The 55,927-nt window shown below is 39.2% G+C and overlaps 1 protein-coding gene across 1 annotated transcript; it reads left to right on the top strand.

The window, feature by feature from the left end:
* The first annotated feature begins 16,246 nt into the window (after positions 1–16,246).
* On the top strand, positions 16,247–47,280 carry ZDBF2 (zinc finger DBF-type containing 2). The gene is made up of 5 exons (XM_089916474.1): positions 16,247–21,521; positions 22,226–22,304; positions 23,841–23,945; positions 28,029–28,156; positions 34,604–47,280. The coding sequence occupies exons 3-5, from the start codon at positions 23,886–23,888 to the stop codon at positions 41,721–41,723; spliced, it is 7,308 nt and encodes a 2,435-aa protein (XP_089772600.1). The 5' UTR covers positions 16,247–21,521; positions 22,226–22,304; positions 23,841–23,885; the 3' UTR covers positions 41,724–47,280.
* Positions 47,281–55,927: the final 8,647 nt, after the last annotated feature.

Below are 55,927 nucleotides of genomic sequence, written 5' to 3'. Positions count from 1 at the left end.
GCAAAGGTTTGCACCTTGGGAGCCCCTTGGAACGTTGACAGCTCAGGATCTAAAAGAAAGTTCTGTGTTAATGAGTTACACAGTTCACGTGGAAGGAAATGTCAGTTTATAATCAATAATAATATTAGCGGTCCAGTGGTTAGGACTCCCCGCTTCCACTGCAGGGGGCATGGGTTCGATCCCTGGTCAGGACCTAATATTCCGAAAGCCGCGCAGTGCGGCCAAAAATAATAGTAATAAGAATAATAAGAATACTAAGAATAGGAATAATACTGAGTGAGTTTATAACTAAAACCTCAACGTATAAAGGAGATGTAAAAGGAGCACATAACTTAGTGGGTGAGCCATGAAACTAGAGATGGGATTTGGGGGTAAATTTGCTACTATCTGAATTTTAATCCAGACATCTCTGTTAACAAGCCATTGGGAAGTCATTTCCCACACATTTCCTCCTTTTCACAAAGAGGGAGCTGGCTCAGTTATTTGATAAAGCCCCTTTCGGGCCTGAATTCGTTGACTAAGATTTACTGTAGTGTCTTAACGCTTTTTCATGCCACTGTAGTGTGGAACATTATAGGAAAATCTAGACTTTTAGTTGATAGAGAGCCAGTCGGAATATCAATGATAGGATTTTAGTTTTAGGAAAAATTGGTTTGATTTCTAGCTTGATTACTTTAGCTTTAATACTATTAGGTGAGCTTGAGCAAATCATTTAATCTTTGAGCCTAGTTTTCTCACTTACAAAATGAGGCTAATAGGCTAAATGATTTCCGAGTTTCCAGCTAGTCCCAGAGTTCTGTTTCTACGTAGCTGAATTATTTTATCATGCTGTTGCTTAACCATCATGCTGTGACTAACACTTTAGAAGCTACTAATTTATTTATTTATTTATTTTTGGCCATGTTGGGTCTTCACTGCTGTGCGGAGGCTTTCTCCAGTTGCGGCGAGCGGGGGTTACTCTTCGCTGCGGTGCGCGGGCTTCTCATTGTCGTGGCTTCTCTTGTTGCAGAGCGTGGGCTCTAGGCGCCCAGGTTTCAGTAGTTGTGGCTCGCGGGCTCTAGAGCGCAGGCTCAGCAGTTTTGGCGCACGGGCTTAGCTGCTCCGCGGCATGTGGGATCTTCCCGGGCCAGGGCTTGAATCCGTGGCCCGCTGCACTGGCAGGCAGGTTCTTAACCACTGTGCCACCAGGGAAGCCCCTAAAGTCTATAGTTTTTATCTTCGGAAAATATTATTTGATCTTCAGTATGTCCAAGCCAATTTAATAAAATCACCTTAAAACAGGGGAAAAAAAACTTTCAGCTTAGGATGGGGAGGTAATCATACACCTAGGTAAGGGTGAGGCAGGGCCAGGTCCAGCAGGGGATGTACAGAGAGCAACAGAGCAGCCATCTTATGAGGCCTGATCATACACAATGTAAGCAAGGGTAACATGCTGCAAAAAACAAACAAACAAAAAAAAACCCAGTAAAAGCTTGGACCTAAACTCCCCCTGCGCTCCTATCTTCTGTCTTCTGACGAGGTCAGCGATTTTCCACACGGCCCCGTGCGTCGTGCCTGCTTGCTGTGCCTTCGGTCTTTAGGACCTGGAAAGATTCACTGAATAAAGTGTATATATATATTTTATATATTCTACTGTAATCCTTGGTGTCAGAGGATGGCAACATCAAACTGCGCATTGAAAACACCAATTTCAAAAGTAAAGAAAAGATACACTGGAAAATGTAAAAACGAATGGAGACAATATTAGTCAAACTAAAGTGAACGATTGGAGGATGACAGCTCTCTCATAAAAACGACAACAACAAACAACCTATCACTGGAGAGTTTGAATAGCTCTTTAGCTTTAGGGTTGTTTCCCAGCTGTGTAAAACCTGATCGTGGAGAGTCTGAGGATCTTAGTACCTCATGAACCTTGGGATGCGGGCCATGCTGGCTTCTCCCAGGCAGTGAGCCGTAGCTCGGAGACCATGTTAGAGACCCCTTGACATTAGTCGCTCTTTTATTTTCTTTTACTTAAAAAAAATTTTTATTGGGGACCTCCCCGGTGGTCCAGTGGTAAAGAATCCGCCTTCCAATGCAGGGAATCGGTTCGATCCCTGGTCGGGGAACTAAGATCCCACATGCCGCGGGGCAACTAAGCCCGTGCACCACAACTAGAGAGAAGCCCGCGTGCTGCAAGGAAGATCCTGCGTGCGGCAAGGAAAGATCCCACGTGACAAAGATCCTGCGTGCCCCAACGAAGATCCCGTGTGACAGAGATCCCTCGTGCTGCAACGGAGACCTGACACAGCCAAATAAATAAATAAATAAAATTTTAAAAATTTTTATTGGACTATAACTGATTTACAATGTTGTGTTAGCTGCTGCTGTACGGCAAAGTGAATGTTATACATATACATACATCCACTATCTTTTAGATTCTTTTCCCATATAGGTCATTACAGAGTATTGAGTAGAGTTCCCTGTGGTCCTTATTAGTTATCTATTTTATATATAGTAGTGTGTATATGTCAGTCTCAATCTCCCAATTTATCCCTCCCTTCCTTTCCCCCCTGGTAACCATAAGATTGTTTTCTGCGTCTATTTCTGTTTTGTAAATAAGTTCATTTGTACCATTTTTTTAGATTCCACATATAAGCAATACCCTTATCCTTATTCTTATCCTCCTCTGTGTGACTTACTTCACTCAATATGACAATCTCTAGGTCCATCCGTGTTGCTGCAAATGGCATTTGTCACCCCCTTATTTTCTGTCTTTGATATAAATCCTTAAGGATAGTTTGAATTCTCTCTAATCTAGGAAAGTTCCTCAGTCTCTATCTCCTCCTCTCCCCCACCATTTCCCTCCATCGGGTGTTCACCACACACACAGTCAGTGAGTCCCTCTGCCTGCTCTGAGCAGCAGCCTTGCAGGGACTGGGCCATGGTAGTGAGAGCCCCGAATCCCAACCACTAAGTCACCAGGGAACTCCCCTAGTAGCATCAGTTTTATCTTTCCAATGCTTTTGCATGCTAATAAATGGCAGCACTGGGAATTCCCTGGCGGTGCAGTGGCTAGGTCTCAGCGCTTTCACTGCTGTGGGCCGGGTTCGATCTCTGGTCGGGGAACGAAGATCCTGCAAGCCTTGCAGCACAGACAGATAAAGAAAAAAAAAATGTGTCAGCACTTGATAGCACACATACATTGATTAGGTGCTGTGTAATCTCTCTCTGTTCTTTTTTTTTTGGTTCATAATTGATTAGTTTTGACAAGAGGTCAATTGATGACTGCAAAGAACGTGAACTGATAGAATGTAATATTCAATTTTATGCACATAGTTTTCTTTTTGCCAAGAAGTGGTGTCCTATTTCTCTTGAATACCGTATATCACCTCAGTATTTAACATTTGGTTCAACTGAATACAGATGGTTACCGTTTAACAGTATTTTTAAAAATTGAAGTATAGTGGATTTACAATATTATTGTATGTTAGTTTCAGGTGTATCGAATAGCGATTTAGTATTTTTACAGATTATAGTCCTTTCTTTCATATAATCTTTTATGAATTGGTCCACCTCTTGGGGACTTTTGGGGATAACTGGAACCAGTTGCTCCTTCCCCCCTTTTCATTAACCATTGAGCTGTTGGTCTCCAATGATGTGACCCCCGAAATCCCATTGGTTTGGGGGACAAATCACGATAGTAGCAAGGCAGACAACAGTGGCGATCTATTCTATTCTATTCTATTCTATTCTTCTTTTGGCCGAGGCTTGCGGCACGTGGGATCTTAGTTCGCCGACCAGGGATCGAACTGGTGCCCCCTGCAGTGGAAGCGTGAAAACCTAACCACTGGACCGCCAGGGAATTCCCACAGTGGTGATGTTTTAGACCTGAACAGCCATGTTCAGTGGGCCACGATTTCCTGAGAAGGAGACCCACACCTGGACCCCAGGAATGGTCTGAGACCCTTGAGATGGCATCCGGTGGTGCACTCTCCCCGTACTCCGTGAAACAGGCTGGATGTGGATACAGCAAAGCGCAGAGAAAAATGGGACGTGGTTTACTGGGTGCCCCAGAAGCACAGAACGTTCTGGACAAAGGCACTTTCATCTAAATGACTCAGATGGCCCCATTGCCTATCAGACTCAACTCTCACTAGGACGGGAGTCACTCCTCATCCCCTCAGACGACCTTTTCCCGAAACTGATGAGTTCAATTCCCTATATACCCCCAGGTGCTCTATCCTGGACGCTGGGTGCTCACCAACCGGGACACATATGTAGAGTTCCCCCGGGCAATGAGTCCCAGACACTTACCCTTGACCCCGGCTTTGTACAGGTATCACTGACAAATAGAAATTGAATATACTTAAAGTGTACAGCTCTATAATTTGATATACACATACATTGTGAAATGATTACCCAACCAAGCTAATTAACACGATCATTCCCTCGCATAGTTACTTGTGTTTGTGTATGTGTGCTGACAACACTTACAATCTACTCTTTTAGTAAATTTCAAGAACAAAATACAGGGACTTCCCTGGCAGCACAGTGGTTAAGAATCCACCTGCCAATGCAGGGGACACGGTTCAATCCCTGGTCTGGGAAGATCCCACATGCCACGGAGCAAAAAAGCCCGTGCGCCACAACTACTGAGCCTGCGCTCTAGAGCCCATGTGCCACAACTACTGAGCCCGTGTGCCACAAGTACTGAAGCCTGCGCGCCTAGAGTCTGTGCTCTGCAACAAGAGAAGCCACCGCAATGAAAAGCCTGTGCACCGCAATGAAGAGCAGCCCCCATTCGCCGCAACTAGAGAAAGCCTGCACGCAGCAAAATACAGTATTAACTATAGTCACCATGTTGTACTTTAGACCCTCAGAACATACTCATCTTTTTTTTTTTTTGAGCAGACAATGGTTTATTCCAGGGTGAAGCAAAGAGACAGGCAGCTCGTGATCAAAAGACCCAAACTCTCGGGCTTCCCTGGTGGCGCAGTGGTTGGGAGTCCGCCTGCCGATGCAGGGGACGCGGGTTCATGCCCCGGTCTGGGGGGATCCCGCATGCCGCGGAGCGGCTGGCCCCGTGAGCCACGGCCACTGGGCCTGCGCATCCAGAGCCTGTGCTCCGCAACGGGAGAGGCCACAGCGGTGAGAGGCCCGTGTACCGCAAAAAAAAAAAAAAAAAGACCCAAACTCTCCAATGGTTTTCAGGGAAGTTTTTAAGGGCAAAATTTGGGGTGATGGCTGCAGGGTGCATGACTGACTGGTTGGTGGTAAGGTAACAGTGGTGTTCCAGGAATCTCAATCATCAGCCTTCTGGGTCCTACCAGTCTGGGGTCTCAGCATATAATAAACATCCTCCACCTGGGTGGGGGGCTTAGTTCCTGCAGAACAACTCAAAGATAAGTGTCAGATTGCCATGTCTGCCCCTCGAGGAGGAATTAGGACTCTGTTTTATTGCTACACTTGTTTCTGGACTGCTTTTCCTTTGTTTTTGCATTCCTTCACTTCCCTAATTAGTAACTTCTTGAATCTACACTTTGAAAATCAGGGAAAGTCTAGGAGGCTCCAGCCTTTCTCTACAAACAGGGAACGGGGGACATGGAAAGGCTTTTGTACCCTGGAGGGCCCCACAGGGTCCTGCTCAGTTTCAGAACGCCTTAGTGTCACTCCAAAAGTCTGTGGCTCCCACTGGGTGGGTCCCCATCAGAGAGAGAGTAGAATGAATACCTGCGTGCGTGCGTGCGCGCGCGCGTGCACACACTCATACGCACACACACACACCCGCTGCCCTCCACTGCTCCCAGGCTGAACTCGGTGTTTCAAACTTAAACTGCCCTTTAAGCCTGGCTGGAGATCTTCTGCCCCTTTAAGACCCACGGGGTAGGAAAAGACCAAAGAGCCAAAAGAATTACCATATTCCTTTTTTACCTACTGCCCTCCTGCTGCTTCGTGATGACTCTGTCTACCAGAGGCCAGAGCACTAGGACAGACAAAACCCCCCAAAGAATGAGAATGGACTCACTCCTTGGTCAAAGAGAGCACAGCTCGCCTTTTTTCAACCCTGGAATTAAGCTTTGGGATTCCTGATAAAGTTTGGCCCCTTTAGGGTTCCCCCAAGATCGCCAAGATCCCTGAGCCCAAGTACAGGACTGGGCTGCCAGTAGCTAGGAAGTGAAGAGGAATTGTATGCTGCTGGCTCTAAATATGGATTGCAGAATTTGCTGGACTCTGAGAGGCAACTTCCTTCGGGCGGTGGTTCGCCAGTAGCCCGCGGTCAGGCAGTACCCAGCACCGCAATCCTGCTCAGATGCTGAGGTTCTCTGAGGTTCCTCTGGCCTCCCTGCCCCACGCCTGCCAGACCATGATTTGTGACCACATTTCACCATGATTTCCCAGGTTTCCCAGCATTTGCTCAGATCTCTGATGCTTGAAATGGCGTGTGACTACTCTCTGGGTCTCAGGGACCTAAAGGTCTGGGTATGCTCTTCATTTCCCACCTGGAGCAAAGGGGCAAGAGTAGTAACAACTGCAAAGCCTCTCCAAGATGGCCTTGGTAAATTTCATCCCTAGGGAAGCTCCTTAAAGCCTGTTGGGGACACCCTGTTTCTTTAAGAAGAAAAAACTCAAAAGCCAACTGAATTCCAAAGGAGGCTCAAATGCCCCTTACTGTTTTGCAAATGGCTCTCTTAGCCCGAGGTGGGTCTGCCTGTGAGACTGGCTGTATCCTTCTCTTCTTTGAGTCCTGGGGGTCTAAGAAATTGAGTTTGGGGTCTCTGTTGGGGGAGGGGGGGTCTGGCACCTGCAGACTCACCCAAAACTCATTAGCTACCCTTTTGGGCAAAAAGAGTACAGCCTGCTGTTGAACTACGGTGTGCCAGTTGCCCGAGTCCTGCCAATTCCCAATGGTTCGCCAGGTGCCCGCGGTCCACCGGGTGCCCACGGTCCACGAGGTGCCCTGCCCACGGTGCACGAGATGCCCACGGTCCATGAGATGCCCTGCCCACGGTCCACGAGACGCCCACGGCCCACGAGGTGCCCTGCCCACGGTCCACCAGATGCCCACAGTCCACGAGGTGCCTTGCCCACGGTCCACGAGGTGCACTGCCCACAGTCCACCAGGTGCCCACGGCCCACGAGAAGCCCACGGTCCACGAGGTGCCCTGCCCACGGTCCACGAGATGCTCACGGTACACCAGATGCCCACGGTCCATGAGGTGCCCTGCCCACGGTCCACCAATTGCTTGAGGCCTGCTGAACTGTCATCCTGCAGCATTGTAGTTGCCACGCTGAATCTGCCCTCATCCCTTTAGCTTCCCAGCCCTTCTTTTTTTTTTTTTTTTTTTTTTGCAGTACGCGGGCCTCTCACCGCTGCGGCCTCTCCCACTGCGGAGCACAGGCTCCGGACGCGCAGGCCCAGAGGCCATGGCTCACAGGCCTAGCCGCTCCGCGGCATGTGGGATCCCCCCGGACCGGGGCATGAACCCGCGTCCCCTGCGTCGGCAGGTGGACTCCCAACCACTGCGCCACCAGGGGAGCCTCCCAGCCTTTCTTTGCTTCTCTACACAAACCTCCCCGTGACTCACTATTAGTGCAAGTTCGTGTGACGGATGCACAGTGAGGCCAACAAACCGAAATGTCAGAGTTTGGAGCAGAGAAAGGTTTATTCCAGGGCCATGCAAGGAGACAGAGTTGTACTCTTTGACCAGCATCTCCCCATTTCTCCCACCCTCGGCCTCTGGCAACCACTGTTCTACTCTCTGCTCCTATGAACTAGACTTTTTTAGATTCCACGGAAAAGTAAATCACACAGCGTTTGCCTTTCTGTGTCTGGCTTATTTCCGTAGCATAATGTCCTTCAGGTTCATCCACGTTGCAGCAAATAACAGTACTTACTTTTTTTTTTGCGGTACGCGGGCCTCTCACTGTTGTGGCCTCTCCCGTTGTGCAGCACAGGCTCCGGACGCACAGGCTCAGCGGCCATGGCTCACGGGCCCAGCCGCTCCGCGGCATGTGGGATCTTCCCGGACCGGGGCACAAACCTGTGTCCCCTGCATCGGCACGTAGACTCTCAACCACTGCGCCACCAGGGAAGCCCCAGTACTTACTTTTTTTTAAACCCTGAATAATATTCTATTGTATTATCTATACACCACATTTTGCTTATCCATTCATCCATCGATGGACACTTAGGTTGTTTCCATATCTTGGCTACTGTAAATAATGCTGCCATGACTTTGTGAGATATCATTTCCTCTGGATATACACCCAGAAGTGGGATTGCTGGATCATATGTTAGTTCTGTTTTTTATTTTTTATAGAAACTCCATTGTGTTTTCTAGAATGGTTGTACCTACTCACACTCAATTTTTTTTTTTTTTTGCGGTACGCGGGCCTCTCACCGCTGTGGCCTCTCCCGCTGCGGAGCACAGGCTCTGGACGCGCAGGCCCAGCGGCCATGGCCCACGGGCCCAGCCGCTCCGCGCACGTGGGATCCTCCCGGACCGGGGCACGAACCCGCGTCCCCTGCATCGGCAGGTGGACTCTCAACCACTGCGCCACCAGGGAAGCCCCTCACACTCAATTTTTTTTTGAAGGGTTTAAGGACTTCTCCACTTCCCATTAGAGAAGTCCCCGTACTACTGCTATGTTCCTGAATAAGACATGTCTTGCCACTTAAACAATTTTAGGCTGGGGAATCACACTACTAACACCCGACAAAAAGCAACGCAATGCAGTAGCCATCAAGCAGCAAGCTAGCCAAGCACCAGCGGTGCCCTTTAGGCAGTGGTTGCTGCCGTTGGGTCCCACTGATGCGCCAAGCAGTCCAAGGACCTACCATCTCCGTCTGGTGAAACCACTCTGCCATGCAGTGCCAGTTGTTCTAAAAACCTACCCTGGATTTGGTTTTTTTTGGTTGTTTTTTTTTTGCGGTATGCGGGCCTCTCACTGTTGTGGCCTCTCCCGTTGCGGAGCGTAGGCTCCGGACGCGCAGGCTCAGCGGCCATGGCTCAGGGGCCCAGCCGCTCCGCGGCATGTGGGATCCTCCCGGACCTGGGCACGAACCCCCGTCCCCTGCATCGGCAGGCGGACTCCCAACCACTGCGCCACCAGGGAAGCCCCCTGGATTTGTTTTGAGCATAAGTAGTAAGACACATGCGCGGCGAAAATAATTGTGAGGAGGAAGAAGTCCTGTACTAATTTCACAGTCCCCTAGAAACAGGAGGGCCACCAGGGAAGACAGTCTGCAGGATCAGCGGGAAGAGAGAGGTGAACGGGGGCGGGGGGTAGGGTCCTTTCTGGAGGTTTTCTCCAGAGGGAATGGGCAAGATAAACAAGAGCAGGAACTATGACTGGAGAGTTTGAACAGTTACTAGGAACCCTGGACCATAAGGTTGGTCTCCAGTAGTCTCACACCTGGCCCTGCAGTGATTAGGGCAGGGGATAGAGTCCTGGACTCCAGAGGTCTGATAAAAGGATCCGCCTGGGCAGGGGGTATGGACTCTGAATTGGTTTGCTTGTATATCAAAGTTTTGCTGGCGGGCAAGTTGCTTGTTATCTCTTGGATGTAGTTAATCCCGGACAGTGGGTTCCCAGTGTCCACAGGCTCCAAATGCCAGAGAATTAGGAGTACATTAAATAAGATAGTACAGTTAATACAACTGACCCTGTGTCACTCGAGCATTTCTTAGAGGCGTGGCGGTAAGGATGATACCTTAGTCATAGTAGATACGAAAAATGAACACGTTCTAGAAACCTGCTGTGCAACACTGTGCCTACAGATAAAAATGCAGTATTGTATACCTGACTCTCGGTTAAGAGGGTGGATCTCATTAAATGTTCTTACCACAATAAAATGAAGTATAATAAAATAAATATAACAGTAGGGAACTACATTATTACAGTATTTTACGAGGCAAACAAGCAGGCAATGGATCACTAACATACCTATCAGTAAAATTAGCAAAAGTTTGAAAGGTTTGTTACTTACAGTTTACCAGGCAGGGTAGAATATAGCAGGATCCCGGGGGAAGTAAGCTGCTAGCTCTGGAAGGTAGACACCCCGTGGGTGATATTGCTGTAAATGGTCCCGGAGGCGTTTAGGGGAGGAGTAGGGGAGGCTGCTGTAAGTGTGGAGCGACACAGCTGGGTTGAGTCCAAGGGGTAATTCTGCATAAGAGCTTGAGGAGGACGCTAAGTCCTCTTTAGCAGTGAACTCCTGGGCTGGGGTGATGCTATCTGCGGCAAGGTCCTTTCCAACAGTGAGCCAAAATCCTTTTTGAAAGGTGGTAAATCCTCTGTACCCTGGTTCATCTATTTTTTTTTTTTTTTTTTTTTTGCAGTACGCGGGCCTCTCACTGTTGTGGCCTCTCCCGTTGCAGAGCACAGGCTCCGGACGCGCAGGCTCAGCGGTCATGGCTCACGGGCCCAGCCGCTCCGCGGCACGTGGGATCTTCCTGGACCGGGGCACGAACACGTGTCCCCTGCATCGCCAGGCGGACTCTCAACCACTGCGCCACCAGGGAAGCCCTGGTTCGTCTATTTTGATGCTGGAAAGCCCCACGCAGGGCTGCCAGGCAGCAGATATTCTCTCTGCTCTCAGGTCCCTGGTGGTCTGGACAAGTTGTTCTGGCAGTCTCAGGTTCAGGTGGGGAAGCAGCCCCTCAGTTTCTGAAAAACAACAGCAATGACAACAATGACCACCACCACCACCACCACCACCAAAATGACTCCAGTTCTGACTCCAGTTTGTTATTCACTGTATGGTCATGTACAAGAGATTCTGACATCCATTTAGGAGCAAATACCCATAAATGGTGTTTCCAAGGATGCCAAAGTTTTCATCCCTACACCCTCTTCTCCAAAAGCCTCTTGAGTCGGGCTCCTGTTCCAGAGTCCATCATCAGAACTCTATTTCTCCATTGTCTAATTTACTTTAGTTTAAATTTTAATTTAGCTAATATTTCACACAGAAAAAATTCAGATAACTCATAAACCATAACATAATAAGCACCAGAGAAAAATTTCACTCTCTTCACCATCATCTTTCCCATTTCTCACAACCTCAGCTCTGCCATAAATGATTTTATTAATTTCCTGAGTTTCATTTGAGTTTCTTTGTGAAAATACAATTACTGTATATATTTATATTCCTAGTTCTCCTTCTCTAACACAAAATTATTATACTTTGCTTTTTTCTCTTAATACATTCTGGATCTCTTTCCAAATAATCAAATGTCACCAGTGAATTTTTAAAAAATAGGGTCTATGGAATTCACATCAGCTTCTAAATTCTTCCTTATAGCAACTGTATTCCAATGGAATACTTCTAATATTGTTGCAAGTCAACCAGTGAAAACATCTGGGAGCTTAGGGGAAAAGGCTCAAGAATATAGTTCTCATATTGATGACTTCATCATACAGAAAGCCAATAGGAATTATTGTGTTTTTTAAAGTTAAAACTCCAGAGAACATAAGTTTTACAATGATTTTTGAGCTAAAGAAAGGAACAAGGGGACTTCCCTGGTGGTGCAGTGGTTAAGAATCCGCCTGCCAGTGCAGGGGACACGAGTTTGATCCCTGATCCGGGAAAATCCCACACGCCACAGAGCAGCTAAGCCCATGCACCACAACTACTAAGCCCGCGTTCTACAGCCATCGAGCCACAACTACTGAGCCCAAGTGCTGCAACTACTGAAGCCCGCATGCCTAGAACCCGTGCTCCGCAACAAGAGAAGCCACTGCAAAGAGAAGCCCACGCACCGCAGTGAAGAGTAGTCCCTGCTCGCCACAACTAGAGACAGCCCGCATGCAGCAATGAATACCCAACATGCAGCAATGAATAGCAAAAATAAATACATTTATTTAAAAAAAAAGAAAGGAACAAGTGTTAGGTTAATAACATTTTTGGTCCTGATCATTACCAGAAGTTGAAAGCACTGTTTTTGAAGGCTACAACCTATGTTTCTGCTAGCAAGAAAAAAGGAAGGAAAAGAAAAAATGTGCAGGCGGAAGCAAAAGAGGGGAAGGAGAGAAAGAAAAAAGAGAAAGGAGTAGAGTATGGTAAAAACTGGTCAAGAATTATTGCGAACTATGCCAAACATGTCCCAGCTTTGTCTTTGTATGAAGGTGCATTACAGGTGTTTCCACAGACTGTAAAAGTGGAATAGAGTTGATCTGATTAGACTGAAAGAAGAATAGGGTGGGAAGACTAGAACAGAGATGTTAAATCTCACTGTGCATAATTTTAAATTGATCTGGGGGAAAATGTTATGATATTAAAAGTGTAGCTGCTTGCCCTGGTGCCATGCCTTTGTCTACATCCACTCCTGACAAGCAGAAGCAACTAGCAAAAATGTTTTTGGTCTTTAGTTCTGGTGGATCGTCTGTATGCTTAGTTAGAAATAGGCTTATATTGCTATTTAGTGATTTGCCAACTTTAGACATTATGCAGTTGACTCGAACAAGGCTGGGGTTGGGGCACTGTCTCCCCCTGTGCTCTCCTCCCCGTATTTACACTGCCATTCACCTCGGTCCGCCATATACCTCTGCAACTTTAAGCTATATACTTTAACTTTCATTCCCTTTCACGAACCTCTTGTTCCAACAATCAGAAAGATGAAGACATTAGCACTACTATCTTTTCCTCATCCTTCCTTCTTCTTTTAGATGAAATTTTTGTCAAGGATGGGAAACATCTTACAGGAAAGAATCAAGAACAAGATAAAATGGAGGTATTTTGTGACCATTCTCATTAATTTTTAAATTGTGAGTTGAATGGGGCATATGAGTGAATTCTTTTCCCTTAAAGATGACATTATACCCTTTAAAGAGGTAAAATGCCAAGCTAATGGATAAGACCTTCATAATGATCTGACTTGTGAATAGGTAGATAGGCACAATAACAGAACTTGGGGGAAATATAATCCAAACTCTAAACCTATGGAATCTAAATTTTTTATGACTCAGGAATGAGATCTAGGTTTTCCCTATAGCCTTCTCCCTTAAGACATTAGCCTAATGTTAGCTTACACAGCTCACAAAATACAGGTATTATTGGAATGATTTCTGGACATAAAAGAGAAGCTCTTATTCTTCCTTTGAAGAAAGAATATGAAATAACATATACATAGGATCATTTTTCTCCCTGAGGAGGGAATGGGATACATATAATCCCAACCTTGATTCCTAGGGTCCTTTAAATAAATATTTGCTGAATGTATGGGTTTAGATCTGTAGTGGATTAATAAAGGATTGGGGGGAAATTACAACTTTTAGAGTTTCATCTTAAAGATAATTAAACTCTGTCGAAAATGCACCCATTGCCACTTGACAGAAATCTGGTCTGGAAGGACTGCTAATCTGATGCAGGATGGCACTTCCTCTAATTTTACATGATAGTATCATGTTGGAAAAAAATGCAGCCAACCAAACTAACATCAATGGTTTCCTGTAACTTAGTAATTTTATTTCATACTTAGTGAAAGAACAGTTTCAGACTCAGATACAGATTACTATGTATCAATCTTGTGCATGCATAAAAAAAGGAAATATAAGTAAAATTGGTTATGGTGTTCCCCAAATTTCTTCACTTTCCAACTTTTCTAAATCACTTTTTGAATCAATTGTTAATGGCTGTGGTTTACCATACAGTACTGTCTTTTGTGCCACCAAAAGTGTTGGTGGTGCACCAAGCCTTCAAAAAGTGCTCCATTACCAAATCCAGGATTTTTTCCAAGCTGCAGATCCTATTCCTCAAGTTTTGATGCCAGCACTTTCTTGATCTATCCTGAAGAGTTCCATGGATGGTTTTCAGGTAACATCCAGACTCATTTTCCTTCAATGATTTTTTTGGACTAAAACTTAAGAGCAGTTGTAACTGACTAACCATACCATCAGGAATAATAACTATGTAATTTCACTTTTTTTGGGGGGGATGTTAGGCTTACTATTTAACTGTTCAGATATAGGTTTCCAAAGTGCATTAAGAACTAATGTACTTGGTGAGTAATTCAGGGCTCCCACGGTTTAATAGCTTGTAGCCAGTGCCATATCTCTCTTTTGTAAGTGCTGGAGAAATCTCTTTTTGGTCTTGGAAAAATCTTCCCTCTTTTTCTAAGAAAGACTCCCTTTAAGTTGGAGAGACTCCTGTGTCTCTCCCTCCCCTTAATTCCTCCTCCTGTTAATTTCCTCCTCTGAGGGCTGTGGGCTTTATTATATTAAAAAATGCACTTAATTCAGTTGAAATAAGGACAATGTGAACAGCTTTTTTCTAAGAAAATCTTCCCTCTTTTTCTAAGAAAAACTCCCTTTAAGTCGGAGAGACTCCTGTGTCTCTCCCTCCCCTTAATTCCTCCTCCTGTTAATTTCCTCCTCTGAGGGCTGTGGGCTTTATTATATTAAAAAATGCACTTAATTCAGTTGAAATAAGGACAATGTGAACAGCTACATTCAAGTTTCTATGTGTGGAGGGAAGGACAACTAGGTTAATATAATAGCCACCTGGCCAATATTGAGGCCAGTTTGTAAAATGCACCCCGATTTCAGAAATGTTAAGGAGTGAAAAATGTGTGTCTTAGCATCTGTGAAATACATCATGTCATGGTGGCTGGGTTAATGGGTGATGGGTTTTCTTTGATCCGTTCCAAGGTTGGGATTTGGAAAGGGCTTAACTTAAAAGAAATCAGTACTTTTTGGTGTGTTTAAAAAATCTAAAGGGGTTGATGAACGAACAGTTGCAATAGCCCTCATTTAAAGCGGGGGAGAAAGTTGTAACAGGGGGAAAGATATAGTGGGGGAGGCAGGAGCTGAGAATTACATAAAGAGTGGAAACTACGGATGCCAAAGCAATGGATAGGTTTAAAAAAGGGGAGGGGGACAATGTCACAAGGTCTCCAAAAAAGCATAATGATAGTTACAGCAAGAGCCAAAGAGCAAAGTAGCTCATGTTGAGATTATTTTTACGTAAGACATAAGCTCTCCAACTGGAGGCCTTCTCCATTTTAGGTATGATAATTTTCCTTATCACAGATTATTATGATATATTCAGTACTGTGACTGATTTAGGTTTGTATCCATTATACACAAAACTGTTTTTGCACACCACTATACCTGTAGTGAGTGGTACGGAATATAACTAAATGACTGAGTAGATTCTGGTCAATATTCGGCACCCTTTCATATGCAATGCAGGTCTCTGAATACCTAACTTCTTTAAACCTCACTTTTCTCATTTGTCCAAGGGGGTCATAATAGCATTCGTTCTAAGATCCTATAGAGGGTTGCCCTGAGTATGAATTGCAAGAATACACACGTAAACCTTAAACACGATGCCTAGCACAGAGTAAGCGCTCATTAAACAGCAGCTTTTGTTAGGTGCACCTCACGCGGGAAACACACGAAAACAGCGCGAAAGACTAGCTCTCTTAGTTCCATTTTCTACAGTTCCTATGTGGCTTTGAATTGGCAAGCAATTTCTATTTGGTCCCTCAAATGCTAAAACCTTGATGTCTATCCTGCGTTATAAGCCTAGTCTTTTGGGTTGGAACACGTTTGATTTCACAAGCTCCGGACTGGGGCCCTGACCCTGGAGGAAGTGTTCCCTTTCAAGATGTGGGGACGGGACAGCGCGGCGGGAGGAAGGGTACTCCAACCACCAGGGGCGGGGGTGGGCAGGGGGCGGTCCCGTGGCTCCTGCGTCAGAGGGGCCCCTGTTTTCGCACCTTCGTTGACGTCAAACCTTAATGAGGGCTGCAACGCTACATTCCCCGTGGATGTCTACGTGGGCTGAGTCGTGATTCGGGACCCGGGTCCTGCGAGTGACGCTCTCGCTCTGCTTATCCTCCCGCACTGGCGGGAGAGACGGTGGCTCCAATTTCTGGCTCCGCGGGCGGCGGGCGGCTCTCCAGACAGCCCGGGGGTCTGGGCGTCGTGGTGGATCCGGAATAGGAAGGGAGCGTACTCCCTGGGTCCTTGGCCTCCACCCAGGCCGGGAAGGAATCAGGGCGGCCTCCACCGAGGTGAGAACGGCCGCAGGGCGGAGTGGGGGCGGGGCGAGCGCGGGAGGGGCGGGGCCGAGAGGCGCGCAGCAGAGGAGAAGATCTCGGGCCCCGAGCGCGCGGCCGGGGGTGGGGCCTGCTCGCCTCGTTCGCGGGGAGACTTCTTCCTCCAGACGGACGCGTAGACTGCTCGCCCGGCTCCAGCGCCCGCTTCGCAGGTCCTTGGCTTTCCCTCACCCCGAGTCCCTTTCTGCCCCTCTTACGTGAGCGGGGCTGGCGTCTCCGGGCCGGGATCGAGGTGGCTGGGGCGTGGGTGGAGGTGGCGCGCAGGCTGCCTTGCCCGTCTGTCGGGGGCCCCCGGTCGGAGGGGCTCGCGGACTAGGCCTTGGGCAGGGGCAGGGGAGGAGGCGGCCTGCGGAGGTTGGATTTAGGGCTTTGTACCCGCGGGAAGTGCAGGGGCACCTGTGGGGCCGAGATCCAGAGCCACCTGTCCACAAATCCCTTTCTCCCAGTGCCCTGCGTTGTGTCCAGCTGTCCCCAAATCTAGCCTTTACCGGCCTCTGGCGATCAGAATTTATTTTGGAGACGTTAGATTTTTGTGTTAACAATCATTTTACTATTGTCGTGCAACAGTTGTGCAAATCTGGTCAAATTACGCCGTTGTTATCACGTGCTCCTAAGGCCCTTTCCAGTTCCTAACATTTTCCGGCGCGATGAATCTGGCAGCGCGTGGGAGAGATACTGACTCTCACGGAACTAAAACGTTTTTTACCCCTTCAAATTGAATTTTGTTTACCTTTGTTTTTGTTTTTTACAGCAATTATGTACTATCGGGGGGGAAAAATCGCTGAAAAAGCTATAGCAATCTCATCGTCAAGAGAGTCACTATTAACAATTTGGGATACATAAACAGATATTCGTGTTACATAAATGGGGTGCTAATGTGATCTACTGTTTAATACATGAAGGACTTTTTCTATATCAATGCATAAACATCTTTCCACTGCCTTCTCAACTTGCACTGATTTGGACCCAAAGCCTGTAAAGGAAGAATTTTCTTCTCCCTGAACCTTGACCAGTGGCCAACCTTAGCAAAGAAACTCCTAAAAGATTTAATAAAATATCACTGCAGTGGCCAAGATGTTGGATAGAAATAAGCTGAATTCAGGGTAACAATCATTTTCTATGAAGTATTGTTTGCTCTGCTTAATAATTTGAGGCAATGTGTTTTTTTAAATGGCAGTTTTCAAACCATTAGTGCATTGTGAGATTAATGTAGTGGGTCATAACCACTGGTTTCATAAGCCGAAATAAGATAACAGAAAATATCAGAATGCATTACCTGTAATGAAGATATTGTTTTGTGAAACTTATAAAGTGTGCATGTGTGTGTGGTGTGTGCATGTGTGTCTACATATGCTGGGTTGTGATATAAAATGTACTGCTTCCCGTGTGCCATGCTAATCAAATTTGAAAGTCACAGTCACTAAGGTACTGTCAGCACTCATCTCAGAAAGGGAGTGAAAAAAAAAAAAAAGAATGGGAGCGATGATGCAATTAAGTTTAACAATAGTTCTACTTTTTTCTTTGGAACATGTGACAGTGTTTATTGTAGCGAATTAGATCTTAATTATTTGTTTTCACCTAATATTAAAACAATCAATTAGCATTCCTGAAAATACAGAGAGAAAGCCTTTTAAAGAAGTTCAGAGGTTAAGAGCATAAACTGCTCAGATTGACCTAGGGTCAAATCCCAGCTACGCTGGTTATTTGTGTGTGACCTGGAACAAGATAGTGCTTCTCTCCTGATTTGTAAAGTGGGAGTTACCGGAACACCAGCCTTATAAGGCTGTTTGATATTCAGATGAGATAATGCGTGTGAAACTGTTGATTTAGTGCCTGCACAGATTAAGTACTCACTACAAGTTAGCTATTAAGACTGAATGGAGGTATCCAGGATAATTCTTGTCGCCAGAGGTAAACCCATAGAAGGTGGATAATCCATAAGAGGGGGAAATTGAAAATCGGTTAATAATGTTATAAGGAAAGGGACACTGAATTAAGATGGTCTTTTTATATCATTTAGCCATTGTGTTGTGACTGCTCCCCAATTGTTTTTCTATTGCTAGAAAAGTAATTTAGATTATCTTATTCAGTAGACCAAATGCCCTTCTATTGTCTTTGCTTATTTATTATTGAACTGATGTCTCTATTGTCAAGCAATTGAAAAATATTTCCCACAGGGATTCTGGGTTTTGTTAGCTCTTATTCAGTACCACTGTCAGCTTGAGAAACTCACACACTTATAATTCAAGGCACTTCAAAAATGTGTTTATTTATCTCTGCAGTAGGTAAAGATCTCAGGTATGCAAGAAATAATCCTAAAAAAAAAAGCACTTTATTTCTATTTTGTGACAGTTCTGCTGAAGTTATCTCAGGCATTTCAAAGATCTCTCTTCACTGCCCCAGATTGGTTTTGCAGTTTTAAATGTTACATAAACCAATGAAATAAGAGTGTAAGCATTGTCATTTTTCATAGCACTTTATTTTTATGAAAAATAAATCAAATGCTTTGGCCTCAAAAAAAGGCTGTTGCAAAAGCACTTAATTGGGTATCACAACTGTAAAAGGTTGGGGGAAATCTTAAACATTAATTGTAATACTTCTCTCAGTTTTGAAAATGTCTTTAAGTTCTTATTCTGTTTTAGAGGAACCAAAATGGAAATGTTACCGAACCGAACTTGGGTCTGCTCGCCCGCTGCACAGCAAAGCCAATCTACTGACACCGGGTTGTGGTGAAGGAAAGTACAGCGTTTATTTGCAGGGTGCCAAGCAAGGAAAACAGGCAGCTCGTGTTCAAAAGACCCGAACTCCCCGATGGCTTTCAGGGAAGGGTTTTTTAAGGCCAACATTTGGGGCGAGGGTTGCAGCTCGTGGACTTTCTTCTGATTGGTTGGTGGTGAGGTAACAGGGTGATTTTTCGGGATTCTTAATCACTAACCTTCTGGTTCCAACCAGTCTGGGGTCTGCCTTCTTGTTAGCATGTAGGCACCATCCTCCACTGGGTGGGGGGGGTCTTAGTTTCTGCAGAAAAACTCAAAGATATGCTTCAGATTGTTATGTATATCCCTTGAAGAGGAACTAGTACTCTGTTTTACCGCTGAAATATTGTTTAAGCTATCATTACTTTTCTTGCCTAACTGCTTTTCCTTTGTTTCTGCATTCTCTCACTTCCCTAATTTGTAACTGATTGAGTCTGCTTTTTGGAACCAGGGAAGGCCTAGGAGGCTAAAGCCTTTTTCTACAAACAAGAAATGGGGGACATGGAGGGGCTTTTGTAACTGGGAGGGCCCCACAGGGTCCTGCTTGGTCTCAGTCCCCCCTTTTCTTTGATACTTCCCAATCCTAAAGGGAGCAGGAGTGGGACAAGAAAGGGAATAAAGTTTTGGATAGAGAGGCTAATCATAAACTCGTCAGGGGAACTTGGTCTTAGGGGGACTTGGTTTCAGAAACTCCTTGAGGGTAAATCATGATGTATGAAAATATGAAAAAAATAAGACTTGGGACTCTAGCTGTCCTATCCACAAAAAGCCCTCAATGAAACAAAAAAGTCTATCTTGACCTTAAATCAAACATGTATTCATTTGTATGTTTTAAGTTAGATAAAATATTAAGGTTATGTGTGTATGTATTTTAAAAATCATCTTATTGACCAATTTTTAAAAAGTTAACTCACCAACTACTGGGTCTTATCAGATAAGAGGGCTTTTATCTTACACTGATAAAATGAAATAGTATGCAATAGTATGCAATCTTTAAACATATGTTTTGAATTATATATAATCTCATATAGAGGTGCTCATCATATATGGTTAAATGAGAGAGGAGACTATAGAATAGAATGGGTAGTACCATTCCATTTTTGTAAAAACATGTTTAGAACAAAGAAGAATATATGGCAAATGTAAATGGTGGGTAGTGGAATTACGGCTGATTTTATGCTCTTTATTTCTTAATTTTTATAATTGTACTATCATTTTGTTTTACTTTCATAATAAAAATTAATAAATTAATAAATATCATAAAATTAATAAAAGTCATTTCTTAAAGAAAAAATTAATGTGTGTTTTCCTAATTTATAAGTATAAATGAGACTAAGTCTTTGCTCTAAGGGATACTGACTCTTTGAACTTGGATGTTTTGGGTATTAACTAATTCTCCAATATTCTAGGAAATAGTGCTGAATAGTTTAACAGTTATATTCCTTATCCTATGAAAAGCATCTTTGAGTAGGAAAGAACTGTTGTTCCAGAATTTTCTTAAAGCCCTCCTTGAGTACACTGCTTTCCAAAAAATTTATACACTGCCTGAAGATATGGTCTAAATCTTTAGTCTGCTTTTAAATCTTATCCTGTCAAAACTCAGTCTACTTTTCTTGCTTTATTGCCCCTTAAATTCTTAAACGAAAACTTAGCTCCAGATGAATTTGTCAACTCACTATCTCCAAAAGTATCTTGTGCTTTCTTGCTTTTATACTTTGCTTCTTTGCTACTTGGAATAGCTTTTCCTGACAGTTGTGTAAACAAATTCTACCCAGTTTCCAATGTCCAGTTAAAAAAAACATATCCACCATGACATCCCTGGTTCTTCCAGCTAAAACTGAATTTTCCAGCTAAACCTATTTGCACTTATTATTTGTGCCTAGGCATTTCTCAGATACCACCTGATATTTTTGCATTTATTTCCCAATTCCATCTAAACTTCTTGAGAGCAAGAAAGCTTGTATTATATTTCTCTCTATCCCTTGACGCTCCTAGCATAGAACCCTGCACAGGGTAGGTGCTAAATGTTTATTCCTTGATCATACAGTGGTGTCAAGTGTTGAGTTCAAGTGCTGGAATTTCTTGTTAACCAGTGATCCTGGGTAGGGGGGTTAACACTTTGCCCACGACAATGTGGACAAATAAAAAATGGATAATTTGGCTTAATTGTCAATTGATATAGATAGGTGATAAGGAATTGACAGTATTTTTTAATTAAAACTAACACAAAAGCTAAGAGTTGTGTAGTTAGTTCAGGACTCAAACTTAAGTTTCACATAAATATTTCTTTGAAAAGTTTCTCATGAAGCTCATTTTGGGTTTGATGGCCTCTGTTCTTAACCCTACCAGAGGCACAGGTGTGCCTCGCGTTCTTACAGCTACTGTTCCCAGAACCCAGAGATCTGAAGTATTTGACGGTGGGTTATATGCACCCTCAGAGTTACTCTGTTCCAGAACATCTTAAGAGGTCATGTGGGATTCAGTGCGTCATAGTATGTAAAGTGCTTTGTGTTCAAAAGTTAGTAGTTTTTCTCCTATTACTGGAAACATAATCGTGTCAGTCTTCAAACTTAAATTGTGACGAGGGTATTTATTTAATTTGGTTAATGGTAGACACTCATAGGGCTTATCATTTTTTGTTAAACAGTTTTATTTTAATTTATAGATGTTTGCCAGGACTAAATATAGCTGATGAAATATCTGACCTTTTCTGCTCAAGGTAAATGATTTGTTACTTTATAAAAATACCAGGTACCAATAGAATTCAGAGTTTGTATAAAAAGACCCATTTGGTCATGTAAAGTAATGTAATCCCGGGCCCCAAAGAAATGATCTCTTTAAGAATTTTGTTAGTACATGAAAAATGACGTATTATTGGTTCAACTTATATCAGAATCACCTTGGAACATTTTAAATATGTGTAATATGCATGTGCCTGGCTTCCCACCAGGGGATTTTGATTCCATAAGTTTTTGGGGTTTTAGCATGTGAATTTTTCCAAATGCCAACAGGTGCTTTTGGTTTATTGTAGCTCTGTTTCATTGTGGCATGGCACTAGAGATGATGAAATGGCAGGTAATAATGCCATGGGAGTTAAAGTCCATAAGGGTTAAAGATCAAAAAATATTTAAAGTTTTTAAATTTTGTGTGTGTGTGTGTGTGATGTTAGACTCATGCTTTCATTTTGCCTTTTATTCAATGAATGTTTTAATTATATTTTAAATAAAGCACTAAAAAGTTTATTTAATGATTTTCAGAGTTCAGGTTTAAACTCTAGAGTTCTCTCAGCCTGAAAATTGCCACATCTATGAATACAACTTAAACTTTCTTTCATTTTGTTGCTTCAGGTTAATAAGTGACGTAAGTTAATGGAAAAAAGACGAAATTTTAAGTAAATAATTTCTTATATATTCTTTATTTCAGAAGCTGGTTTAATTGATTTATTTTCCCTATAAGTGAGAAGTCAGAAACTATCAAAGTTTCTCATAATAAAAAGTAATGGGTAAGTGAATGTTATGATAGCATTTTGATTTAATGAAGCTTTTCTATTCTTATTGGTTTTAAGGCTGTGGTTTCAATTTTTGAACATTGATTTTAATGAATAAACTTTTTCTGTTGCAGGATAATCTTATCAGAAACACTCATAACATTATAGGATCATTCTCTTTATTTTTTTCGACAGATAAGAGTGTTTAAAATAATTAGAATTAAAACCTTGATGAAATTATCTCTTAAAATCCTATTTTCACTTTCACAAAACAGCAAAAAAACTCGTATTTAATTTATTACTTAAGTTTGTTATATTTTGTGTATGTGAATAAATTGTGTGTGTATCATAATTACTTGGGAAATTTAAAAAATTCTGAATTCTAGGCTCTATTCTCAGATTTACTAAATCAGAATTTTGGGGTATGATTTTTATATTCAGCCTGGTTTGGAAACCAGTATGTAATGATGAAGGATTATAGTTTTGGGGAGGAGGGTAGAAACTTGGAAACTATTCTTTATTTGTAGAGAAATCTTATTGCACTAGTTGGAAAAAAATTCTTCATATTCGTTTGGTTTATGTAATTGTCAGAAGAGAAATGTCTTTTGTTTCAGAGGCTGTATTAGTTGCTATTTTGTTTTTTAGCAACTTTGTTGGATAAATTACTTTAAAATCTGCCTCTGTGGATTAAGCAGAAAATAAATGTAGTATCTTTACTCTCATGCTAGAGAATAAGATGTTATATATGACACTGAGAGCTCACATAATCTGGGATTTTGTGTAGAAACATAATGGGAAAATTAATAAGCTTTGTTAAAGTATAGTAAATATACTATAGTAACAACTTAGAAATAGTAATTTGTCTTTATAAATTGAGTACTGTATTCAATACTGAATCACTTTCTGATAACTCTTAACAACTTAGAAAATCAATAAAAAATGTAGTCATCTAGGCTTCAAATACTGGCAACACACTACTCTTTTCGAAGATGCATAGGTCTCAGAGAAAGACAAATACTGTATGATATTATATATATCCACGTATATGTGGAATCTAAAAAATAAACTAGTGAATATAACAGAAAAGAAACAGACTCATAGATAAAGAGAACAAACTAGTGGTTACCAGCGGGGAGAGGGAAGAGAAGAGGGGCAAGATAAGGGTAGGGAATTAAGAGGTACAAACTGCTATGTATAAAATAGATAAGCTACATGGATACAACACAGGGAATATGGCCAATATTTTATAATAACTATAAATGGAATATACCCTTTAAAAATTGTGAATTGTACTGTGTTGAACACCTGAAACTTACATTGTGCCTCAACTATTCCTCAATTAAAAAAGAAAAGAAGATTCAGAGGTCTCATTTTATTCCAGGCTCATTGATTGGTTCAGTAGCTCATGGTAGCCTTGTCTGTTTTCACAATTATTAGAAATATGAGTGGGTAGGACCCAAGAATGAATTTCTGGTCTCTGATATTATCATAGCTATTTTCCTTATGGTAATAAGGAATTACTGTGCTTTTGCCATTTTTGTTTTTTTCCAGTTTGAGTGTTCAAGGACAATAGCCATCTGACTTTGGTTATTCAATATGCAGAACAGACAAGGATATTGCAGCTATTGCTGTGTGCCCTATAATAACCTGGAACAGGTGAGAAGATCCTATTACTATGGTTATACCACAAAGGACCTAGTCGTAACTTTCCCTTCTTTTACGTTTAATTAAATTCATTTATTCCTGCATTGAACAGGCTATATTGAGAATCTACTAATGGGCAGATACTGTTTAAGTTTCTAGGGATATGGCCATGAACAAAATCAGTTTCCTTTATTCATGAAGCTTATACTTTAGTGCAGTAAGACAGAAAGTAAGTAGTCATATAAGTTTAGTACATAGTATGTCAGATTGTGATAAATGTTATGAGGAAAATAAAATAGGGAAGAGTGTGCAATTTTAGGTAGAGTGGCCAGGTAAGGTTAAGGAAGTGACATTTGAGTTGAGATTTGAATGAAATGCAGGGGCCAGGCTTGCTTATATCTGGGGGAAGAATTTCTGGGTAGAGGGACAGGAGAGCAAGGATAGAGACCCTGAGGCAGAAGAGTGGTTAGCATGCTAACTAAAAGCCAGGAGGCCGATGTGGCTACAGTGGAGGTCAGGTGGGGGGTGGAAGTTAAGTGACAGGTGAAGAATTCAGAGCATTAGATTTTGTAAGTCATTGTAAGACAAGGTAAGGACTTTGAATTTTATGCTTTGATGCACAAAAGTTTAAATTTTTGCTATAGTTGAATTTGTCTTATCTTCTTTTGTTACTTGTGTTTTTGGTGTCATAAAAATTGCCTAAAAAAAAAATTGCCTAATCCAAGTTCTTGAAGATTGATGCCCTGTCTTTTAAAAATACGGCCACATTAGTGGTTAGAACTTCAACATAAGAATTTGGCGGAGGTGGGAGGGGTGGACGCAGTGCAGTCTATAGCATTTATACGGTTTGAGTTTTGGATGTTAAACCAATTTTTCATTCCTGGGATAAATTCCACTTGGTCATAGTGTATAATTCTTTTTATATGTTGCTGGATTTGGCTTGCTAGTATTTTGTTGCAGATTTTTGCATATATATCCATAAGATATATTGTCTGTAGCTTTTTTTTTTTTTTTTTGGCTGTGTTGGGTCTTCATTGCTGCGTGCGGGCTTTCTCTAGTTGCGGCGAGCGGGGTCTACTCTTCCTTGCGGTGCACGGGCTTCTCATTGTGGTGGCTTCTCTTGTTGCAGAGCACGGGCTCTAGGTGCTTGGGCTTCAGTAGTTGTGACATGTGGGCTCAGTAGTTGTGGCACGCGGGCTCAGTAGCTGTGGTGTGAGGGCTTAGTTCCTCTGCAGCATATGGGATCTTCCTGGACCAGGGATTGAACCTGTGCCACCTGCATTGGCAGGCAGATTCTTAACCACTGTGCCACCAGGGAAGTCCTCATCTGTAGCTTTTTTTCCTTGTGATGTGTTTGTTTTTGGTGTCAGGGTAGTACTGACTTCATAGAATGAGTTGAGTAGTATTCCTTTCTCTTCTTTTTGTTGGAAGAGTTTGCGAAACATCAAGTATGGAGATTTTGAAATAAGTATTCATGGTAATAGTAGCTGCAGCTTTCTGACCAGGATTGTTAACTTAGAAGATTCTCAAGTTTTTCTTCAGCTGTGGAATTGTCTCATAGGTGAAGCAATCATATAATGAAGCTTCTGCTAGTGCTAAACTGTTTGATCTTTGATGATATCTAAGACAAGTTTATAATATATAAAAATTATGCTGTTTAGTAGCATTTGTTTTGTTTAATGATCTAATAGTAAACACTTAAATTCATACTAGGAAGAGTTTTTATTATTGTGATTTCTACATCTCTGCCTTTTTAAAAAAGAAATAATTTTTAATGCTGGTTATAAACATGAGGAGGCAGATAATAAATCTCAAGTTCTCTTCAATATTTCTCTCATGATTGAGAAATTATATCATCACTTGAATGGAAAATTATTTGTTGATCTTTTGCTAGTGATAAAACATGTTTATGCTTTAACTACAAGTTCTAGTCAATAAGCATTCAGTATAATTTTTTTGCTTAAGGTTTAGAATAATAATTTTTAGACATTTGGATACTCCTGTACTAAACTGACATTTAAAAAGATTCTGTTGATGATAGCTGAGGTAACTTGTACTAGCTATAAAAGCTCGAAAAAAATACACACACACACATATATATATATATATATGATTCAAAGCTTTGGTGAACTACTAAGGCAGTGAAGACATATGGGGCCCAGATCTAGCTGAATATTGATCAGAATATTCAACAGAAATAATGGAAGCCAAAGGAAAGAAAACAACTGCCAGCTTAGAATTCTATACTCAGTAAATAAGGTGAAATAAAATATTTTCAGGAAACAAAAATTAAGGGAATTTATCACCAGCAGACACTTACTAAAGGAAGTACTAAAAAGAGTTTTTCAGGTAGAGGGAAAATGATTCCAGCTGGAAGCTCAGAGATACAGGAAGGAACGAAGAGCAATGGAAAGGTATATAGGTGGGCAATGTAAATGAATAATATCTTGTGAAATTAACAACAGTGGCATATAAATTGGAAGGGGAGTAAATTGAGCTAATACCTAAGGACCTTGCATTGTTCAAGAAGAGAGTGGGGACTTCCCTGGTGGTCCAGTGGTTAAGACTTGGCACTTCCAGTGCTTCCAAGGCAGTGGGTGCAGGTTTGATCCCTGGTCAGTAGAACAAAGATCCCACAAGATCCCACATGCCGTGAGGCATGGCCAAATTAAAAAAAGAGAGAGAGAGAGTAAAAGTAACAAGTACTTTTGATCAGTCAGCGTTGCATGTTATAGTCTGTTACCACTAATAGACTAGGAAAAAGTCTATATAAAATATAGATCTTTGTAGTCTATATAAAATTGGAATAATAAAAAGTAGTCCACAAGAAAATAAGAAAGCAGAGAAATAGGGACACTGTGTAGGCAAGAATAGAATAATAAAACATTTAAAAATAAAAACAAGAATTAACTACAAATGTATCAGTAATAAATTAAGTGAAAATAGATGATGCTTGAATTAAACTATATTCAGTATTTTATCAGAGGTCCTAGTCAGGGAAATAAAGAAAGAAAAAGAAAAGAAAATGATAAAGATTAGAGAAGAAGAAATAAAACTGTTAGTATTTGTATACAGTATGATTGTGCACAAAGAAAATCCTAAAGATATTTAGATGAACTATTAGAATTGATAAGTGATTTTTAAAAACCTTTGGGCCAACATAAAAATAAATTGTCTTCTTAGAGTAAATATATATATGTATAGCAATCTGCTGTACACATAAAACTGACATAACATTGTAAGTTAACTATACTTCAATAAAAAATAGTTAGAAAAAAAGAATAAAAAAATTGTCTTTCTATATATAAACACCACATAGAAGATGAGATTTGAAGAAGATATTTACAACAACATCAAAAATCATCAACTTTTAAGGAATATGTGTAAAAAATACGTATAAGATTTTTGTACAGAAAACTATAAACATTGAGAGAAATTTAAGAAAAATTTAAAAATTAAATGCACACACATACACAAAAGAAAGTGAAAAGGCAAGCCACAGAGAGGAAGATGATACAGATCTTCCTCAACTTATGATGGGATTACATCCTGATTGTAATTTGAAAATATCTTAGGTTGAAAATGCATTTAACACACCTAACCTATTGAATATCATAGCTTACCTAGCCTACCCTAAAATTACTCAGAACACTTCATCAGCCTACAATTGGGCAAAATCATTTATGCAAAGCCTATTTTATAATAATTGAGTAGCTCATGTAATTTATTGAATACTGTACAGAAAGTGAGAAACAGAATGTTTTTTGTTTTTTTTTTGCGGTACGCGGGCCTCCCACTGCTGTGGCCTCTCCCGTTGCGGAGCACAGGCTCCGGACGCGCAGGCTCAGCGGCCATGGCTCACGGGCCCAGGCCGTGGCCCGAACCCGTGTCCCCTGCATCGGCAGGCGTACTCTCAACCACTGCGCCACCAGGGAAGCCCCCTTATGGTTTTTAGATGCATATTTAGAATTGCTTTATAGAAAGGGTATATTAATTTATACTTCTACTAGGTGTATAATGAATTTATATTGTGACATTCTCACTACTAGTGAGTATTACCCATTTAAAAATATTCATTTTCTTTTTACTTTATAGCATATATCCAGTGATCAGCACAGGTACTTGACCACACAGAGTAGACAATGGATGGCTACCACTAGTTTGATGGATCGTTTCTTGCAGGATGTTCTGAGGCACCACCCATATCGTTATCAAGAAAGCAGGTAAAGTAACTGAGTGGAATAATATTAGCACAGAGTTAGTTATATGTTACAGTAAGTGTTTGTGTTAATTGTTCTAATACTTCCTAAAGTGAACCTTTGAATCAAGGAATATAACGTGAAATTTTATCTAGTAACTTACCTTTGCAATTATTTAAAAATTTTTCCTAGCTTAGGTAAGAAATTTCACTCTAAAAGTTATGGACTACACTGTGCTTTTTCTAAAGAAAAGTCTTAGGCCAATAAATAATTATATATCATTAAGGTGTTTTGTAAGGATGTCACAGGATTAAACACGGTAAAAAGGTGGGAACAAACATAACTTTTACGAGATTAGTAACCAGAAAGTTGGTGACAGTAGCCAAGTAAGGGTGGTTAAGGTAAAAACTAAGTTAACTCCACATTAATGGAACTATTTGCTATTTTGTCAAATAGAATTAGCTCTTTTTATAATTTGTCAGTATCTTGATAGCTTACTCTTGTATTAATTTATTTTGGTTTTAGTAAAAATAAATATTTTGATAACATTTAAAAAAGTTAATGTCCTATGTTAAAGAAGAACTTTGGTAGAAAATCAGATTATGTACTCTGGTGAGTTTGCAACTACAGCTATACAAGATAAGGCAAAATAGATCATTAGCACATCTGTGCAGAATTAGTTGAGTTCAGCACTAGCAGCAGAAAAAAGGATAAACTTCTTGAACGCTTTGCAAGTCACCAACCTAGAACTTAGTAAATGGCGAAAAAGTTTTAATGGGAAAAAGTCAGGAAAAAAATATTTGGTTTTCGTAGAGAATGAACTTGAGGACATGGGGAGGGAGAAGGGGAAGCTGGGACAAAATGAGAGAGTAGCATGGACATATGTACACTACCAAATGTAAAATAGATAGCTAGTGGGAAGCAGCCACATAGCACAGGGAGATCAGCTCGGTGCTTTGTGACCACCTAGAGGGGTGGGATAGGGAGGGTGAGAGGGAGACACAAGAGGGAGGGGATATGGGGATATATGTATACATATAGCTGATTCACTTTGTTATACAGCAGAAACTAACACAACACTGTAAAGCAATTATACTCCAATAAAGATGTTAAAAAAAATTATGTGGTTTCTTAGCTGGTGGAAAGATGGAATTAGCCTATCTTGGGGTCAGTATAAATTACCAGTTTATAGTGTATATAAACAATGCTTCAACAAACATATTTGTACATGCAACTTTTTCTGTGGAGTAGATTCCTAGAATTTGAACTTTGGGGCTAAAGTTTATGGACATTAAAAATATTTTTTATTTTTTAACTTTTCATTTTGGAATAATTACAGGCTTACAAAAATTTAGCTGCAAAACTGGTACAAGGAATTCTTGTGTAACTTTTACCTAGCTTCCCCAAATGTTAAATCTAAAATAACCACAGTACAGTGATCAAATCCATGAAATTACATTGATACCATACTATTTACAGACCTGATTCAGATTTTGTCAGTAGTGTTACTAATGTCCTTTTTTTGGACCAAGATTCCATCCAGGACCACACAGTGCATTGAGTTGTCACAATTCCTTACTTTCCCTTAATCTCGAGTAGTTCCTCAGTCTGTCTTTGATTTCAAGACCTTGATACTTTTTAAAAGAGTACTGGCCAGTTATTTTGTAGGATATTCCTAAATTTGGGTATGCCTGATGTCTTTTCATTTTGTTGATGGTCTCCTTTACTGTGCAAAAGCTTTTAAGTTTAATTAGGTCCCATTTGTTAATTTTTGCTTTTGCTTCTATTGCTCTAGGAGATGGATCCAAAAAAATATTGCTGCGGTTTATGTCAAAGAGTGTTCTGCCTATGTTTTCCTCTAGGAGTTTTATATTATCTGGTCTTACATTTAGGTTTTTAATCTATTTTGAGTTTATCTTTGTATATGGTGTTAGAGAATGTTCTAAGTTCATTCTTTTACATGTAGCTCTTCAGTTTTCCCAGCACCACTTATTGAAGAGACTATCTTTTCTTCATTGTATATTCTTTCCTCCTTTGTCATAGATTAATTGACCATTAATGCATGGGTTTATTTCTTTTTATTTATTTATTTATTTGGCTGTGACAGGTTGTAGTTGCAGCATGTGGGATCTTTCGTTGCAGTGCGTGGGCTTCTCTCTTGTTGTGGCACATGGGCTCCAGAGCACACGGGCTCAGTAGTTGTGGTGTGCAGGCTTAGTTGCCCTGTGGCATGTGGGATCTTAGTTCCCCAACCAGGGATCAAACCCACGTCCCTTTCATTGGAAGGCCAGTTCTTAACCACTGGACCACCAGGGAAGTCTGCGTGGGTTTATTTCTGAGCCCTCTGTCCTGTTCCATTCATCTATGTTTCTGTTTTTGTGCCAGTACCATCCTGCTTTGATTACTGTAGCTTGGCAGTATAATCTGAAGTCAGGGAGTGTGATTCCTCTAGCTCTGTTCTTCTTTCTCAAGATTGTTTTGGGTATTCAGGGTCTTTTGTGTTTCCATACAACTTTTAAAATTATTTGTTCTGGTTCTGTGAAGAATGCCATTGGTATTTAGATAGGGATTGCAGTTAATCTGTAGATTGTCTTGGGTAGTATGGTCATTTTAACAATATTGATTCTGCCAGGAACATAGTGTATCTTTCCATCTGTTTGTGCCATCTTCAGTTTCTTTCATCAGTGTCTTATAGTTTTCTGAGTACGGATCTTTTGCCTCCTTAGGTAGATGTATTCCTCAGTGTTTCATTCTTTTTGATGTGATAGTAAATGGGATTGTTTCCTTAATTTCTCTTGTAGTTCATTGTTAGTGTATAGAAATGCAACAGATTTCTGTATATTAAGTTTCTATCCTGCAACTTTATCAAATTCTTTGATGAGCTCTCGTAGTTTTTTTTGGTGGCATCTTTAGTGTTTTCTATGTATAGTATGTCATCTGCAAACAGTGACAGTTTTACTTCTTCCTTTCCATTTTGGATTTCTTTTATTTCTTTTTCTTCTCTTGTTGCTGTGGGCAAGACTTCTAAAACTATGTTGAATAAAAATGGTGAGAGTGGGCATTCTCGTCTTGTTCCTGATCTTGGAGGAAATGCTTTCAACTTTTCCCTGTTAAGCATGTTGTTAGCTTTGGTTTGTCACATATAGCCTTTATTAAGTTGGGGTATGTTCCCTTTATGCCCACTTTCTGGAGAGATTTTATCATAAATGGATGTTGAATTTTGTCAAAAGCTTTTTCTGCATCTATTGAGATGATCATATGGTTTTTATTCTTCAATTTGTTAATATGGTGTATCACATTGATTGATTTGAGTATATTGAAGAATCCTTGCAGCTCTGGGATAAATCCCACTTGTTCGTGGTGTATGATCATTTTAATGTGTTGCTGGATTCTGTTTGCTGGTATTTTGTTGAGGATTTTTGCATCTATATTCATCAGTGATATTGGTCTGTAACTTTCTTTTTTTGTAGTATCTTTGTCTGGTTTTGGTATCAGGGTGATGGTGGCCTCATAGATTGATTCAGAAGTTTTCCATCCTAACCTTACACCTAAAGGAACTAGAGAAAGAAGAACAAACAAAACCCAAAGTTAGTAGAAGGAAAGAAATGATACAGATCAGAGCAGAAATAAATGAAATAGGGACTTCCCTATACAATATATATTGTATATACATATATATACAATTTATGCAATAAATTATATATAAATTGGTATAGTCTTCCAGGAAATGTCTATCAAGAATTAAAATTTTCTTCTCTAAATGTCTGGTAGAATTCACCTGTGAAGCTGTCTGGTCCTGGCCTTTTGTCTGTTGAGAGTTTTTAAATTACTGATTCAGGGCTTCCCTGGTGGCGCAGTGGTTAAGAATCCGCCTGCCAGTGCAGGGGACATGGATTTGATCCCTGGTCTGGGAAGATCCCATGTGCCGTAGAGCAACTAAACCCATATGCCACAACTACTGAGCCTGAGCTCTAGAGCCCACGAGCCACAACTACAGAGCCCACACACCACAACTATTGAAGCCCCCCACCATAGAGCCTGTGTGCTGCATCTACTGAGCCCATGCACTGCAATTACTGAAGCCCACATGCTGTAGGGCCCGCGTGCCACAACTACTGAGCCCACGTGCTGCAACTACTGAAGCCTGTGCGCCTAGAGCCTGTGCTCTGCAACAAGAGAAGCCACCGCAATGAGAAGCCTGCACACTACAACGAAGAGTAACCCCCACTTGCAGCAACTAGAGAAAGCCCATGCGCAGCAACAAAGACCCAATGCAGCCAAAAAAAAATTAAGAAAATGATATAATAAAAAAAAATGAAATAGAGACTTAGAAAAATAAGAAAAGATCAATGAAACTAAAAGCTGGTTCTTTGAAAGGTAAACGAAATTGATAAGCCTTTAGCCAGCCTCATCAAGAAAAAAAGGGAAAGGGCCCAAATCAATAAAATCAGAAATGAAAAAGGAGAAGTTACAACAAACACCACAGAAATACAAAGGATCATAAGAGACTACTGTGAATAGCTATATGCCAATAAAATGGACAACCTAGAAGAAATGGTCAAATTCTAGAAATGTATCAATACAATCTCCCAAGACTAAACCAGGAAGAAATAGAAAATATGAACAGACCAAATACCAGTAATGAAATTGAATCAGTAATTTTTTTTTTTTTTTTTTGCGGTACGTGGGCCTCTCACTGTTGTGGCCTCTCCCATTGCGGAGCACAGGGTCCGGACGCGCAGGCTCAGCAGCCATGGCTCATGGGCCCAGCTGCTCCGCGGCATGCGGGATCCTCCCGGACCAGGGCACAAACCCGTGTCCCCTGCATCGGCAGGCGGACTCTCAACCACTGCGCCACCAGGGAAGCCCTGAATCAGTAATTTAAAAACTCTCAACAGACAAAAGGCCAGGACCAGACAGCTTCACAGGTGAATTCTACCAGACATTTAGAGAAGAAAATTTTAATTCTTGATAGACATTTCCTGGAAGACTATACCAATTTATATATAATTTATTGCATAAATTGTATATATATGTATATACACCGGTAGTATATGACAGTGCTCATTTCCTGTCACTCTTGCCAACATTGCGATTATCAACCTCTTTCTTTCTCCCTAAAATAATAGGCCAAAAAGTGTCTCTTAATTAACCTTTATTTATTTATGAGTAAAGTAGAATTTCTCTTGCTATATAGTTATTAGAAATATATTTATCCTATGGATTGTTTTTTCATATACTTTGCTTATTTTTCCATTGAATTGTTTGTATATTTTGGGTTTGTATGCAATATTTAGGAATAATAGTTCTTTGTATTTTAAATGTTATTTGTATTTTAAATATCAGAATCTGTCATGTGTTTATCAACTCTGTTATCATGTGTTTATCAACTATATGTTATTTTTTACCATATAGAAAGAAACATTTTGACACAATCTAAGAATTTTTCTTTATGGCTTCTTTCATGTCTTTTTCTTAATTCCATTTTTCTCTTCTTTTAAATATTTTTAATCTTCTTGGAATTTATTTTTATAAGTGGTATATAGCAGTACTTATTTTTTAAATATACTAATTATCTCCACTGATATAAAACATCACCTGTAACATAAAATTCCTGTATTTGTGTGTGTGTATCTACATCTACTTCTATATCTATATATTGGATTTTGAATACCATTTTCTTTCATTGAATGGTTTTAATCCCATGCCAGTGCCACATTACTTATGTTTATAAGCTTTCTGAATTATATAGTTCATCTTTAAAAAATTTCATCTCTCTTTCCCCCCTTGTCTAGACATTGTTGGTTTTTCTATTATTTTAGACTTCTTGAAAATCAGCTCTTGCTTTACTTTTGTTTCCTATTTATTGGTCTTTTTCTTAATTTATATCTTCAAGTTTCCTGAGGTAGGGGGATTTGGTTATTTTTCTGTCTTTTTGAACTAGATGCTCATTTAGTTAATTTCTGTTTACTAATTCTTATTTTAATGGGAAATTTAAAAGTGTGAAGTTTTCATTTTGATCATCTCATAGATTTAATATATAGTTATTTATTTTGTTTGTAGATAGTTTAAAAAGTTTTCCTTTTTAGCATAAGAGTTATATAAAAGAGTGGTTTTAAACCTTTAATGGTTACATTTTTGGAGGCCTTTTTTTGTTGTAAAATTAGTTTAAAATGAGTAGAAATACGGATTGTGATTTAGTTGTTAATTTTATTTATTTATTTAGTTGTTAATTTTAAACCCACATGAATACAGATGAAAATTTTTTGGGATTTCCAACTTGTTTGATTTTATGATTCTGCCTTCCTTTCTTTTCTTAGCCAAATATTACAAAATTAATTTTAATTTGAGACTCTGTCTTCTAGGAATCTTGCCCAGGGTAGGAAGAAAATAACATTTATTATGCATTTAATAAAAATCTTAAACAGATGTTAGAGTATTTTTATGGATTTTTTCCCCCTTGCTTTTTAGATCAATGCAAAATGAGAGACTTCATATGACTACTGTGTCACCTTCTGGAGTGGTTCCGAATGACGATTTTGTTCCTGAAATAATGACTGAGGATGCTACTGGAGTCAGAGAAGAGATGTCTTCCAAGGCTTCTGAACCTGTTGAAGAGCTGTATTCTAAACCTAGTAAATCTCAGGAATATATACAGAGTGTTTCAATTCGGCCATCAGTTATTCAAAAACTGGAGAAAGGACAGCAGCAGCCCTTGGAGTTCATTCATAAAATTGGGAGCCATATGAAAGAATTTAACCCAGTTGGTATTGGTCATGCTACAAATAATAGACAAAACGTAATATATTCATCAGTGGTTTCTAATGCTCCTGTTAGTTGTTTACCTGAAAGTTCTCATGAAAGACCAGTTACAACTAATGCTACTACTGGGTTACCACTAGGATCCCATTTGGATTCAGTTAACAAATGTGACCCAAACAAAGTTGACAAATACTTTAAACAGCTAGACAGGGGCTCTAGAAACCCTGTGCTATCATCCCATCCAGAAACTTCTTCAATAACTTATCAGAAACCTAAAGAATCAAACAGGAAATCTTTATGTATAAATTCAGATAAATTGGTTATACAGGAAGATGTGAAATCTCAGGGTAAAACTTTGTCAACTGGCTCTAAAGTCCATGAATTTGTGGGTGCTGAAGGCTTCTTAAAATTGGAATCTCTTTCCAGATTTACAGTAAACCCAACAGTCAACCTGAATAAAACTGACATGCCTTCTAATAAAGGAATCTTTGAAGATGGCATTCCAAAGCATCATGAGAAATTCTTTCCTAATATGGATCATACCCAAGAAGGAAAGCATTTGGTCTTTAACAAGTCAGCCTTCTTGGAACAGAAGATCTCAGTGAGTTCTGAAATGAAGTTTGCTGGTGGCTATCTTCAGTCAGCATCTGATCACCATGAAGAGGCTGTGCCAGACCTTTGGAAGGAGGAGCAAATTGACCAAGAAGATAAGAACTGTGAATCAAGAGGTTCTGAAATGAGTTCTGATGGCAGTTCCTCTTTTTATTCACTGACGGACCAATCTAAAGTGACTGCCAAAGAAATAAACCTCTTAAAGGAAGTACATGCTGACTTGCAGTATAAGAACAATAAATCTTGTGTTTCTGAAATAAGCTCTGATTATGATGGCTCCCTTCAGTTGACTTCCAACCAAACTCAAGTAATTGTTAAAGACGTAAGTGTTCAGAAGGCAATGCATATTAGGCTGGTTGATGAAAGCTATGAATCTAGTGATTCTGAGATGAATTTTCATGGTGATGCCTCACTTCAGTCAACTGATAACTACCCCCAACAGCGTGAAAAAGAAGTAAACCTTCCCAAGGGGGCACACGTTGGCTTGGTTGATATGAACTATGGATCTGGTAGCTCTGAAATAAGTGCTGATTCTGTTTTCTCACGTCAGTCAGTGGTTGACCAATTCCCAGTGGCTGTCACAGAAACAAAACTCTGGAAGAAGGTTCACATTAGCTTGGTTGATAAGAACTATGGATCGAGTTGTTCTGAAACAAGTTTCGACTGTGATGTTTCTCTTCAGTCAGTAGTTGACCATCCTCAACTGGCTGTCAGAGAAAGAAACCTGGAGCATAGGCTTGTGTATCTGAAAGATAAGGATCGTAAGCCTAGTAGTGCTAAAGCACATCTTGATTGTGATGTCTCTCTTCAGACCATGACTGATGAACCTCAGAGGGCTGTTGAAGAAATCTATCTTCTGAAAGAGAAGAATAACATTGTGGATATGAACTGTGGGTCTCATGGTCCTGAGATGAATTTTCATCTGATGAAAACAGATGCTAAGTTAGTGCCTGACCAATCCCAAGTGGCAGGTAAAGAAGTAAACGCTCAGGAAGTAGCTCTTGACCTGGAGAATAAGAGTGTTAAATCTAGCATTTCTGATCTAAGTTTTGATTCTCATGCTTCTCTTTATCGATCAGCTAATGATCAACCTCAGGGGGATTGTGGTGAAATAAATCTGAAAGCGTTAAGTGTTGATATGGAAGTTAAGAGCTATGGGTGCTCCAGTTCTGAGTTGAGTTTTGATTCCGATCCTCCTCTTATGTCAGTTACTGAGTATACTGAGCTGGATGTTGAAGAAATAAGAAAGAAGCACGTTAACCTGGAAGATGAGAGCTTTGAGTCAATTAGCTCCAAAATAACTTTTGATTCTGATATTCCTCTTCACTCAGTAGTTGACCAATCTCAAGTAGCCATTTATGAGGAGGAGTCTATTGATCTGGGAAATAAGAGTAATGAATCTTGTGTTTCTGAAATAACTTTTGATTCTGATATACCTCTTCATTCAGGGATTTATCAACCTGAAGTAGCTGCTAAAGAAACATTCATTCAGAAAGAAGAGTATATACACTTAGGAGGGAAGGATGATGAACCCACCGGTTCTGAAATAAGTTTGGATTCTTATATCCCTTTTCAGTCAGTGGTTAACCATCCAGAAGAAGCTGTTAAAAAGCTAAATCCTCCAAAAGAAGAGTGGGCACCCTTAGAAAATAAGGAAAATGAACCTTGTGGTTCTGAATTAAGTTTTGATTATGATGTTTTTCGTTCAGTGACTGGATGTTCTGAAGATCCCATTAAAGAAAGAAACCTTCTGAAAGAGGAGATTATACACTTAGAAAGTAAGGGTAATGTACCTGTTGTTTCTGAAAGCAGCATGAAGTCTGATATTTCTTTTCATTTAGTGACTGATCATCCTGGCATAGCTATTAAAGAAGTAAACCAAAAAGAAGAATATGTAAATTTAGCAGATAAAGGTAATGAGTTAAGTGTTTTTGAAACAAGTTTGGATTCCAATATCCCTCTTCAGTCAGTGATTCACAAACCTGAAGTGGTTGTTAAAGAACTATGGCTTCAAAAAGAAAAGCATGCTAAGTTAAAAGGTAAAAGTGCTAAATTCAGTGGTTCTGAAATAAATTTAGATTCTGATTATTCAATGACTGAAACTCAAATAGCTGTTAAAGAAATAGATGTTCAGAAAGAAAAACGTGTTGTTCTAGAGATCAGGAGTGATAAATATAGTGGTTCTGAAATAGCTTTGGACTCTGATGTCCCTCTTCAGTCAATGAATGAAAAACCTCAAATAACCATTTTAAAGGAGGACCATGTTGACCCAGAAGATGAAAGTACTGTACCTAGAGGTTTTGAAAAAAATTTGGGTACTGATACCCCTCTTCATTCAGTCATTGACCAACCTCGACTAGCCCTTTTGAAGGAAAAACATGTGGATCTGGAAGATACAAACAATGAATCTAGTGATGGTAAAATAGCTTTTCATTCTGATGACCCTCTTCAGCCATTGACTGAACAATTTCAGGAAGTGGTTGAAAAAACAAACCTGTGGAAAGAAGAGGATATGGGCCAGAAGAATAAGGTTGATGAACCTAATGCTTCTAAATTAATACATAATTCTGATGTTCCTCTTTTGTCTGTGTCTGATCAACCTGAAGTAGCTGTTAAACGAATAAACATCAAGAACGAAGGTCATGTGTACTTGGAAGATAAGAACAGCCAATATAGTGGTTCTGAAATGAGTTTGAATTCTGATCTCTTGGTTCAGTCAGTAGTTGATCATGCTCAGATAACTATTTTGGAGCAGGAGCATACTGAGCTAGAGGATAAGCACAATCAATCTTGTGGCTCTGAAATAAGTTTTGATTCTGTTGATCCCCTTCAGTCAGTGGCCAACCAGCTTAGAGAAACTGTTAAAGAAGTAAGCCTTTGGAAGGATGAAGTTGACATGGAAGATAAGAGAGATGAATCTAAGTGTTTTGAAATTGTGTATGATTCTGATGTCCTTTTTCAGTCAGTGGCTGGCCAAACTAAAGTTAAGGAGATCAACCTTTGGGAGGAGGATGTTGACTTGGAAGATAAGGTGGTCAAACCTAGTGATTCAAAAATAAATTTTGTTTCTGATGAACCTCTTCAGTCTGTGGCTAATGAAATTCAAGAGGCTATTCCAGAAATAAATCTTCTGAGGGAGGGACATGTTTGTCTGTGTACTAAGAGCTATGAACCCAATGATTCCGAAGTCATTTATGTTTCAAATGCCCATCTCCAATCAGTGGTTGAGCAACCACACATATTGGAAGAGCAGAAAGCCAGTTTGGAAGATAAGAGCAATGATCCTTGTGGTCCTGAAATAAGTTTTGTTTCTGATGATCCCCTTCAGTTAGTGACTAGACCGCTTCAAAAAGCTGTTGAAGAAATAGGTCTTTGGGAGGAAGGCCATGTTTACCTGGAAAATAAGAGATATAAACTAGGTGATTTTGAAGTAAGTTATGATTCTGATGTTGACTTCATAGCTGGGCATTCTCCTGTGGCTGTCAAAGAAATAAACTTGCAAGAGAAGGATCATGACCTTCATAAGAACTGTGAATTTAGTGTTTCTGAAATAAAATGTGATTCTGGTGTTCATCTTCAGTTAGAAGTTGACCAACCTCAAGTGGTTTGCAAAGAAGTAAACTTTCAGATGGAAAAGCATCTTGGCATGGAAGAAAGAGTCAGTGAACCTAGTGATTCTGAAATAATGTGTGATTCTGATGTTCCTCTTCAAATAGTGATAAACGAACTTCAAGTGTCAGACAAAGAAGCAGATCTTCAGAAGATGCTATTTGTGGACCTGATGACCAGTGATAACGATTGTGAAATGATTTCAGATTCTGATGTCCATTTTCAGCCAGTGATTGACTCACCTCAGATGACTGTCAATGAAATCAGCTGTATAAATGAAGAAAGTTTTGTTCCAGAAGATGAGAACTGTGACTCTTCTGATTCTGAACTAGGATATCCTCAATCAGTGACAAACCATTCCAAAAAGACCTTTAAAGTAGTAAACCAGAAGCAAGACTATATTATTCTGGAAGAGACAAGCTGTGAGCCTTATATTTCTGAACTAAATTTTCAAATTGATGCCTCTCATCAGTCCATGACTTCCCAGTCACAAGAGCCTAGGAAAAAAAAGGCCAAATATATTGACCCCAAAGATAAGAGCTGTCAATCTAATCATCCTAAAAGAAATTTTGAACGGGAGGAGACTTCTCAGCCAGTGACTCAGCAACGCCAGAAGGCTAACAAAGGAGTCAACCTTTGGAAAGATGTCGAAAATATTGGCCTAAAAGATAAGAACTGTGAATCTAGTGTTTCTGCAGTGGATTGTAATGAGTCTCCTGAGTTGGTGATTCATCAAATGCCTGATAAAGAAAACCTTTTGAAGTTAAAACATACCGATCTAAAAAGTATGAGCTGTGAACCTTGTGGTTCTGGGATGAATTTTCAATGTGATCCCTCTCTTCAGTCTGACAATGACCAGCCTCAAGAAGCTGTTAATAAAATAGACCTATTTGAGAAGATGTCTTTTGACCTGAAAGAAACAAACCATAATTCCCATTCAGGCTCTGTTCCCATGGTTGATTCTATACGGAACCTGGAAAAAGCAAAGGAAGTCACAGAAGATGATCCTGATGAACCAGTTCTTGAAGGCTTGCCTCATGTCCCTCCTTCATTTGTGGGGAAAACGTGGTCTCAGATAATGAGAGAAGGTGATGTGAAAATTAATGCTCTCATGAAGGAATTTAAGAAAGGTCGTTTCCACTGTTACTTTGATGATGACTGTGAGACCAGGAAAATTAAAAAAAAAAAATCGAATGAAGGAAAAAAGGTTACCTGGAGTGACCTCAATCAGGACACTACATCAATTCAAGTTCTTTCGGATTGTGATGATAATGCAGGTGGTATTTCAGATGTTGATGACTTTTCAGTGGCCTTAGATAAACCTAGCCATTATCCTTCAGCAAAGAAGCATTTTGAACAAACATGCCGAGTGGCTTCTCCATGCCAGGCTATAAAAGTCAGCCATGGAACTCAAACCAATCTTGCAAGTCACCCAGGGACAAAAAGAAGAATAACTGGACAAGAGAAAGACTCTCCAGTAAGGAAGCGTTTACTTTTACAGAATGACAGAAAAACAAGAAAGAAAGTAAAAATTGGAAAAGTTGAATTTCCTGAGTCCTGTATTACAGTTTTGAAGCCTTTGCAACCAAATGCCTTAATTTATGTTCTTTCTTCAAATATTAAGCTGAAGAAAGGTGAATCCAACAACTTCTCTAAACGGAGGCATGGTAGTAGAAATAATTGGGATCTTAGCATACAGTACAAATTTAACCAGAGTTCCTTTAATTGTTATGACCCATTGAATAAACAGATTGTAATTGATCCTTCTTTGAACATAGAAGTACCAGGGCCTGACAAGAATAACTGTGTGGAAATTCATTTTAGCCACCTAAATTCTAATGCAGGAGATGATGATACTTATGTACAAAGCTCTGCTTCAGCACCTTTTATGACAGTGTCAGTAGGACGTGAATTAATGGCACATCAGGAGGCCAGTGAATCTGTGTTTCTGGAAAAATCCAAGATTTTGAATTCTAGTGAGGTTTCAAAAGAAAGTAATTTCCAGTCAACTCTTTTAAATCATGATGTTGCCAAAATTTCTCTGAAATCAATTAGAAATAAGTTTTTGGAAAGTAAAAGGAAAATTCAGAGAAGGAAGGTGACAACTAATAATAAGCCAGGTTTTCCCAAAGAAGATTGTAGACCAGTTATTCCCCAGCAAAAAACCAGAATTGCTTCAGAAAAACGGTCCATTTGGATTCAGACCAAACTAAGTGATATAATTAAAAAGTATATTCCAAAATACTCTGTGTTTTTGCGTCACAAATATTGGTCCAGGAGCACTTTCGTTAGGATGCATCTTAAGAAGAAAAAATCTGATGTCAGTAGGTTAAAGAAGGCAAAGAGACCAGCTAAAATTCTTTCAAATGCCTCGATTCCATCAGCTGGAGCTGAAGAGCAGTCAGGAGCTATAGCAAGCTCTTCTCCCAAGCAACCTGTGCGGGGCTCTTCTGTCGTTGCAGGAAGTAAGAAGAATGGTAATAAAAAACGCCCTAGAAGACAACAGAGAAAACCTTCTAGACCTGTTAGAACATATGCTTTGAGAAGTTTGTATTCTGGTGTACCATATTCTGATAGAATGAGGACACGGCTCTCTAACAAATTGTGAGGTAATGAGGTAAACTAGAGGTGTTTCTATTAAGGGCTAGTTGAGGATTCAGTACTTCAATTGAAAATATATTTGGTACCTAGTGTACATAGCTTTCCTAACTTTGGTGAAAAAAATGCACCTTCAACTATTTTGCTATAGACTTATTTTTCAGAACTTTTATATTAATTTAAAGTTAGTGTTTAGGGTCCTTTTTTTTTCAAATTAAAAAACTTCCTTTGTCCATTTGCTGTGGAAAAGCTTCATCTTAATTTATATCACATAATTTAGCACAGTATATACAACTTTCTCCCTCAAATCATGTCCCTCTTATTTATTTTTTATGATTGTATCTCTCATGTCAGCAGGTTATATTATTGCAAAAATGGATGTGGCAAACATAAAATGCTTTTACTTTTTAAAAATTGGAACAAATGAATATGTAGTTATTTTCTGTGTGTTTTAGAGTGGCATTGTCAATATCATATCCTAACTGGATAATTAAAAAGAAGAAACTCTAATAGATTATCTCAGCTTTTGAGTGGGATTAACCTAAATAATCACACACAAAATATAATTTATCTTTCTTTTAAAAGCATTCCAGAGAATGAGATTTCATAAACTTTAATCCAGTTTAAAAAACTGCCTGGTGATTTTACATACATAACACAAACTCTTCCTTCTTCATTTAAACTGAATCTGCAGGTATCTAACTTTCCTCATTTGGACACATGCGTACATGCAATCTCTGCAGGTTTTTCTTTAGCATTATTAGACCTTAAGGGGAAAATGATCTTGCCAGTGTGATTATGCTTTTCTACCACCTTTTTTCCCCTCCACCTGAAGGGTTGGTGGTTTAATGTGAGAATCCAGTTATCTTATGGCCTTATCTCTTAAAAATATTTTAGATGTTTCCATATCCTTTTTAATAGCTTGAACTGAAATGACTGGTTTGGTAATTTGGGCAGATCATTAATTGTTGTTATTAATAAGTTATAATCTTAATAATTCAAAAGATCTAATAAAAACTGATAACTTAAGTGGCGGCCCATTTTGCAAGTGAAAAACTGAATTTGTGCATTGGTTTGGCTTTACTTCAATTTGCTAACTGATTTTGGTAGTTCACATAAAAATGTCAAGATATGCAGTTTAGGTCTGAGGTACTCAGAAAATCTTTAGATCCTTTATTCAGGGATACTGGTTGAGCTGGTACAGATAATTATCCTGTTAAGCCAAGGATCCTGGATCCTTTTCTATCACTGATGTTAAAGGGAAACATGAATTTCAGCTACTACATTGTATAAACCATATTTTATTGAAACTAGATCAGTGTACCATGATTTCAGAGATAAAAATTTGTTATCTTAGAATTAAGTATAGTGTAACAGTTGGTTTCTAAATGTAGTTTTATTTCAGGGGCCATTATTGAACCTGTGGGTATGTTATGGTGTAATGTTGTAATTTCTGTACTTGTAAATTTAAAACAGTAATGATATTGAAAAAAATGGACAAATGTTTATATTTTTAGTTCCAAAGCAACTTCAACTTTGCCTCATATACAAATATTTTAATTTTCTTTCTTAAAATATCTGTAAACCACTAGTTTAATCCTCCAATCTGAATTTAGAAAGAAAACTGTCCTACTGATTAGGAAGTAAACAAGCAGCTAATTCATAAAAATATTCTCTTTGTGGGTATTGTTTTTTTTTTCCTTGTGAAGTAGACACGTAATTCCCTTGAGTATTGTTGGTAGGCATTCTGCCATCTTTTAGTGTCAGTTTAAAAGCAAGAGATCATACGGAAAAAACGTACCATGTAATTATGATGTATCATATCTATTGTGATTACATCGTGCACAGAGAATAGTTCTTATAATTCAAGTGATAAAAACTTGAAAAAAAATACCACCTTTTTCACATTGGAAACTTCCAAGTACCATTTTTTTTTTAGAGGAAAAGGTTTATATCTGAATTATATTAAAGTATAAAATAGTCCTGATGATTTTTTTTAAACATTTTGGAAATGTTTACTAAGTTCCTATAATCATTATTATTTTAGACAGGCTTGAAAACTTGAAATTGTAAAAGTTATAATTGAAATTAAATAAATAGTGAATAACTTTCAGAATTTGGTAGGATACAAGAGTGCCCCTTTGTCAAAATTTGTTTTGGCTTAATTTGCATATTAGGTAAAAATTGGATGTTTTTTGTGTATTCAAGTATGCATTAAATTCTTTCAATAGTAAAAAATCAAATTATAACCATAGTGAATATTTTTATTAATCTTGTCCTTGTTCAGTATCTTGCATAGATGTTTACTATAATTGTTCCAAATTGTGCAGTATGTAGACAACGTTGTGTGAAGTGTGTTTTGGATTTGTGCATTTAACTTTTTTGTGTAACTAGGGCTCTGAGTGACAGGTTTTTTTGCTAAAGAGAAACTATATTTAAATATTCAAATAATTATATATTTCCATGTAAAACTAATGTGAAGAGTAATGTATTTTTTATAATGCAATTTAAAGAGTAAGTTTGTTTTCAAAGTTATCAAGATAAAATTGATCAAAGAATTGAAATTTGCCTCTACTTTCTCTTCATGTTAGGAACTTTATCTGGGAATACTTAAGGAATCATAGATTAATGAAAACAGAAGTTCATTTTATAAATGGTCCTAGAGATAATAAATAGGGAAATATAAATGTTGATGCTGGTGAGAAAATAGTTTAACCAAAGATATGCAGGTTATGTTCAATGAAGTAGTTATTTCAAAGGATTAAAATTAAACAACTGTTTCTTTGGTGGAGTGGTGGGTTAGCAACTTTTTACTTTGTATACCTGTATTGGAAGAGTCAGTGAACAGGACTGAGTTCAGGAGGCAGTATCTATATCATTATTTGACACCTACTGGAAGAGAGAACTTTGGTGCCTCCAATACCATAGCGTATGTTTTAAAGAACGAGAAAACATGGAAGAGTGTATCTGTGTCAGTGAGGTCAGTGCCTTTGGCCTCAGCAGTATTGACTTCTAGAGTTTTTTGGTCCAGGATTATATTGTTAAGATGAACAACAGACTTCTCTTTATATAAAAAAGTTAATAGAGTAAAAATGTAAGATGGAAGCTCATTTTCAATAAAGGACTTTTATGTATAGAAAAAAATGTGGAAATATGTGAAAAATCATGTAATTAGGAAATTACACATCAAAATGTCAACGTAAGAAGATTACAGGCTGAGGAGGAGTCTCAACATTTCCTTATACTTCATTGAGACCGTAAATAGTAGGGAAGTAACAGTATATTTAATGTTTCCTTTGTTCTTCTTATACTTGATTGTACAATACATATTTAAAAATTTCTCCCAAAGTATTTTAAATTATTTACCTTGACTAAGGAGTTGTCTAGGATGAACTATAGTTTGCTGCTGAATCTTTGAAGCATGAACTTTCACTTTTCTCTATGTTTATAATTTATTACATGCATGTTGCTTTTTTCATGCATTTTATTTTCTGAATTTTTAAGCTGGACATGTATGTGTACATGTTGAGCCCTCACTAAGTACCAGGCATTGTTCTAGACTTTTAACCTGTATTATCTCATTTGATTTTCAAAGAGCCCGTTTGAGTTAGGCACTATAGTTGTGACTAAATAGTGGATGAGAAAATTAAGGCATAGAGCCTCAATTTTGGGATTACAAATGAATGTTGACTGTAATCAAATGGGGACTACAGATAATCCCCATTCCCATCCCCAGTCCCAGGCCACCCCTAATCTACTGTCTGTCTTTATAGTTTAGCTTTTTCTGGACATTTCATATAAATGGCATCATACAATATGTTGTCTTTTGTGTCTGACTTTTTTCATTTCCCAAAATGTTTTGGAGGGTCATTCATGTAGCATGTATCAGTATTTTCTTCTTTTTTAAATTGCTGAATAGTACTTATAATTAGTTTTTAATGAAGCTGGTAACAGAACACTGGTCTTCTGATGACAAATATGATAAAAACTGTTAGGTTTGAGGCTAGATGTTCCTTTATGCCTCTCATACCTGTTATCCTCGATCACTACCCCAAATCCACGACCACCTGGATATCTGCCTTTGTGAGTGCTCTTATTGCATACTTGAATGCTTTATGCTTCCTCTGTCTTTGACTCTTATTTCCTTTAGTGACCATCTTGGCATTCTTTTCACTGTGCTTTGTGAATTTTCATTTTCAGTGTCAACACATTACTCTGTGTTCCCAATCCTTTCATTTTGAATTGCTTGCAAGTGATCAAACTGAGATTCATATTCAAGTTGCCTATTATTCTAACCTACATGAGCAGTAAAGCCAGGAATTGTTGATGATGTACAGGTCATAGTGAAAGTTCTGGTTTAAAATTACTGTACTACATAACCACAGTGTACATCATCAAAATCAGGAAATCAATATTGATATAATACAACCCTCTACTCCACAGGCCTTGTTTGGATTTTACAGATTGTTCCAAAATATTCTCTATAGGTCCAGGATTAAATTCAGGATCACATACTGTCGTGATTCTAGTTTCCTTCAGTATGGAGCCGTTCCTCAGCCTTTATTTTTTATAACTTGACATTTTGAAGTGTACAAACAAGTTTCTTTGTGGAATGTCCCTCAGTTTGAGTTTGTGTGATGTTTCTTCATAATGCTTTTCTTTGCGGGGGCAGGGCAGAAATTCTGTGGACTTCTCAGTGTATCATAACAGAAGCCATGTGATGTCAATTTGAATAAATGTGGTGATTGAAGATATCCAGTTTTTGTTCATGCTTTAGACTAAAAGCTTTTAATAATCTGAAATGGGGGCTCTTATAGAGGGTAAGATGAGTTATCAACAAATAGTTACATTTTTTCATAACCGAGCTTTGAGGCAATTGTAACTGTGAATATTTTATCTGTTATGTTTATCATCTACCCGATCATAGATAAGACAGTTACTTATTCATACATTTAACAAATATTACTTAGACCCCTACTATGTGCCTTGCCCTATGGTGGGTGCCGAGGATCCAAACATCAATCAAACAGGTCTCTAGTTGCTAACTTTCATTACTGATATGAGTGAAAGACAATTTCAATAGTGGTAAGTCTGGAATTACAACATAATTCTTAGGCTTTCAAAAGATCATTAAAAAACCTGTATCGATAACACAAGATACTGCTGTTTGGCATTGAAAAATTCCTCAACTTTCTACATCGAGGCCCATTGCAAGGCATTTCTCATGATTACCTGGAAAGATTGTTTTCCTGTGTTTGCATTATTATGAACAGTCTGTCCTGTGTTGGTTTGACGCACCAGGATGAAGTGTTATATAGACTCAGTTACCCATCTTAATCACAGCACAAAAATGACTTCCTAAGGGAAAGTTGATATCTTCATCAGATGCTTATTTAAAAAAATTTTTTTTAAAGTTAATTGAAGTATAGGTGGTTTATAATATTATGTTAATATACAGCATAGTGATTTAGTATTTTTGCAGATTACATTCCATTATAGGTCATACAAGATAATGGGTATAATTCCCTGTGTTATATAGTACATCCCTGTGGCCTTTTTTTTTTTTTTTTTTTTTTTTTTTTTTGTGGTACGCGGGCCTCTCACTGTTGTGTGGCCTTTCCCGTTGCGGAGCACAGGCTCTGGACGCGCAGGCTCAGCGGCCATGGCTCGCGGGCCTAGCCGCTCTGCGGCATGTGGGATCTTCCCGGACCGGGGCACGAACCCGCGTCCCCTGCATCGCCAGGTGGACTCTCAACCACTGCGCCACCAGGGGAGCCCCTATCTATTTTATATATAGCAGTTTGTATTTGTTAATCCCATACCTCTAATTTATCCCTCCCCACTTGCCTCTCCCCTTTGGTAACCACAAGCTTGTTTTTATATCTGTGAGTCTGTTTCTGTTTGGATACATATATCTGTATTATTTTTTAGATTCCACATATGTGATATCATACAGTATTTGTCTTTCTCTGTCTGACTTATTTCACTAAACATAATGTTCTCTAGGTTCATCTGTGTTGCTGCAAATGACAGTATTTCATTCTTTTTAATGGTTGAGTAATATTCCATTGTATATATCTACCACTTAAAAAATTATTTTTTGGCTGCATTGGGTCTTTATTGCTGCGCATGGTCTTTTTTTAGTTGTGGTGAGTGGGGGCTACCCTTCGTTGCAGTGCGCAGTTCTCTTCTAATTGTGGTGGCTTCTCTTGTTGTGGAGCATGGGCTCTAGGTGCGCGGGCTCAATAGTTGTGGTGCACGGGCTTAGTTGCTCCATGGCGTGTGGGATCTTCCCGGACCAGGGCTGGAACCCATAGGCCCTTGCATTGGCAGGCGGATTCTTAACCACTGCGCCACCAGGGAAGCCTTATACCACATCTTATTTATCCATTCATCTATTGATGGACGTTTAGGTTGCTTCTCTGTCTTGGCTGTTGTAAATAGTGCTGCTATGAAGATTGAGGTGCACATACCTCTTCGAATTAGTGTTTTCATTTTCTTCAGATATATGCCCAGGATTGGAATTGCTATATCATATGATAGTTCTGTTTTTAGTTTTTTGAGGGAACTCTGTACTGTTTTCCATAGTGGCTGCACCAATTTATATTCCCACCAACAGTGTACAAGGGTTCCCTTTTCTCCACATCTTCTCCAACATTTATTATTTGTAGATGTTTTGGCGATAGCCATTTTGACAGGTGTGAGGTAATTCTCATTGTGGTTTTGATTTGCACATCTCTAATAATTAGTGATGTTGAGCATCTTTTCATGTGCATTATATGTCTTCTTTGGAGAAATATCTATTCATGCCATCTGCCCATTTTCTGATTGGGTTGCTTGCTTTTTTGATATTGAGTTGTATGAGCTATTTATATATTTTGGGCGTCAACCCCTTATCGGTTGCATTTGCAAATATTTTCTCCCATTCAGGAGGTTGTCTTCATTTTGTTAATGGTTTCCTTTGCTGTGCAAAAGCTTTTAAGTTTTTTTTTTAAATGTATTTATTTATTTTTTGCCTGCATTGGGTTTTTGTTGCTGCAAACGGGCTTTCTCTAGTTGTGGAGAGTGGGGGCTACTCTTCGTTGTGGTGCACAGGTTTCTCATTGTGGTGGCTTCTCTTGTTGTGGAGCATGGGCTCTAGGCGTGCGGGTTTCAGCAGTTGTGGCACATGGGCTCAGTAGTTGTGGTGCATGGGCTTAGTTACTCTGCATCGTGTGGGATCTTCCCGGACCAGGGATCGAACCCATGTCCCCTACATTGGCAGGTGGATTCTTAACCACTGAACCACCAGGGAAGTCCCAGCTTTTGAGTTTAATTAGGTCCCATTTGTTTATTTTTGCTTTTTTTTTTTTTTTTTTTTTGCCTTAGGAGACAGAATCAAGAAAATATTGCTACGATTTTGCCACAGAGTGTCCCACCTGTGTTCTTTTCTAGGAATTTTATGTTTTCAAGTTGTATATTTAGGTCTTTAAACCATTTTGAGTTTATTTTTATATATGGTGTGAGAGAGTGTTCTAATCTCACTGTTTTACATGTGGCTGCTCAGTTTTCCCAGCACCACTTGTTGAAGATACCCTCTTTTCTCCATTGTATATTCTTGCTTCCTTTGTTGTAGATTGATTGGCCATAGGTACATGGGGTTATTTCTGGCTCCCTATTTTGTTCCATTCATCTATTGCATCTGTTTTTGTGCCAATACCATGCTGTTTTGATTACTGTAGCTTTGTAGTATAGTGAAGTCTGGGAAGGTTATACCTCCAGCTCTGTTCTCCTTTCTCAAGATTGTTCTGGCTATTTGGGGTCTTTTGTGTTTCTATACTAACGTTATTTGTTCTAGTTCTGTGAGAATGCCATTGGTCTTTGGATATGGATTGCATTGAATCTGTAGATTGCCTTGGGTGTTATGATCGTTTTAATAACACTATCTCTTCCAATCCAAGAACACAGTATATTTTTCCGTCTGTTTTTTTTTTCAGAATAGAGGTCTTTTACCTCCTTTGGTAGGTTTATTCCTAGGTATTTTATTCTTTTTGATGCAGTTGTAAATGGGGTTGTTTCCTTAATTTCTCTTTCTGATAGTTTGTTGTTAGTGTATAGAACTGCAACAGATTTCTATACGTTAATCTTGTATCCTGCAACTTTACTAATTCACAGATGAGCTTCAGTAGTTTTTTGATTGCATCTTTAGAATTTTCTATGTATAGTATCACGTCATCTGCAAACAGTGATGGTTTTACTTCTTCCTTTCCATTTTGGACTCCTTTTATTTCTTTTTATTCTCTGATTGCTGTGGCTAGGACTTCCACTACTATGTTGAATAAAAGTGGTGAGAGTGGGCATCCTTGTCTTGTTCCTCATCTTAGAGGAAATGCTTTCAGCTTTTCACCATTGAGTATGATATTAGCTGTGGGCTTGTCACATATGGCCTTTAATATGTTGAGGTATATTCCTGCTATACCCACGTTGTGGAGAGTGTTTAGCATAAATGAATGTTGAATTTTGTCAAAAGCTTTTTCTGCATCTACTGAGATGATCATATGGTTTTTATTCTTCAGTTTGTTAATGTGATATATATATATCACATTGATTGATTTGAGAATATTGAACCATCCTTGCATCCCTGGGATAAATCCCATTTTATCATGGTGTATGATCCTTTTAATGCATTGTTGGATTCAATTTGCTAATATTTTGTTGAGGACTTTTGTGTCTGTGTTCATCAGTGATATTGGCCTGTCATTTTCTTTTTTTTGTAATATCTTTGTTTGGCTTTGGTATCAGAGTGATACTGATCTCATAGAATGTGTTTAGAAATATTCCTTCCTCTGCAATTTTTTGGAGTAGTGTGAGAAGGATAGGTGTTAACTGTTCTCTAAATGTTTGGTAGAATTTACCTGTGAAGCTGTCTAGTTTGGACTTCTGTTTGTTGGGAGTTTTTAAATTACTGATTCAATTTCGTTACTGGTAATTGGTCTATTCATATTTTCTATTTCTTTCTGGTTCAGTCTTGGGAGATTTACATTTCTAGGAATTTGTCCATTTCTTCTTGGTTTTCAATTTTATGGGCATATAGTTGTTTGTAGTAACCTCTTATGATCTTTTGTATTTATGTGGTGTCATTTGTAACTTCTCTTTTTTTTTATTTCTGATTTTATTGATTTGGGCCTTCTCTCTTTTCTTCTTGATGAGGCTGGCTAAAGTTTTATCAATTTTGTTTATCTTTTCAAAGAACTATCTCTTAGTTTCATTGAACTTTTCTAATAATGTTTTAGGCTCTATTTCACTTATTTTTCCTCTGATATTTATGATTTCTTTCCTTCTACTAACTTTGAGTTTTGTTTGTTCTTCTTTTTCTAGTTCTTTTAGGTGTAAATGTAAGTTGTTTGAGATTCTTCTTGTTTCCTGAGGTAGGCTTTATTGCTATAAACCTCCCTCTTAGAACTGCTTGTTTCTGTTATTTTTTTTTGTCCTGACTTTGAGTTTAATCTGTGGAAAATGCCCATACTCAGGGCATTTGTCAAAAACAACCAGTACAATTGTGTAACATCACAAAGCTATGGTACCAGTTGGGGGCAAACAAGAGCTTGGTCAAAACTTAAAAGGCAGATCTGGGGAATGAGGTGTCCACAGGGGTTTTGAAAAACTCTGATATATTCTTGGGGGTCTAAAAGTCTCTACAAATGTGAAAGGCTGTGTGCATGCCTGGGAAAGACTCAAGAGGGCCCCAGTCTCTCACCTCTGGCTGATTAGAGACCCTGTGCAAGCAGGAAGTGACAGCTAAGACAGAGATGTAAACTGCCTGTGTGTCAAGGGCATGTACCAACATACCTACACACAGAGCTTCTCAGCAAAGGCTGGAACGCTTATTGGTTCAAGGCATTTAAGAACATATATGACCCATCTTTAGCTGACCACTAAGCTAATCAATCAGAGAACTCAGTGGCTACACAACTATAGAGAATACGGAATTTACAAAATTAGTCCAGGAAGGCCACTAAACTAACAAAGAGTTGCAGCAATAACAATAAAAGAGCAATAACAACAGACCCTTGGGGGTGGGGGAAATCTGATTTCCAGAGTCGTCACAGTATATTATCTAAAATGTCCAGTTTTCAAATTGGGAGGTTAGTATAAATGGGCTGAATTTTGTTCCCCCAATATCCATATGTTAAAACCCTACCCCCCAATGTGACTTTGTTTGGAGATAGGGCTGTTAAGGAGGTAATTAAGGCTAAATAAGGTCATAACAGTGTAGCCCTAATCCAATAAGATGGATGTTGTTATCAAAAGCAGAAGAGACACCTGGAATGTGTTCTCACAAAGGAAAAGGTCATGGGAGGACAGAGAAAGCAGGTGTCTGCGAGCCAGGGAGAGTGATCTCACCAGAAGCCAGTCCCGCCAGCACCTTCGTTCTTGCCTCTCCAGCCTCTAGATGTATGAGAAAATAAACTTCTATGGCTTAAGTAAAAAGAAAAAATGTTCAGTTTTCAATAAAATTTTTAAACATATTTTTTAAAAACAGGAAAGTATGACCCATACCCAGGAAAAAAAAAGTGTATAGAAACTGTCCCTGAGGGGCCCCAAATGTTGCACTTACTAGAGACTTTAAGTCAGTCATTATATATAATATAGATATGCAATCTATAATATAAGTATAGAAATTAGTATTTATAAATATATAAAAGAACCAAAGGAAACCATGTCTAAAGAATTAAAGTATGAAAACAGTGTTTTACCAGATAGACAATATTAATAAAGAGAAATTGGAAAAAAGAACCAAAGAGAAATTCTAGCGTTGAAAAGCTTTTCACACATTTTTCTTTAAAAGCTTATTGATCTCGTCCTCCTTAGTAGGTTATGTAGGCTCCTTAAGCATGTAGTAGTTATCCTGTCAATTACATTTTTGTGTCTTTCAATGTGTCTAGCGTAATACCTAGTTTTCCTGGTTAGCACATATCATACATAATTTGTGATGTATATTTATTGTGTGCCTGTCTTCCTCACTAGCTTGGAGACTTCAAGAGAATTGAGTCTTGTCTACTTTATTCAGCAATATCTATCCAGCATCTGACTTAATATCTGGCTGATAGTAACTTTTTAAAAATATATGTTGAATGAATAAATTATGAACAAATTAATGAATGAAAGGAACAATCATTTGATGAGCATCTGCTCTATATCATGCGTTGTACTATATTTATATATATTATCTTAATTAGTCTAGGATGCCTATCATTACCCCTATAATCCAGTCACTAATTTCCTTATCTTGGAGGTAGGAGAGACCATTAGAAAACTTGGTTTGGTTAGCAGACTATGCAGGTTAACAACTGGATGATCTCTAGGCCAGGAAACTCTGGGCCTCCCTGGTTCACCCTACTGAGTATGGTTGGTCAAGTGATCGGTTTCTTCCTGTCTTATACAAATGAGTATTCACAGAGCTCCAAAAGTTTATTTGAGTCTTTACATAAAATTCACCATGATAGAACTTACGTGGAGATTGAGGGGAACAACTCCACATGGCACCCTAGCAACCTTACACGTATCTACATAGGTCATGCAGGCAAAGACCTGAGCCACAGCTAATCTGAGCCTTGGCTGAACACTTTATTATTCTCCCAGAACATGAGTGGAAGGAAGGTCTGTGATGAGCTGGTCCAAGGCCATCACTCTTGACTTTTTCATTGCCTCGGGGTACTAATGACGTATAAAGTTTTCTGCCTTGCCACTTCAGAATAGAGCTGCAGACTCCAAAACCACTCAGCTGCAGTTTATTTTATCATCTATCTATCTATCTATCTATCTATCTATCTATCTATCTATAGCCGCCCCGTGTGGCAGGCGGGATCTTAGTTCCCTGACCAGGGAATGAATCTGAGCCCCCTGCAGTGGAAGCGCAGAGTCTTAACCACTGGACCACCAGGGAATTCCCTCAGCTGCAGGTCAGAATTGGGTCCGCACCAATGGAATGTCTCACAGCTTGTGTCACAATCTTCTGGCCTCTATTTTTGTAGTGGGTCATCCTTTTTGTTGTGTGGAACAAGCATGACAAGGAGCTGGAGTCTTGGCTACTCTTTTGCTTCCAGTGTAAACAATAAACTGCCTAAATAAACTGTCTAAATCTAAAAAGAGCAAATGTGTCTTTACCAGTTGAATCTGGTAGCCAGCGTTGGCCTTTCTTGCTGCTGTGTCCTTTACAGGGCCCTGATCCCAGAGTGGGAGTCCTCTCAACCCAAATGTGTGACGTGCTTCTCCCTCACCTGGCCATGCCTCCACTCCTCTGCAGGACTCAGCCCATATGCTTTCAAGTCCAGATCTTGGTTATTTCTCATAGATACCTTTTAAGTTTTGAAACTTTGGTGTGGTGCATGAATCTTTTTTGTTTTTATTTCCGGTTTTGGAAGTTGAAGTAGAAGATCCTGAGGATGGAGAGGGGAAAATTCACTGAGGGGTGTGCACTTGGAGTGGCAGCATGCTTTCTTATTTCTTTATGATTGGCCTTGGAAAAAATTATACATATATAAAAATATATGTAAATTATATATTAAAATTCAAACATTGGGTTTCTGGAAGAGTTAACCTCTTGTCAATTGCCATGCAGTTTTTGACTTGTTATTATGCAGAAGAGGGTTTTTTTCTCCCTTCCTTGAATTTCATTACAAAGTCCTTTCTAATGACTTGCTATTGCAGGATCCTGTGAGTATGTTTGTGCGTGCATGTGTATGTGTTCGCATGTGTGTTTTTTCTTAACTAGGAGAGGTAAGGGAGAGGAAAAGACCTCTTATGGGAGAAAATTGTGACATAGAGAGGTTAGACCTATTATAATCAATCAATGATCAATCAGTGTTGAAGGAGCATTGTATTCCTCAGCTGAGTGCTTGTTCTGCATCCTTATCAGAGACTTTGGGACACTGGTGTTTGGGTAGTAGTTTTCCTTTAGGCTAGTTACTAGGGGGCACAGGACACTTTCACCCCTTCCCGCCAGAATGCTATGAGGAAAAGAGCTGTGGCCATCAAAATATTTATCTCTAGAATATCAACTAACTATCTGGAAGTCATGTGACGAATTTACTTATTGATGTTCATGTCAGAGATGTTGAGTGACTTTTCTTTACCAAAAACAAAAATGAAAGCACAACTTTAATAAATTTAAGGTAGCAGATAAAATAAATTTCCCTGTTTGTTGTAGAAAACTTTGAAGCTATGGACAAGCAAACTGAGAAAATTAAAATTATCCATAATCTCATCATCCAGAAATAACACAGTTTTGGTATTTTGGTTTATATTCTTCCAGATTCATTTTAATGGGATGACCCTGTAAATAGTGTATGGAGTATTGTTTTGTGACTAGTTTTCCCTCCATTAAATACATTGTGATCATCTTTCCTTGCCATATTTTTGAATAACATACTTTTTAACGGCCGTGCAGTATCCCATTGCATGGATGGCCAAATGTTTATTTAAATAATTCTAGATTGTCGTATACTAGATGGTTTTCAGTTTATTTTTTGCAAGTATAAAAACTCGGCAACTACTATTCCTGTGGATAAAGCTTTTTGAATATTCATGATTATTTTCTTGGGATAAATTCCTAGAAATAAAATTGTTGCAACACAGCCTATGTGCGTTTTCAAGTGCTTTTTCTAATGTAGACTAAACTGGTTTTATAATTAGTTGCTCTACCAAAAAAGTGCAGCAGAGATTTAACATATGGCTCTTTCTTAAATTGGTCCATAATAAAAAGCTGAGGCTAATTTTTGTGCTGTCATATTGTGAAAGGAAATTCCATTGAGGAAAAAAAGCAATATAATACAGATAGGCATACTTCTGGTAGTCTGTCTTTCGTATTGTTTCTCTGCCCCCATAGAATGTAAGCTCCATGAAGAGAAGGACTCTTTTCTGGTTTGTTTAACACTGTATTTCCAATGCCCGTATCTAGCACGGAGTAGGTACTCAATACATAATTTTTGAATAAATAAATTAATGACTCTGGACTTTTTATAGGTGCTGTAGCTAACAATACATATTGAAGTCATTAACAAATGCTTGAATTGCATTGTGTTAAGTAGAGGCCCATTGGTAGGGTAGTGGTGAGGCAGGAAATGTAAGTTAATTTAGCTTTATTTATTGATAAGACAAATTTAATTATTGCATGTGTTCCAGGAAGAAACACTGGGATAGAGTTAGAAGTGCAACTAGAGACTTGTTGTGAAA

Source organism: Delphinapterus leucas, chromosome 8 (genome assembly GCF_059928025.1).
Source record: "Delphinapterus leucas isolate spDelLeu-1000000601 "Yukka" chromosome 8, BTC_Dleu_Yukka2, whole genome shotgun sequence".
NCBI lineage: Eukaryota > Metazoa > Chordata > Mammalia > Artiodactyla > Monodontidae > Delphinapterus > Delphinapterus leucas.
This window is presented reverse-complemented; position numbering and strand designations above follow the sequence as displayed.

Excerpts from the sequence above, each read along its gene's own strand:
- ZDBF2 (XM_089916474.1), top strand. The coding sequence starts at position 23,886 with ATGCAGAACAGACAAGGATATTGCAGCTATTGCTGTGTGCCCTATAAT. Across the intron at positions 23,946-28,028 it reads CCTATAATAACCTGGAACAG|CATATATCCAGTGATCAGCA; the intron begins GTGAGAAGATCC and ends TTTACTTTATAG. Across the intron at positions 28,157-34,603 it reads TATCGTTATCAAGAAAGCAG|ATCAATGCAAAATGAGAGAC; the intron begins GTAAAGTAACTG and ends CTTGCTTTTTAG.